The sequence below is a fragment of the Lathamus discolor genome, chromosome 2 (assembly GCF_037157495.1).
Source record: "Lathamus discolor isolate bLatDis1 chromosome 2, bLatDis1.hap1, whole genome shotgun sequence".
Taxonomy (NCBI): Eukaryota; Metazoa; Chordata; class Aves; order Psittaciformes; family Psittacidae; genus Lathamus; species Lathamus discolor.
In genome coordinates this window covers 100,321,789-100,393,877 of record NC_088885.1, presented here as the reverse complement: position 1 = coordinate 100,393,877, position 72,089 = coordinate 100,321,789, and the positions used below count along the sequence as shown (strand labels likewise).

Sequence of the window (72,089 nt, the reverse complement as noted above, 5' to 3'; positions counted from 1 at the left end):
CTATGCAAAACGTTGATCTCTTGCATTGTAATATATGATTACTTAAAACTATGAATTGTTTTGAAAAAAACTAGCACAGAGAGTGTTTAAAATGCACAAAATACTGACTAGCTACATGAAATTTTTCAGCTAGGTATGACCCAGGTGAAATACAGGGACAGACTAGCAAACAAAGGCTGCTGTATCTGAAGTCAAAGTCACTTCAGATGTTCTTGACCCTGGTGAAGGTCTCTCTTCACTACCAAAGGTTTCTGAGCCCATCCCTATCTCCATTCTTCATCCTTCACAGTCATGGCCACTGCAAACCTCTCACTTATGAAGAAGGACTTATATGCTGATTTGTAAACTGGGTTATATACCAGTTGCCACTGGCACAGAGGTAACACCTCTGGCAGAATGGGGCTATATCCACCAGTACATGTCTGTCAAAGCTATTAGGCTCAGCAACACAGAGCATTGGAGCATTTGTCCTCAAATGAGAGACTCTAGATTCCTTCTCGCTATACCTGCCCCTCATCTCTTAGAAGAAAAGTTTATTTCCACCTGTGTAGCATGCTGAGCCTCAGCCTGCCCTTAATCTCAGAGGATACCAAAGCCATTCCTCCCATATCAAGCCCTTGGGGACTTTAAGCAGAAGGATATCTATTTTATGGTTAGCATGATCAAGGTATCAATTTGCTCATCCTGGTTAACACTGGGACCTCTTTGGATACACATACAGGTGCTACTGTGGTCATTGGGGAAACTTAAGCCAGACAGAAAGATTTTTTTTGTAGATACTAAGAGACTCCATGATTAAGATACTCAGGCATAATTTTCAGGGCCTTTAGTTTTGGATATTGAGTGATACTTTTATCTGGCTTCTGACACCATCAGCAACAGTACATCACCAGTAGGCAATAAGAAAACACCCCAATGAATCCTCCCATCCTGCCCAGTACTAAAAATTAGCATCTCAGAAACTTGCCCACCAAACCCATAAAGGATCCCATACTTCTTTGCAAAGCTAACATGGCAAAGAGATCCCAGCACATGAACTAACTTAGGCCAAAACGGAGAAGAGCCTCCTCTGGTACTGCCAAATCAAAATTCACTTTGCTGCCTTTGATGGAGCAATTTTCCCAAACACTTCCAGCCTTCTCTGCCTGTCTTTGGGGCCACCATGAGTTGGTGGGTTTCAGACCCTGAGAAGCCCAATATAGTGCTGAGCTGGCAAGGGCTCGCTGGGATGAGCTATTCTCAGTGTTCAGAGTCACAGCGTTTTAGCACTGGAGGCTACATGTGATGCCTAGACCAGGACTGGGCTGTGGATAACTTTCAGGACAGCATGGAGCACCCGGGTTTAAAAAATGGGTTGTCCAGGACACACTGAGAGTTGCAGCCTCATAAAGACAGCACAGCTGTTGCAGGTAACAGGACACAGCCTTGGCTTTGACTTTGCAGAGCTTTAGGATGAAGGTTTATCAGTCTTGTTTGTCCAAATCTGTCTAGAACTGCTCAAAGATTTCCTTTTATTTGCTTTGATTTGCTGCTGTGACAGCCATTTTTCCAATGACCAGGTAGCTATGTCTAACTTGTTTTGCATGTCTTCTTACAATATAACCATAGCTTTTATAAAGATTGTAGTAACATGCAGCTGTTTTGTATAGCATGAAATATTTACGACCTCAGCAAAATAATGTAATGCAGGCCTGGTATGAACGAGGATGTCCTGAAGATGGGCTCGCAGTCAGTGGTGTAGAGGAGTACAGGCAGAGGATGATGTAGACAGGGCATGGGTTGACACTAAGGGCTGCACAGCTATAACCCACACACCAGTGGTCCATGAGAGAAGTAAAGACGTGAGTAGTTTTGAAGGTTTTGAATGTCGCAAGGCTTGTACAAACAGATATATTTAGGTGAAGGGCAGCAAGGGTTGCTAGTCACTGGCTAAGGCTGGAGTCAGATGGGTTCATAGCTCAGGTTCAAAGGGCTTTTCCAGAAATCTTAGAGCTTTGACTCCAAAAGGTCTGTCAGACGTGGCTAAGCTAAACCAGTGTCATTGACTGTGGTCACTTCACATTTGCAGCTACATTTTTGCAGGCATCCTGAACTCTAACAGTTCAAGTTCTAATCTTGTTCGGTGACCCTGTGAAGGAGCAGAGCTCAGTGACCTGTACAGACATCAGATGACAGCTTAACCTGCCACCATCTTTTTATCCTGCCAGTTTCCCTGGTGTATCCCAAATGGCAGCTATGATGGCTTGGGCTTGACTACAGGAGTAGACTGGAGGTGAGTCTATCTGGTACCACCAGCACTCCTGCAGCTTCCCGCCTCATCTCCTGCCACTGCCCAAATCTGGGGGTGGAAGCTTGGACAAGGGGTCATGCTGTGCCCACAGGCAGGGCAAAAGAGGGAGGCTGCCAACAAAGAGCCCAAATCAGTTCACTGTCTCCAAGACAGTCTCACTTTTCCCTTGGGCTTCCTGCTTTCTGGTGTCTCTGGACTTGGCTTAGGTCTTGGGAAATACATTACTCTGAACATTTTTCCTTCCAGTTTGGATACTGGACTGTGACAATGGCTCTTAGGCAACAGAAATAGTTAATTAAGCAGCAAACCTCTGAATGAAATTGTCACGCAACAGGGTCAATTTAACTCTTTTGCCTTGGACTCTGTCTCGCGACTGCTACCTCCACATGGTGCAGAAGGACACAGTCAAAGTTCAAGTAAACAAGAGATTATTGGTGTGCTTGGGCAACTGGGAAGCAGAGGAAAGATAAATTAAATTGCTAGGATAACCATAAAAAGATTGATTGCTGTTAGTAGTGCAGGGCAATGGGAGAGGGAGGACAAGAGGTTTATCCAAGTTTTGCAGTGACAAAAGATAGGAAGAAACATCAAGAACAAAGCCTTTCCCACTTATATTTAAATTAAAATTATTCTACACATAGACACTGAGTTAAAAAATTTACTGACTAGGTAGGAAGGGAAAGCTTTTTATCCTTTCTTCTCTTTTTTTAAAGGAATCAAAACCAAATGTAAAGACCTTGCTTACTTAAAAATATTACAACCACTTCTTTTCTGTTTATACACTTTAAATTTCAAATAATTTACTAAGACTAAAAAACATTTTGACCTATCATTATACTCCAGTTAAGCCCACAAGCCTTACATAACTATACTTCTCATCACCATAGAAAACCTTTCTGGAAGTTAATCAGCTTAACAGTGTTCCTGCAATTATCCCAACATAAGCTGTTCTCTTAGCACAACTTTATTAGGCCTCACTTCTAAGGAGACTGGATTTCTTTTCATTAGCATGCACTTGTGTGACACAGCTGATCCTGGCACACCTTCAAAAGAAACTCCTCAGCAGCCTCTCACAAACCCCAAAGAAATGTTTGCTTTGAGAGCTTAGCAGCCTTCAGAGGTGCGGGTGAAAGGAGTCCTGCAAATAAAGCCACACTAACAGAGAAGAACGAACTATGGAAACACAATAGGCAGCCCTAAAGCATCACCTATGACCCAACCTTCTACAGCTGATCACTTGTTTAAAAGCTCTCAGCTGCAGCTAATAAAACTCTTGGCCAGAGGGAGTCAACAAAGTGCCTTCAGCCAGCAAGCCAGCACTGGCAAGTGCTGAGAAAACACACATGAATACGAAATCTCCTCATGGGTGTGTGTGCAGCAATTTTCTTCCTCTGAAACTTGAGTTGAACTGAAAAACAAAAGTAAATCCCACTAAGAATGAGGGAATTGTCAAAAAAAAAAAAAAAAATCCCCTGGGCACAGACCAAGCTCCTCCACAACTCTGAGCTCTGTTATTTCAGCAAGGTCAGTGGGAGTTAGCCTTAACTTATGGTCAAGCAGCATTTGGTTCAATGTTGTTTTTTAAAGGCACTGAGTTTTCTTCCTAACTTTCCATTGAAGGCCTAACTTTCCATTAAAAGCATGGTAAAGCTGTGTGAATAGGGCTGAGTGGGGTATTTATACTCATACCCCAGCTGACCCTGCCTGTGGAATGCTCTGCAACACCCATGCTGTGGAGGGAAGAGTTTTGAAGGAAGAAAACAGCAGCAGGGTTTACAAAAGCCCAGTAACCCCATATGGTACATATTTCTGTACTTTTATCTTGAAAAGGACAAAAAATAACACATTGCTTCAGCCTCTTAGGAACCCTTTTATTCCTCACTGGTCATGTTGTCTGGCAACAGAGCTGCTTTGTATTTTGCTGAGACCTGTGTCTCAGCTGTATTCTGGCACAGCTACAAAATCCAGACAGAGGTTTTGCCCCACGGAAGAAGCCATTGAAGACTCAAGAGGGAAGGTGGAAGAGAACTATTCATTCTTAAGTAAAAAAATTGAAGAGAAGCTTCCAAAAAAAAAAAAAAAATTCAGTGCTCAGTTCTCGCAGAGGAGTGGGTAAGCCTGAGAACTGATTTTTTTTTTACTGAGAGCACTTTTTTTTTTCCAGTTTTTACTAACACGTATCTATATATATACAGGTAGATTAAAAAATAGGAAGATATCTAGGTCTTTTCAGAAACTCAGAATAACTCAATGACATTTTGGCATTAAGCAACCTTAAGATTTATCTTAGCTCTGTAAGTCTGTTTACTTTGCTCAAGTGTTTCTAATAAATACTGTGTCTCCTTCACAGCTGTACCTCTTAGAAGCACTGCTACCTCTGCACTAGATTGCAAGAGGCTCAGAGTATCGATGGAACAAGTGAAGTGGCCTTGTTTTACCAGCACAGGGCCTCTCGAGAATGCAGCTTCACTGGTACGAAGCATCGTTAAACTGAGGCAATGACGCTCATTTTAAAGGGATCAGCCTGGCCAATGCAACAAAGCACCACTGGAACGCTCTGGAGTGAAGACACCCTCTGACACATGAGGATGCTTCAGCACTCAGACAGTAGTGGCTTAGTAGAGTACAGGAGCTGAAATATACAAGAATCAGGGCAGGAAAACTGTCACTGTCCAAAGATAACCAGAAATTCTCTGCTTTTGAAAATTAGCAGCGGTGAACGTTGCAGGACACTCAGAAGGTGGCATAAGAAAAACAACTCTTACTTATTTGAGAAGAGTTTCTCAGAGTTTTCAAATCCATGTGCCTTGTGTTTGAAACCTTATTTTTATTTTACCAATTAAAACTTGTTAAATTGCACTTTCCTTCCTTCTTCCTTTTCTTTTCTACTACTATTTAAAGAGCCCTGATGAGTTCCATATGCTTTCTGTTTTACTATGATACTTCTCATCTCTGAACTGCTTGGTGACATTGTAACTCACACTAGCATTAGAAACTGGAGGAACTTTTGGATGAAAACTTCAATATTTGGAATACTACCTTCTTTAATTTTTAAGTAATGTTATATGTATGTTGGCAAAGTTTTCATTTAGGGTGGAAATCAAATCAAGTTCTGACCTTGTGAAGTCACTGAATGTACCCTATAAAATTTTTATTCCTAGGGCAGAGATATGAAATGCCTGCACTCAGGCTTGGGCACATTAAATTGTAATAAAAAGACTCAAACTATATCCTGAAATGGAGAAATCAGGAGGATGATGACCAGGGTATGAAGTGGGTCTTTTGTTACTGTCTTAGCCTCTTATCAAGCAGGTTTCCGGAAGAAGGCTATCCTTATTCTAGAGCACTTTGCCATATTCTTTGCCATATATTCTAGAGGACTTGTTGCATAGACTGGATTGATGCCCCAAAAATGAACACTGTTGTCCCAGTTTATGAAATTTATTTGAAGTTTTAAATTTAAAAAATCACATTTTTATAATACAGCAATCTGATTTCTGTGGAAACCCTGTTTCCTTCATGATATTTCTGGTCACTTATCTCTGAAGGTAACATCAAGAGCCAAGATACAATCAACGAACACTAGAACTCATAATGCTTATATGAAACCCAGAAATCCTTTTTTATTATGTAATAAAGTAAATTTAGCCACCTTCTAATAGCATGGTATGAGTGGATTCAAAACGAGACTATTAAGGGAAGGTTTACCCAGAAGACAGAATGATTAGAGTGCAGCATGCCGAGTGGAATATGTACTCTTCTTGCTCACTTTTGAAGAACATTCCATTGCATGGCACAAAGCCGCAGTGCACCACAATGTTCACACGTCGTGTCTCATTTTGTGCTCAATTTCAACACAAAGTTTGTAGTCTTAATTCATTCTAGTCTTCATAGTTTTAGGAGTTTTGGTAATTTACATTGTAAACAAAAAAACCTAACACTGACATGTACAAATACATATTTATAAGGGAATTTAGACTCATCCACTTGCCTGCAAGCCCTGTCACTGATACTCTTTTCAGCAGTGTTATTAGAACTACTGAGCACTCCAAACAAGACCAGAATCTGTTTACACTAGGTATTTTACACCAGTGAAGTCCCTAAGGCAATGGGTTTAAAATATGTAGATTTTTAAAGTACCAAAAAAATGTAGTTTGGTGATTTATTACTAATGTTAACCCAATGCTTTTTTTTTCTTTTCAATTCATTTTAGTAGTTGAGAGCAAGGTCATCTATTTTTGTGGGTTTCATAATGAGCTTGTGACAACTTAAAGAACAAACTGAAAGGTTCTGACATGCAAGTGTGCGACGAGTTTGGAGCTGTTCTCTCATGCCTTATGCAAACCAGAAACAAGACCCAGCAGAAACCAGTAAGGTTACGCCTACAGGAATGATGGAGACACATCCGAGCTCACTCTAAACTAGGCCAGAGTTCATCCAGGCTGTAAATCTTTGTCCAAGAATAAGGGCAAATGTTCAAGCAGTTCATCTGTTTCAGTAGAAAAAGCAATGCTGGATTCATAGTGTAGAGGAGAGCAAAACTCTGTGCAGGTTAGCAGTTAGGGCACAGAGCTCCAGGAAAATCCCAGATGACAGATAGTCTTTCCTTCGTAGGTTATGTCTCTTTTCTCCAGTAACTGTTTATTTGCAGACACCAATTTACTGTGTGAAAAAGCATAATTTGTTGTGAAGTCCAATCCTGTTGATGTGTGTTATATGTTACCTGAGATACCATCCTGGATCAAGACTCTCATGGGACTAGAGGCAGGAAAGCCTTACTTGGTTAGACTTATACATCTTCTAGATATTGAGATTCTCAAGCATGTGATCATATAACCTTCAGGAAAGGTGCAATAGATTATCTTGCATGCAACTGAGACTAATAGCAGCTCACCACCAGAAGCTGCCTGGGAGTAGCTAGTTAGATGTAAATCTACACACCCGAGCTTGTATTCTAGTAATTTGTTCACTCATATGCTCAGGTCTGAAGATCTCCTTGCCATGACAGCAAAGTATATAATAGCCTGTAGTACTCAAATGTCTTTCTTACGTCAGTAGGGTCAAAAGGTAGTTCTACAGAATCACTTAAAAATAAAATGAGGTTTTCTCATTCTAATCTCGGAAGCTGGTCATACCAACTTTCTTTTAGTATTCACAAATTGTGCAGACTGATGCAGAGAACATTACCCACCTCAACACTACTCTGAAAACGGATCCAAACAAATACAAGTTGGGAAACCATTCAGTTTAAAAATGAATGGACATATTTGCATATTTCCAGTTACCAGCCCACCACTGGGCAGGCTTCTAAAGCAGCAGGCTGAGCTTTTCATTCACATCCATCCTCAACACCCTTGCACTAAACACATCTATCAGGCTCTTATGGATATCCCTGCAAGCCATGTTAAGATGAGATGAGTGACACTAAAAGCATCAGCCGGCTTCAGAAATCTGTGACAAATATGACAGGAGAACGATCTTTCCTTATTTTCAAGTCATTTAGGAAAACACTCCCACTGCTTGGCTTACCTTCTTCTAACCGTCCCCTTAGTAGACCTTGAAGCAGTTTCCAGAACATTTTCCCACAGCTGACAGGTAAAATTTCAAACAATACAGGGCTGCATTTATCCTGGATGTAAGTAGGTGGAACTCCAGGGATACTGTGAAGTGCTCTCACCCTGCAATAGGACCAATCAATCAGCTTTATCCATAGACCATGGTCTATGGAAAAAGGCAAGATTTCTGTGGTAACTGTGCTACTGGGTACAGTTCCTAGACACTGGGGGGTCCGCATGACATCTGCCCAGAGATACCAAAACAACCTTCCCTGAGGTTTTCGGATAACTCTTCTTGCCTAACAGCACTAATCTCCCCTCAGTGAACAGAACCGATGGCTCTTGTCAGTATGTTCTCTGCCTAGGTGCAGTAAATGTTAAGACCCATGAACAAATTACACTACACAGGATGAAAGTTAAAAATCTATTCCTTATACATGAGACTCGGCAGTGCAACTGAGTCCATTCTGAGCTTTGTTTCAGCAGCTATCAATATAGATGAGTAGTCGCATTGTATGCCCCCAATTTCAGACAGCTGGCAAAGAAAATGTCAAAGATGGTTGTTCTATGCATACTCTTACATGTAAGAAGAACAAGCCCGACTAGTTTTCAGGAAGAGCAGAAAATCCAGCATTAATCATCTACCGAGATCCAATGTTCCAATGTTTCTCATTAATTCCTGTGCTTGTCTGCCCATCTACTTCTAAGCTGGGTCATTCAAAACTCAAAATATTTCAACACGTAATGAATTAACCATGAGAATGAATGTAATGTAGTATGAAAGGAAAGTAAAATTCAAGTATATAACCCATTAGTTATTAGCTTCAACTCAGATCTGGTCAGGCATCACCACTAAGCTTACAGGAGCATGAGTTTCCTCCCATTGCTTGTTCCTTCTATGCTGTTTCTAAAATAGTTTTCTATATTCAGGAGAAAATGGTGCAACGCTGTTATTGCTCTACATGTTTTAGTATGATGCTTTGATACAGCTCATTCTTACTGAGTTTCAGTTAATAATCTTTGCTGCCAGCCTTAAAGAAAATCAGAAAATACAGTAACAGCTTTGCTCAAACTGGACAAGAATTTACACAGTTCATTTACCCTCAGTAGTGAAACATTCAGAAAACAAAAATAGTACCTTCCTATTCTTTTTACCTCAAGGAAAATTGTGATCAGCTTCCATCTGCCTAGCCTGTAGCCCCCTGCCAGTTTCTCTAGCATCCTGTAAAATCCTGACTGCAGCACAGCATTCAGAACTAGAGAAAGGCCAGTGTGCCAAGTGAGCCAGAGAGAGGGACAGCATACTATTATTTCCTCGTCATAGCAGAGGGAGCAAGTGAACAAGTTGTGCTGGCTTTACTCCACAGACACCAAGAAGAAGCCAAGTCTGTCTCCATTTAAGGGAGCTCTCTGCCACTATGCATTTCTTGTGCACAGCAGAGCATAGGAAAGTGAAGGCCAATAATGCAGTGCTCAAGTAATTTAAGGCAATATAAATACTGTGAGGTTGTACAAGTAGACAACATAAGACATCTGATGTAAAGCTTCAAAACCAGCCTCTCCACGCAAAAATTAGTATTAATTACCAATTAGAGCAAATACCTTTACATTTAGTGACAAAGGATTTTGTTCTGAGAAGAAAGCACACTGTCCATTCTTTTCTTTTTGCTTTCAGACTGTAAGAACATTGACTACCCTTAGTTCCCTATCTTTCAATAGCATAGTTATTCAGTCCTCACTACACCCATGTACCTTTTCTCTTCCTCTCATACTCAAAGTCACATAAAAAACTCCCATATCACCCCCTATGGAAAGCAGCTCTAAGCTTTTAAACCTGCTTTTATAAACCTGCTCATTTTTTCTTTTAGTTTATGGTTTTGTCAATTTACAAAATCGATTTAAAAAATCTGAAAGTCATGTCCATCTCTGAAGAACAACTTCCATCAGCACTGGTGGAAGGGAATACGAACAGACCAAGCATAGGGTATGAGCTGTGTTGCTGCGTTAGCATTTCAACTTGTATCAGGTTTTGAAGCATTGCCTTCCCATCTCCACCCATTGCACTTTTGGTTCACATTATGGAAATTCTCTCTGTACACCTACTCAGGTGTGGGATTGTGTAAATAAACATCCAGTATACGGGACCCAAACAGAGCTATACCATGCTAAAACCCCCAAAACATACACAGCATAGGTAAAAAGCCTTTTGCAGCAAGGCTGATCTTACAGATCCTCTTTGATTGCACTACCCTGTCTGCTGATGTGAATATAATTATCACAGTCTGAAATTCTTGGAGAAAAAAAGATAGATATGAAAGGTTAAGCTTCATAAAGTTGCCAGTTTGAGTCCCCTTTTCCCCCACCTACAAATGTGAACCTGAATTTTCTGTTGGTTTTTAAAACAACATTTAAGACTTGAAACTTGATTTACGAGTCTAAATACCAAGTCAATTAATCTGTGCTTTTAAAGGTCGTCCATAAAAAGCCTGAATTTTTAAACTCTCCTTCACCCCATTCAGAGGGAAAGCTAAGGCAAAACCAGAACAAGGTAAGTTTATGCTAGACAATCTCAAACACTCCCATTTTTACTGCAAGTTAAAATTTTCAAGGTAAAGTTGATGGACTCTACTGTAAGTCTAAACCAAGTCTGACAGAACACATGCACACAAGACTGAGAGATACTAAATACTTTCACAGTTGAAAGTATGAGATACCCTTACTTGCTATAACATTAAAAGAACTACCACGAAAGGAATCCTTAAAGGATTCCTGTATTGATATTTTCCTACATATGCACAAGACAATCTGCTGAAGTCACAGCACTTCCCCTCTCCCATTTTTTTAATTTTAAGTTCATGCTTAGAATGTACTATCTTTCAATTTGATTTGACTTGATACAGGGCCTAACCTCCATGCTGCATCTTCTCTGGTGTTGCCAAGAGGCAGCCCTTGGAACAGTGTTTCAAGTCCTGCTGAATGTCAGGGAGGCAAGAGTTTGCATAGCCAAACCACTGCTAAGTCACTAGCTAGGTGTTGAGGTCACAGTGATGAAAGTGTTTATCTAGGCTAACTGCTCCATAACACACCTTCCCACTTTTTACATGCAACTCCTCTGCATAAAGGACATACCTTGACTCTTAGCTTGCACCATGAAACAGGTAATCTGAGAAGTGTCGCACTATGTGAAAGCATCCTGCCAAGGCCTTCAGAAACGTTTTCAGTGAATGTATCTGAGCCAGCAAAAGTAAGCAATTAAACTTTTATTCATAATCATTTACATATGACTAAAAACATTCACCACAAAATGCATACTTTCAGTTATCTTGTATTTAGCAGTGAAAATAGTAATCTCTTCATAATAAAGCACCTAGGAGTACATCACAGAACAGTCAGAAACAGATTCCACATTATCAGTTTTTCCCCCATCACAATCCACATGACAAAGCTGAAGATTTTGTAAAAAGCCTAAAAGTTCCAGAACAGATTCCAGAGTCACCTGAGTGCTTGGCAGGAACAGTATTATTTAGTAGCAGTTACATTTTTCTGACTTTTTTTGCAAGAGCTACTTTTCACAAAACTGAGACAGATACAATTATGCCAAACATTGGGGTTCATATTTCACTGGGATTTTTTTAAATAGGAGTCAAACAGAACAGTTTGCTAGTAGAGTACCTACAACAACTGTAAGAGCAGATGTCAAGACGAAAGAAAGAAAAAAAGTCAGCTCATTATAGCCTGATAGGTGCCTGTAAGCAGTTGGGCCCTACCAAGATCCACTACTCCACTCAGCTTTTTCCATTATGTTTAATTAGCATTTCATTCAAACATACTACATTTAAGACAACAACATGGTTTTTAAGTTAAATTGTGTACATGGACAAATACCTGTACACAGTTTTGGTAGTTATTTAAAGCTGTAAAATTTATATGTAAAGGGGAGTCCTATGGACCCCATTACAGACTAAAGAGAAATAACCATGATCGGTGTTACATACAGAACAATATTCTAATACAGAAAATAATACAGTTATCAAGTAATTCATTAGGGAGTACAGTTGTTATACAAAAAGAGAAATGCTGCCTTTTCATCACTTCAGAACAGCAAATAAGAAGGCAACATTAGGAAAAGTGCACAGCAGAAAAGAATGGTTCAGTTTTCCGAAAAAGTGGATTTTTTTTCTTCAGACATCAGGCTTTTATCTGGAAACATATTGGATTGGGATTGCTTATGTCCTCTCTCAGCTCAATCTCTTCTTGCATTAGTTCTCAGTAAGGCGCTTACTCTGACATGTAGGAACGATACATCAGGGCCACAATGATTGCTGCTATTGCTGGGATCACCCAGTTGGGCCATGAACTAGAAGGAAGGTTTGGAAACAGCGGTTTAGGAAGTGACAACCAGCAAGTCCAAACAAACAAACGAACAAAATCTTCTAACAAAAAATATCATCACTTACAGAAGTCCTTCCTCCCCACACCAACAAATACTTCAAAGGTAGGGCAGCAAAACACCTGGCTGGCCACTAACACTCTAGCCAAGTGAAAAAAGAAATCTTGTATTGTTAAGGCCTTGTACTGGAGCTTACAAGAAGTTTGCTTACTAGAGTAAAACTCTAGTAAGTAGGCAACATTTAAATCATGGCATGCTGCCCAAGAGTATCATTCATTCAAAAGCCATTCAAGCAGCACATCACGTGACACTTCCAAGCACCCAAGCTTCCCACTGAGAGGCATGGAACAGCCCTCTGACATTTCAGCAAAAGCAATTGTCAGCAGGATATAACGTCATAAAAGTTTGATTCAGTGGTGTTTCAAAGTGCTCTTCCCTCACCCCAATTCTGACAGACTTCCCTTCTTACAGGCATAATCCTCTTATTTTCCCTAGATGTAAGATTTGCTACAAGTATTGCAAGTAAGGTGTGCATGTCAGTAAAAAAAGTCAGGCATGGCATCAAATGTCTTCTATTCACCTGGCAGCCCCCAAGAAATGAAAGCCTGTGAGACATAAACCATTTGGTAGATGCTGATACCTATAAAAGTGAAGGGGAAAAAAAAAAATCTAACGCCAACATGCTTGTAAAGTGGTACACAGATGCCAACTTGGTCTTCATGTAGAACAGAAATGTTCATGCACCACCCTCTGACATCTAAGCTTCCAGCAGATAGCAGCTATTCAGCTTTCTAAGCTTCAGAAACATAATCATGAGGAACTTCAAGTTTGAGATCAGGTGTCATACTATACCTGGAACTGGACTGAGCAGTGGTAATAAGAGGTTCCTGGAAAGCAAAGCATAAAAAGATACATCAGGCAGACATCCCACTCCATCATCACTACCCCCTCAATTTTTCAAGACTCATTGTCAGGGTTTAAGCCTAGCCTGCAACTAAGTACCATGCTGAAAAGAGGACACTCATCAAGTGCGATTAATTTAAAACCAGCTCTGTGCATTGCATTTGGAAGGAGTTTTCTCAGAACTCCCGTAACAGAGTGCTGTTTTAGAAACCAGCTAGCAGCAATTTCTGTATCAACATTGCATCAAGTGTTCTTAAAAGAAAAAAAAAAAAAAACCCCAAAAAAAAACCCCACACCACAAGGAATTTTATTCTAAGTTTTCATGAAGCCAACTTCAGCCTAAGGTTATGAAAAGCCAAACTTATGAAAAGTTCTAATTGCCTAAAGGATCCCTTACTTGTCTAAAATCTAATTGAAAACTCTCTGAACTAATACACAAACATTTCCTTTACCAAATCTACCTGAAGAAAGCTACTAATTTACATGCACAAGGCTTATTAAACTCAGTTTTTTAGTGTGGTGTTTCAGATAGCTTAAGCATCAGTCAAATTATAGCTGTTTCTGATACTGATTTGGACTCCTTGTTCAGTTTCCACAAGAAAAGTGCTACAAGATCAAATCCCAGTTGGGTACATGTGCACAATTTATATGAAAACTTATTACTTTGAATAATACTAACTGTACATGGCCCTACTGCATTTATAATATCCAAGCATTCAAACTGTAGTTCAATTTCCATCACTGAAAAATTAGTTGCTCCAGCATAAATGGACTGCAAATATTCTGAAAGAGCAAGATTACCAACATTCTCTCATGGGTTCAAACAGGCTACTTTTGGAAGCACCCAAATCATCATAGTTTTAGATGTAACCACGTTTAAGAGAGGACACAATGATTACATCTATATTGGTGTTGTGAGTATCTCCATGAAAAACTAACCCCAAAGCCAAACAGCATGGAACAGCTTGTATCCACACTATCAAGGCTAATACCTCCTACAACAAACAACCTGTCACATCCAGGGCCAGGGGATGGCTTCCCCCTCAACTTGTTTTTAAACACTACCACACTGGACACGTACACTGAGGGTACTTGAAACACAGTGCAAGGATGAGGACATTTGAAAGCACGAGGCCTTCTGACTGCTTCTAGAGAGCCAAGGCACAGAGCTGAATCTGTCACATTGCTCCCCAGAGAACAGTGCAAAGTGAAACTATCTTATCAACCACACCCACACATCCTGCTGAAAGAAAGTGCTCCAGCTTCCTTCTGGAATGATGGAAAACATACATGCAGTGCAGGTAACTATGACCAGCATTAAACAAGTGAATAAGCCAAATAGGAGTGTGGCAAGAAGTCACTTGGATCTTAATTCCCTAATGGCCACCATGCACTGGCCAAGCTAATATTCTAATTACTTCAGTTTAGTAAGCTCCTGTGAGCTTAATCAAGGGATTGTACACTACAGTTTGCACTGGGCAGTCCATTTCTCAGCTGTGTTTATCACTGCTATTCTTACATCTTAAGTGTAAGCTACCCTGAATTTCAAAAGGAATCCAAACAGCAGATGTTATTCTTGGTGGGAAAAAGATCTGCATTCCAGTTACCACTCCATTTCTTATTTTTATTTGTATAATAGTTGCAGTCCTTAATAAAATTAATAATTGCTATAGCAAACATTTCAGTGTATTTTTTGTTTCCATTCCTTTAGCTTATTACTTTTTAATAAAGCAGTCACTTTTAAGATCTTCCTATAATATTTAACAATGGTAAGATCCTATTCCCACTGCACTTCACCTAAAAATAATATTCAACTATTTCCTAATTGCACTGCTGCTGTTCTGCCAGCCCTGAGCAAACATACTCTATCCACACAGCAGCAGAAACTGTACAAATTAATCCCTAAAGCACTTGCTCCTTTAAAAGACACTTGTATTTTATTAGTTTTTTAATTGAGTGCCAACAAACTTTATTCTATAAAAGATATGAAAAAACCTTCAAAAACCAGAAAACAAGTGCAATACTGCACTGACAGAACACTCAGTAAAATCTACTGAAACAGTCAGGAAGCAAACAGTATTTTCACCTTGAAAAGGGTTCATAATTGCAAATTAACTGATCTATAATACAGCAATCCAATGCCTCTACATTCTCTCTACTAGTGTTACCAATACATTAAGCATCCCATTCCCCTTAAGAAAACCCCGCTTAGTTTAGTCCATTCTGTTTATAAACTGATTTTTTTTTCTTTAACTGAGCACTAGGAAACCATTTGCTGGCTCTAGACTCACCTTTTTGCTACAGTGTAATGCCTTCACACTTACAGAAATAGTTAGGGTTGGAAAGGACCTTAAGATGATCTAGTTCCAAACCCTCTGCCATCAGCAGGGACATCTCACACTAAACCACGTCACACAAGGCTTCATCCAACCTGGCCTTGGACACCACCAGGGATGGAGCATTCACAACCTCCCTGGGCAACCCATTCCAGTGTCTCACCACCCTAACAGGAAAGAATTTCCTCCTTATATCCAATCTAAACTTCCCCTGTTTAAGTTTTAACCCATTACCCCTTGTCCTATAACTACAGGCCCTAATGAAGAGTCCCTCCCCAGCATCCCTATAGCCCCCCTTCAGATACTGGAAGGCTGCTATGAGGTCTCCACACAGCCTTCTCTTCTCCAGGCTTAACAGCCCCAACTTCCTCAGCCTGTCTTCATACGGGAGGTGCTCCAGTCCCCTGATCATCCTCGTGGCCCTCCTCTGGACTTGTTCCAGCCATTCCATGTCCTTTTTATGTTGAGGACACCAGAACTGCACACAATACACCAGGGGAGGTCTCGCCAGAGCAGAGTAGAGGGGCAGGATCACCTCCTTCGACCTCCTGGTCATGCTCCTTCTGATGCAGCCCAGGATACCATTGGCTTCCTGGGCTGTGAGAGCACACTGAAGCTGGCTCTTGTTCATTTTCTCATTGACCAACACCCCCCAAGTCCTTCTCCATGGGGCTGCTCTGAATCTCTTCTCTGCCCAGCCTGTAGCTGTGCCTGGGATTGCTCCGACCCAGGTGTAGGAGCTTGCACTTGTCATGGTTGAACTTCATAAGGTTGGCATCAGCCCACCTCACAAGCGTGTTAAGGTCCCTCTGGATGACTCAGTAACCTCTTGGTTCAAAACCACACAAATAAGAAAAGAACAGCTAATAGGAAGAATAATTTGAAGCCATATTAATAGGTTTAAGATATTATTGACTTCAAACATTACATTTAAATCAAGCTGAATTATATTTGCCTCCAAGGGTATACCATTTACAGATACTATACCCAATGCCTAAAAGAAAAAAAATGTGGCATTTCAGGAAACACTTACTGGTCGTTTCTGAAGCTTCCCTCTATCATCCTGCAGGAAAACAAGGAACAAACATTTAGACAAACCCCCAAAGTATTAATTAAAAAAGGTCACTAAATCCAGTTTGCAATTTATTCTGTTGATGTGCACCTATTTTTACCTACGAAACAGACTTACAAAAGAGCAGATGTTAGTGTATGATTCTGAGCTATCACTAACAAGTTCACTTGCTCTAAATAATACTTCCCAGTATGCAATAAAGAAGCAAAACCCACATCTCCAACATATTTCATTATTTCTTTTGCTCTTGTAAAAAAATGCCTTTGCATTGTTTTTGGTCTCTAAACAGTACACATAACCTTAGCTTATTAGCTGATTTCAACTGTATTAGCTTAACTGTATTAGCTTACTTCTGCCTAGTCTAACTCATTATTGGGCAAAGTCATTTAACTAGTTTTGTCCAACATCCTGTGCAATAGTCCTAAATTCTATGGATCTTTCATAAACTCATGAAGTTTTACTTAAAAGTCACATTCATCACAAAACACCCAACAGTATATAATCTTAACAGTGCTATAATTATGCGTTAAACTATCTTTTTGTTTCACATTAAATAAAAACAGGCACCTGTTAAACAAGGAAGAAACTGACTGGTAGCCAGGTTAAGAACAACTTTACTGGCATCAACTGCTATCTGAACTAAGTAACAAGCCAGTAAGGTTGCAGATGTACAGAGCAGAGTTATTTCATATTAAGGGAAGATGCATTACTAACATTTATCAAGAGATGACCTAAGAGACACATGATCAGGAACATTATTGTGAAATATGCTACAAGATAGTGACATTTACTTGAATACAAGACAGAACATACACAAAACAAAGAGAAGAGGGAAAGAGGAGGCAGGGATGGGCAATAAAGTAGAACAGATGGGCACACTAGCAGCCTAAACTTCTAACAAGTGGTTTTCAACTATTAAGATGCAGGAGAGATTAAATAAGGCCTATCTGAAGGAAGCCAAGGCAGCAGCTCTGTAGCTAAATGTATATCCTTAGAAACTTGAGGCAGGAGAAAGGTGCTTGTTAGAAATACAGGAAATGGTAAGGACATGTCCTGGGTTGAGCAGCAGCAGTCATTTTTCTCCTTCTTAGGAGCTAGTACAGTGCTGTGTTTTGATCTTTTGGCCTTGGAACAGTGGTGATAACGCCAATTTTTTCAGTTGCTGCTCGAATGTTTGGTCTGGCCAAGGACTTTCTGAGCCTCATGCTCTGCCAGGGAGGAGGGGAGGCCAGGAGGAAGCAGAGACAGGACACCTGACCCAAACTAGCCAAAGAGCTATTCCATACCACAGCACGTCATGCCCAGGAGGTAACTGGGAAGGAGGCAGAAGGGCTGGAGGGACTGCAGGGTTGGAGGAGGTATCGGTCGGTGCTTGGCTGGGGGGAGTGGGGTGAGTTATTGGTCGGCTGGTGTTGAGGTGTTGTATTCTTTCCTCTTGTTATTTCCTTTAGCACTATTATTATTGGTGGTAGCAGTAGTGATTTGTGTTATACCTTAGTTACTGGGTTACTGGGCTGTTCTTATCTCAACCCGTGGGAGTTGCATTCTTTTTGATTCTCCTCTCCGTCCCTCCAGAAGCAGGGGGAGGGCAAGAAGGGGGGGAGTGAGTAAAAGAGGTTTGTGGTTGGGTTTAAACCACGACAGTTCTTTTTGGCGCCCAACGCGGGGCACGAAGGGTTGAGATAACGACGGAGATGATCAGATTAATAGTCGTCACAGTGCTGATTTATTGGCTCTCAAAGTTGTTTCTCTTGCTCTCAGAGCTTCAGAATGTAGTACATTACTTAGAGCCGGTATTCCCTGTGTTAGTGTTTATCAAGTGTGGGGCTTGGGCTAAGGTTTTTGTTTCACTGTACTTTATGGCAATGACTTGTAATATGGTTGGGCTCTGGCAGCAGGGAGAGATGGACGTGGCCGTGGACTTGTGGCCGTGGACTTGTACCCGGCCGTCCCGCTGCTCTTCACCGTCCTGGCGCTTGTCCTCACCTCCGTCTTCGTGAGGCTGCGGGGAGCCGAGGGGGAGCGGCCCCGGGAGCCGGCGGCTGCCGAAGCGGCCCGGGAGAGCGGCCCCGGGGACCAGGCGGCGGCGGGAGCGGGACCGGAGGTCGGGAAGGAGGCGGCTGCTGAGCAGCAGGAGGAGGCGGCCGAGGAGCCGAGCCCCGCGGAGGAGCCGAGCCCAGCGGCCGAGCCCAGCCCCGCGGCGGCCGAGAGCGTCCCCCGGCAGCCGCCCGCCGAGCCGCAGGAGGATGCAGGAGCCCAGGCAGCATTTCCCAGCACGGCAGAGGAGGAAGAGCTGCACCCAGGGAAAGAGAAGCTGGTGGTGGGAGAGCCGCAAGCACAGCAGCTGCACCAGCCCCAGGGACAAGTACAGCAGCGTCACTGGAGAGTTCTGAAGGGTTCGAATGGCCTTTGGGTACCCTTGGGACCTGCCTGCTGATTGTGATGGGGATCAGCATGTTGGCACACACACAGAGTGTGTTCTACCCACCGCCATTTTGTCTGATCTCAGAAGTTAAGCAGAGTCAGGTTTGGGTCTTGTCTGGGGTTAGACAACAATATGGGAGGACCAAGAGATCTTCCCCAAGGCTGGATAGCCATGAGTGGCAGGGTGTGTGGGACAGTATGAGCGAGTACCTGGTCCACTGGGCCCCTCCAGTGCTTTGGAAGCATTGGAGATGGAAGGCAGCTGTATGGAGTCCCCAGCAACAAGCTGCAGAAACTGCTGAAGGGGACAGTGAATTGTTTTGAGCCTGGTGGGCCATGACACTTCAGGCCATCAGGGCAGAGATGCAACATAGAGATGGACTCATGATCGAGGGGTGGACTTAGCAATGGACACTATTGCCCAGGTTATTCACGAGTGTGAACACTGCACACAGCCTCTCCTGCCCTGAGAGACTGTTACAAGAGATGGAGCCCGACATCATGGACCAGATGGACTCAGCAGCTTTATAGGTCCATGCACTAAGAAATGATCTTTTTCTCTGTGTGTATGTAGATGTATATATATATATGTAAGAGTGATGGCATATTGAAGATGTGGGATCTGAGCATGACGTGAATGGTATGGAATAAGGGGTGGATAATGTCCTGGGTTGAGCAGCAGCAGTCATTTTTCTCCTTCTTAGGAGCTAGTACAGTGCTGTGTTTTGATCTTTTGGCCTTGGAACAGTGGTGATAACGCCGATGTTTTCAGTTGCTGCTCGAATGTTTGGTCTGGCCAAGGACTTTCTGAGCCTCATGCTCTGCCAGGGAGGAGGGGAGGCCGGGAGGAAGCAGAGACAGGACACCTGACCCAAACTAGCCAAAGAGGTATTCCATACCACAGCACGTCATGCCCAGGAGGTAACTGGGAGGGAGGCAGAAGGGCTGGAGGGACTGCAGGGTTGGAGGAGGTATCGGTCGGTGCTTGGCTGGGGGGAGTGGGGTGAGTTATTGGTCGGCTGGTGTTGAGGTGTTGTATTCTTTCCTCTTGTTATTTCCTTTAGCACTATTATTATTGGTGGTAGCAGTAGTGATTTGTGTTATACCTTAGTTACTGGGTTACTGGGCTGTTCTTATCTCAACCCGTGGGAGTTGCATTCTTTTTGATTCTCCTCTCCGTCCCTCCAGAAGCGGGGGGAGGGCAAGAAGGGGGGGAGTGAGTAAAAGAGGTTTGTGGTTGGGTTTAAACCACAACAGGACAGTATAGAAAAGAGGAAGTGACAGATGATCCAGTTGGAACTAATCATAAACAACCCTGACAACTACAAGTAGGGAACACTGAGAGGTCAAAATGAGGGAGCCAAAAAGAGAAGACAGCATCAAACTAAAAGTACAATACTTACAATAGCCATTTTCTAAACATACAATCCTAGCTCTTCATATGTACTTTTAGATCTAGATGGAGGCCTGGCATATGTATTTACCATGACAAAATCAGCTGTTAGTAATCACTCTGCATATTGACATAAGAAAAGGTCTAGACATTATGACATACCACCTTCATGGGTTAGAGAGTCTCATTATATAGCTTAGAGAATACACCAGAAATGGCATGAATCCATATTTAGTTTATTCAAGAATTATGCTGTAAAATATTTCAAAGCAGCAAAATTTTAGATGTGACCACCCTTACGCTACACTAATCAAATACCTTCATACTGGGGGAACCTATCTCCAGCCCAGGTCCATCCACAACTAGTGGTTTTTCTTTATTCTTAAGTAAATTACTACAGAAATAACTAGACACAAAACTACTACAGTAAATTGCAAGTAACAGTACTCTCACATACTCACCGGGTGAAGCTCCCCAATAATAAAGGTTTCTGACATTGCCCTTGCATCTGACGAATGGCCAACATCTTCAAAGTTCTCGGTAGCATCTCCCCCAGCTTGCTCCCTGAGGACCTCTTCACCACCTGGGTGCTGCAATTTTTAATGCATTTGAATTTGTTACTGAAAACTGTTCCACATTTAAATAATGAAATTTCCTAATTTCTAAAAATTAGTAAAATGTCCTTGCAAAAATCAGCTGCTAGACTTCTTAGTGTAAACATAAAGCTCTCAAGTTACTCAGAGAGGTTTATGTACTCTCTGAAGCCAAATCCAAGTAACGTTTCTACTCCACCAGCACAAAATAGGGAAAGGTATTACCCATAGCAACTAAAGCATTTAGAACATTATTGGATTCAGTCTTTTCATAGCTCAACCATTAATCTAAAGTTACATTCTGTATTCTCACTTCTGCAGGAAATGTGTATTTTTTATCCCAAAAATGCCACACATACAGCAAGAGGATAAAAGACAAAATGTGTAAGTTGCAGCAAGAACATTCCAAGTTGCAATAAAAAAAGTTACTCATAAGAGCAATCAAGCACTGAAACAAGTTGGCAAGGGAGAACACAACCTCCATCCTTTGGGGTTGCCTACACAAGGCACTAAGGATCCTGACCTTCAAGTGAATCCTAGTTTGATCTGGGGTATGGACTAGATAACCTTACAGGGTCCTTTCCAAAGGAAATTGTATGATTACCTAGTAAGTCAGCTACTCCAGAACTGTTTAAGCACAACTGAAAACTCATACAACACACTAGAATAGCAATTTGGTTTTAGCAGACTATGGCATCTCAAAATTCCTTTGCTGATAAAACCCTCCAGATGTAGGAAAATCATCTCCCAGTATCTCCTAATATCTCAAAACCATCATCATTCCCTTAACCCAACTCCCTGCTCTCCACTGACTTTTATTCTTCCTCAGCATGCACTTTGATATTGCTGGCAGTTCCACATTTCCAGCCAACAAATAACTCTGTACATACTACAAAATCTATCATATCTTCCAGTTTAGTGCATTTTCTCAGCATCAAGTTACTCATTCATCTAACAGATACGTAACATGCCATAAAAATTCACTACTCAACTTTTAAGTAGGAAACTGCTACATAAACACCAGGAATGATTAGGTAAGCAGATTGAAAACACTTTAGTACCACTGCCTTGGAATGAAGCAACCATGAAGTAAGTTCTAGTACTTGACCAGTGACACAGGAAATAAGGCTTTGGAGCATCAATTCTGGTTTTGATGCTTCTGACTACAGTGTCTGAAATTATTAAAATAGGCAAAATTTCTACTATTTAGGGTCATCTTGCCTGGAGCATCACTGAACAGAGAGGTTATGCTAAAACAACAGGTCAAAGAAATGGCATAAACATTCCTGCTAATCTAGGCAATTCAGGTTAGAATTTATTTCACATTCACCACATTAATCTCCTATCAATCCTTCTCTTCCAACAAAAACAAGACTTCTTTATACAGATCAGGAAGTCACTATTCCTACCAGTTTCCATTAGTACCACAACTCCAAAACTTAAATCTTTGCATTAAAGGCAGACATTTATTTTAATAGTTGAAGTTGCCTTAAACCCTACCACACACCAAAAACAACCAAAAAACAAACGAACAAAACAAAAAACCCCACCCCTATGTAGCACTTTAAAAAGCCAAGATACCACAGCCATAATGGTAAGGGATCCCTACCATGACTAAGCAAAAGCAAGATTAAGCAACTGATAAAGAGACTAGGCATAACAGCTGAGCCAAATAAAGATTAGAAGAGTGCACGCAGAGTAAAGATTATGCAAGCAGATGTGTAAATATGGAACACTCACTAAAATCCTGCCCTTGAATCCATTCTGATAAGTATTCATGGAAATGACTAGACAAAAATTGAGGGATCACTCAAGTTCAGTGCCTTGAAGCATATAACACATTTAAGAAACTGAACTTCCGTTTAAACAGGCTGTCACAGATATTGCCACAATTAGGACTTTAAAGAATACCTGCAGTAATGTGAGGTTTGGGGCTTACGGTTTTTTGTGGGGTGGTTTTTTTTGTTTTTACTATCATGCTAAAGGATTCCACTCCCCAAAATACACACACACACACAAAAAATAAATGTAGTATCTTAAGCAGAAAAAGGCAAAATTCCATTAAAAACATACTTAAACAAGACATCAACAAGCAGAAGGCACCAAAGTTAAACTACACATAAAGCACTAGTTGCATGAATAGCATGTAGACTCACGTACATGCACTGCAGTGAAACCAAACCCTACTTGCACAACCAGATAAAACACTAGTTACTCCAGCAAGTTGTCAATACTACATGGTTTACACCAGTTACCCCCAATAATTAACCAGCCAACTAAGTTGATATCTCCCAGTATAACAGCATCTACATTAAAACTATTCTGCAGAGTACTTTAACCTGCAGGTTGCTGACTACAGAATGATCATATACTAATTTGCTCACAAATCCTTCTGTTCTGCCACTACGAAGATATCATATAGCTATACGGGCAACTTCACTGAGGCACTTAGCTTTTCTCTATAGAATCAGTTTTTGGTCTAGCTAGTAACTGATCTGTCTGTCTATGAAATCACAGTATTAGTGTCACCAAAGTGTGACCAACCCTCTCGGCAGCCAGCACACAGCAGCTGAAGGGGACAAGCTGCCTGACCTCTGACACCACAGCTGGAAAACAGGTAGTATTTTTCCACTCACATCACCAAGACTAAGTTAGAGATAATCAGAGACAGAATTCTTCAGCTATATTGCAGATGACACTAGTAACCCAGTTACCTACTAGACACACATTAAAGTACTTTTTCAGAGTACTTTTAAGCTAAGCCTTTCTATTAGATAGTACCTCTGCATAAAGATGCAAACTTACAAACTCTCTGCAAACAACTAGCATGCAATACAAGCAATTAATGAAGAGACTTCACCTCCCTTAATGAAAGGGGGCAACTGTAATGTCTCACAAAGGGCAAGAAGTGACTCTTCTACCAAAAGCAGAGAATTTTCCATGGTTCATCAAGTTTCTCAAGGTTTGTTTATACAGGGTATTTGTTCACAATTCTGCCTGGTGAACAAAGATTGCTACCAGAATTTCTACTTTAATGAGGAGCCTCTGGACAGCCCCTGGAACTGAAGAGCCTGTTAAACTATACAGATAGCGACTTCTAAACTGAAATCCTGCTGATACAAATAACTGAAGTATTTTGCAGGCAAAATAGTGGGTCAAAGGAAACAAGAAAGCTTGTGCTGATCAATTAAGCTAGTCCAGCTCATTCTTAGGATACTCCCAATAAAGCAACATAGATATTTAAGTTACATGCATAACATATCTGTACAGAGCCAGCACTAGTACACAGCATAGACTAATTCTTAACAGCAACACATTAGAAAGTTTTAGATAAGGCACATGAGCAGTTAAACTTGCTGCCCTCATCTGGGTCACAAGTCTGTAATTACTTCACCCCGAACACCTATCACCTCTTCCCCCTCTCCCTACAGTCAAGCAACTTTTTCAGTATCATAGTTCAAGACTCTATTAAAGTATAACTACCCTAACTCATAACTGCTCTAACGTGCAATTCCTGGCCCCTCCTCCTTCCCATACCAGGGTCCACTTTAACTTTCAGTGAGATTAGCAATGGCCTTCATCAGTGGCCACCTTGTAAATTCAAGTTTTGTTTTCTGCATTACAGGGAATGAGAAGCAGAGGGGGCAGCAACAGATCCAGGAACACCAGGATAACCTCAGTGTTATTGCGCAAGACAGACAGAATAACCCTGTTTTCAGGCTGCATGAAAGTGGCCTTAAGAGAGTTCCCTAAATTATTTCCATCTTGTAATTAAGTTACAGGATAGAAATTCTGTACTCATGTAAAATTTTGGAAACCGGGATCTTTTTACGAGTGTATTTTTGAAAACCAACATTAGGGTTTTAGATAAAGTACAGAAGAAATGCCCCGTAACTGGGTGCCCATTTCCCCATTTCCAATTACAGCTTGCAGTGCCTAGTGTAAAAGAGTGCTAAGAAGTGCTATTTTTCCTCAGCATTTGCAAATTCTCCCACAAGCTTTATCAGAACTTAGGGAAGTGACAACACTAGTTTTAATTCTTATACTGCAAGATTCTGCAATAAAAACTCACAAGATACATTGACAGACCTGAAAATATACTAGTACCAGCACCCTTCACTGCAAGCTTTTAGTATGTTCCATGTTTAAACTAATGATGTTACTCCTGCACAGTATCATTGTACTGACTGAATGCAAGTTAGTGGTAAATAGTGGACAGAACATTTTTCATTCTGACAGTAAAACAATATTTGCTTTTCTGCAGTTCAAGGAGCATGACTAAACAGATTTTGTGGGAGCTGCCCATTCTGTTTAGAAACAGTGCTGTGAAAGCTCAAGTTCATACTTTCTGAAAACCCATTTTCATTGGTCATTAATATTTTTGCTAGATTTTGAGTCCACCAACAACTGAAATAACAAAAGTCTGCATTACATCAATTTAAGACACATACCACAGTTTCTAGAACAAAGGATTTCTTCTCAGATAGAGAGACGTTCCTGTTCTTGTTAACTTCTTTGCCTTATTTAAGGAATTCAACCAAATTCCCACAAAAGCCATAGGGAAGACTCTCACCAAAATGGGAAGCAAATCAAGATTATTTTAATAGGCCCAGCTACTCTTAGCTCATTAGATGTCAAAGTTTGACTAGTAGGATTACTTCATTAACTATTAAATGTCAATTAATGGATTCAAGTATGCTGGCAATGCCCCGCAGTATTAATCATATATGTATTTACCAGCAATACTGATACAGCCATAGAGATCCTGCTGCGATTAAACATGAATTTTCCTTTGAATGACATAGAGCCTGAAACTATGGAAAAGTTTCACAACTTTTCTGTAATACAAGTCTAACAGCCTTGGAATGAAAGAGCTGATAAACAAGTTTCTGTTTTCAAGAATAGTCTTTTATACCAAGAGCTTTCAGATACTGAACTGCGAAAGCCAAGGTCTCTTAATTTCCTCTTCTAGAGAGCATACTTTGATAACCAAAGAAAATTCAGAGATATATATTCAAGCTATAAACTTTGCCAAGATCAGCCATTTAAAAAAAATACGTAAAAAAAGCAATTGCTGGAATCTTCATCTTCAGTAATCCCTAAGATAAGACATCAAAATATATAATCCTTTCCTTCTCCAGCACTTCGTATGTAATTCAAAAGACTTTTTTTATAAGCCTTGGCCTCAGGAAGCCAAGCCAACATGGTCACACTATGTGATGCCTCCACTCCTCTTCAGCCCCACCACTCCCAACACATACACATCAGCACCCCCAGCCCACTTACTATCCAACTTCAAAGAAATGCTCAGAGGCTGATGGCTCCCAAGAACCAAACAAACTTTCCCAAACATCTATAAGCTTTCTAAACAGACAACAGCTCCATTATACCACTGTAGTGGAGTGAAAAGCAGCAGCATACTTTCACTTTCTAGATATGAGAGCATTCAGAGTGTCTTTAACAGTGAAGCACTGTAAATTTTTCAATTTCATAACCAGTAAGAAAATTATTTCCATAGGTTAATGCAGTGGCTGGAGAGACTGTTTGCTGAATTAAGAAACTGGACCAGGGAAGTAAGCTTCTGTCCCCAGTTCCTGACTCCTTAGTCAACTGATACTTTTACTTAATACTTGGAAGAGGAGGACTGAGGTGATGCTTTAGCAGAGCATCCTCTTTACTACTACTAGACTTGTCTTCGTAGTCTACATATAATTCTTAAAATATTTAAAGCTTTTATACTCCTACAAGGAGCTGCAAGAAGCAAACCCAAGTTTAACCAATAATGCTATTGAAACAGCTAATGTAGTTCTTACTTCACTGAGAAATATTTACAGTAGTCTGGAACAAACCAGCAAGAGGCTAGCTCCAATTTCTCCTCATTTATCACAGGCAAATGCCTCAGGGCATCTTCATGGTGTCAAAAGAATTAGCACATCACTTGAAACATTAACCAGGTATCAAAAGTATATATTAAAAAAAAGTAGTAAAAAAGTGGCCTATGTACTATTTTACTCTAAGTGTTCCATACCAAAAGTCACCAACACAAGAAACATGACAGTATCAAACAGCTTTCCTTAAGAATGTAGCTTCATTTAAATACTTTGTTGAAAATTGTCATCTAACCTCATTTATTGTCTTAGAATATGACTCAGGAATTTCAGCTCCAAACACAGCCATATTGTACTGAAAGCTCTTTAGACCAAGAAAAAAAGGTTGACCCAAGTGCATCAGACATCGCACAGTTGTCGAAAACTCAACTATTCAACAGCTTACAGGCAAGCTGAATTGTTTTGATATGCTGCTGAACTAGTAACATCATTCTGAAAGCTGCAATGAAGACTTTCTTGGAGAAATTTCATCATATGTATTGAAGGAAGAGGCTGTCAGCTTCCTTGTGCAGCTACTTACATCCAAAAGCTCATAATGTTCTGCTGGATTTTGTCAAGTGTGGGGCCTTTTTTTCCCCCTTGTGTTGTGTTCAGCTTGGAGTTTTGTGTGTGTTTGGGGGGGCTGGGGGTGGGTGATCACCCTCTCCCACAACTAATCTGGAAGCACTTCCACAGTTATGTATCAACCAAAACTAATAAAGTTTTCAAAAACAGCTGCTTCAATTTTCAGGCCATACGAAAAAACTGTATTCTCCTCCAGGCAGTCTATAATTAAATTGGCCTTTCCTGCATAACCGAACAAACATTTCCATAACTAAAGGATAAATCAGACCTGGGACAGAGCTAGATGAAAAACAATCAAGGAAGAGTTAACAGGTCAATTTCACAATACTGCCTCACTGAAAAGCCAAATTGTGCTGACACACAGCTAAAGAGTGACATACTATCTGTGGCAACACTGCCTTTTAAAAACGGCTTGTCCATCTCTTACTTCTAAAATTCTCAATTTAGGTTTTGAATTTTAAGTTTATAACCACAAAAATCAAGATGGGGCTGCAGAGCTACTTAGGTTTGAATTCTGTCTCTACAAATCTAAATTGCATCCTCAAATCACTGTAAATCTACAGTAACGCTTCTTAACCAGATACTAGACCTTTGCAGAGGGGGTATAATGGGAGTGAGAGAAAACTTAGTTACCACTACTTGCTCAGTAGCTGCATTTCTGAATCTCCACTTAAGAATGTTTCAGACGAAAAACTAAAATGCCTCCTTATTAACCATGACGATCAGCGTTTGCATCAGTTGTTCACCATCAGCAAGTGATAAAAAAACATCACTCGTTAATCAGAGGAGGGGAACAAAACAACCAACTGAAGGCATTCCACCCGACCGCCGTACTAGTTTGATCGCATACCCACGCCGAGTGCTTTGGGACACCAGCAAGGGCACAAAGCCTCCGGGCACAGCGGTTTATACCATGGCAGAGAGTTTAAAGGCAGGTGAAGGGAGCGAGCAGTTCCTAGCAACAGGTTCCGAGCAGTGGGGGTCAGCGTGCACGGCACACCCGTGTTTTGCTTGCCTCAGAGCGAGGTGCCCGCAGCATAACCCGCCCTTAGGGCCTCCCTCGCTCGCCTCCAACGGCTGCCGGCCCCGCCGCCCTCCAGCCCAAGGCCCCCGATCGCCACACGATCGCCTCAACACCACGACCGCGGCAAGCCGGCGGCAGCACCCCGCTGCACCGCAACCCCAGCCACAGAGCGGGGAGCTAGCCGGCATCGCCCCACCAGGGTCCCCTTCTCCCTCCCGGACACCCACCTCATCCAGAAACTTCGTGAGATCGTAGATGCGGTGGTGCAGGATGATCCAGGTACTCTTACTGTTGTTGTGCTTCTGCACCTCCTCCAGCCGGTAGTACCGGCCCCGCCACGGCTCACTGCCGGCCTCGCTGGAGCTCACCATCGCACAGACACACAACACCGACTCCCCAGCAGAGTACAACCCCGCTCCCCGGCACACACTGACCCGAGTCCCGCTGCAAGCCTATCACCGCCCGACCCCTCGCTTGCCGGCTCCTCATTGGCGGAGACCACCGCCGTTCGAAGAAGGCATCAGGACGGTGAGCGCGGTAGGCGGGACCTGGGAAGGGCGGGCCGGCGGCCTCATGTCTCCTCACTCGCCACTCGCGCCGCTGCGGCCTTGCGTGCTGCTCTCCCGGGGAGCAGCCGCCGGTCACGTGTCGCGCGTCGCGCCCGCCGCCGTCAGTCCGGCGGTGGCCGGGGGTCGGAAGCGCAGCCGTTGCTTTGACCCTCCCCACTGGGCGGGACGGGCGCTTCTGTGTGCCGCTGGTTACCAGGCGAGCGTGCGCAGGCTGTCTCCCCAGCCAAGCGCTGCTTGTCGCCCAGCGCCTTTGCTGCCGGCGCACTTCAGCTTTAAGAGCAGGCAGATGTTACAGCCGAAACGGACCGCGGCTGCCTGCTGGCGCTGCGTGGCGCAGGCGCCGCCCGGTTTGTCCTGCAGAAAGCCGCTGTCCAGCCGCTCGTAGAGCGGTGCGCCTGCCTGGTCCTCCCACCCTCCCGGCGGCTCACCGAGCAGCGGCTGGGGCGCAGCGCCGCGGAGCCACCTCGCACCTCCCTTCCGTCCCCGCCTGTTTTCTCCCTCAGGAGCCCTGAACGCGGGTCGGCAAGTCTCAGAGGGCTGCCCGTACCGCCGGCGGGCTACTGTGCCCTCAGCGCAGAGTCGTCACTCCCCTCCTCTCCCCACCCCGTAGCCCCCAGCCCGCATGCGCGGCGGCGGTTCCTCGCCCAGAAGGCGGGAATCGTGTAGCTGCTTCAGCGCTCCGCGTACCCCGTGAGGGAGCGCCGCGGCAGCGTGAGGAGAGAGCAGCCAGAGGTGCCTCCTTACAGCCATCCCGGTGTCATTCCGTCTTATAGAAGCTAAAACCCGGTTCGTTCGATCTGGCCTTTGACAGGCTTGTTCAGCTGTTGGGCCAGAACGGACCCCTCCATCCCTGTCGCTGGGGTACCGGTGCTGGGTCGCAGCTGTGCGTGCCTTGGGTGCCTCAACAGCAGCAGTCCAACAGCAAGCACATGCTCCAGCATCATTACAGGCCATGGATTTTTGTGGGATTTGTTTACAGCATCGATTCAGTGGCATAAAATTTACCCAGTGTGACCTCTTGAGGGCCTTTCCTCAAAACTGGTGTTTGGGTGGTTGCTTTGTGCCCTGTGTGTGTTGCTTGTGTGTAGGACAAGCTTCGCACTTACTGAATGCTGCGATGATCTTCAGATCCCATCTCTAGTTCATTATGGTTAGCCTAATGGGAAGATAGTTACCATCCCTCAGGGCTTGGTGGCATTCCCAGCTTAAATAAGGAGGTTCTTCATTCCATCTTCCAGGTTGCTACTGAAAATAACAAATGTTGCCACCAAACTGTGATTTACCTGTGTGTGTTGACAGGAAACCAGTGGTAGCCATTCTCCAGCTGATGTCCTGTTCAGCTTACAGGAGTTTACATGTTATGATTATCAGCATCAAAAGATGTGATTTCTCCCACATGTTAAACTTTCCTGCTTGCGCAGAAAGCAGTTGGGTTTATTTCCTATGATTTATAACTGGTAGGTTGCATTAACTGATAGTTATGTCTTTATCCTCTCGCCTGAAGGGAGAAGCCATTTAGAAGCACTCTGTCCCATTAGCCTTTAAGATGACTGGAAGATTTAACTTGAGCTGAATACAGTGAGTGGTTCCAACAGGGAAGCTGGCCTCAAACAGCAAGCGGATTACTGGAGTGTTGCAGCATGTGTTTTATAACATCTTTGCCATAAAAACCCCAGTTGGCCATTTAGGATTCTTTTAAACATAATGAAAGCTGAGAACCCCGCCTTTCTTTCCATGTTTGCAAATACATGAGATTGTTTTCTCATTTGTTTAAAATGGTCCTTTACCTTTAAGTGTAGCTTTTGGAATTTTCTGATGAAGTGATAGTCTTGTCTGGCATTTAAAAAAAAAAAAAAAATCTATTTTTCCTGATTGCTAGAAAAAACTTGAAATGTGTTTTCCTTTAAGGGTAAGAAACAAGGAAACATGTTATTTTAAATTACAGTTATGAAGCACTGACCATGTGCTTTTTATAGGATATGACTGAGGTTGATCTTTTTAATGTGTAATACTGTTAAGCAAAGCAAAGCAAAATCAGAGCAACAAAGTTGTCTTTGACATTGTTCCTCAAAAAATGTTTCCAATTCATAATTTTTTGATCATGATTTACAAAATTGCTCTTCAGGTGAATACCTGGTGGCTTCCTAAAATTTGGAAACAAAATATTTATTGCTATCTTCACTGTGCAGGTAAGATCATTTCCCAAAAGGTTTTTAGGGTTTGGAGGGGGGGGAACTATTAAAACAGCTTTTTCTGGTGTGCAGTCTTTATTCCTGGCTTTTCATAACAGCAGACTTTCTACCTGCTTGTTTTTCTTCTAAACACTTTGAGAAAGGTGCTATATTTAAAAGGTGTGTTTTCTTTAAATAATGAAATATTAGTTACTCTTTTTTGTCATAAATAGTTCCTTTACTATAAGCCTTGTCTGTTCTGCAACAGGCATCCAACAGGCTGAAACAACACAGCTGCCTGTGTGCTTCCATGTTCTGTGGTTTTCATTCTCTGCCACAGTACAGCATGGTCTTTATATGACTGAGAACATCTCTGTGGAGCTCCTGGCAATTAAACTTTCTTGCCACATAAGAGGGGACGAGCGTCGCAGGATTCCTGAGCTCTTGGATCCCAGATAGATTCCAGCCTCAGTGGAGACTGAGATGATGGAAAGGATGCTTTTGTCCTTGTCTTTACTCTGAATATTTTTACTCTTGTAAATACTTTGGGTTTTTTTTCAAATGTAGTGCAGTATTTATAGGAACAATATATTGAGCTGTCCATTTTAGTGGACTCAATTATGCTATATTGTCTACCTAAAATTAATCAGCAGATAAATGATTATCATCTATTTACCTGATACCATATACTTAAAAGTTCAGTAAACAAATATCTGCTTTATAAAAATGAAATATTTTTTTTCCTTTCAAGACCCAGGGGCCGCTTTGGGGCAACCAACATATAGCATGAATGGCACCAGGCACCAGCCTCTGTTCTTTGTTGGTCTGCCAGAGCTACAAAAACTCTGTGCTGCTACAGTAACACTGAGTTCTCAGGTACCAGAAAGTGAGACAAGGAGTACACAGATAAAAATTTGCAGGTAAAAAATGTCAAGGGCTGTTATTTCAGAAGCTGGTGGTGATTATTAATCAAAGATTTTATTAGCAGTATTAGCAGTACTAAAATTAAGTGTAATAAAATCAGCAAAATTCTTATCAGCAGCAAACAGTATAAAACTGTTCAAAATAGATTTTGGTTTTGTTTTTTTTTTTTTTGGTGGGGAACTCATGCTATTGGGGGAAAAAAACACTGCTATTATGTTTTAAACATAAAAAGGCCAAATTAAAAAATAATTGAAATTGACCTCTGTTCATTTGCAAAGCTGGAATGCTTTATGTAGGTGGAGACTGACAAAAAAGAATACTTGAAAAGCATATGTACACTCCTTAATGTTAACCAATCATTATGTTATTACCTTTAATGGGAAAGGGGAGAAACAAGAAACTCTGCCAAAAGGAACACTTTTGGAAAGTTCTGTTCATGTGTCAAAGACCTGTAGCCTTTGCCTTAGACCACCATGGGTGGGTTAAGAGCAAGTAACTTGGACTAGCCCAACATACTATACTGAGCCATTGAAAACCGGTTAAAAGGAGAATATATTATGTTTGGAGATGGTGAAGAAAATAAATTTAAGAGGTGAAAATCAAGTATGGAAAATAATTTTTTCCCCCTAACATTTTATTTATTTATTTTTATAGGCAGTTATTGTTCCTGCATCAAGACATCCTTTCTGCACCTCTTATTGGAACACTAAATCAAATTTCAGTTGTAATGGCGGTCAGTATCACTGTGTAAATGAGTATATGTAGTTACATACCTTAGCAGATGAGTGGAATGCACATCACTCAAAAGAGAGAATCTGGAATATGTTTCATTGAGGTAAAATAATAATTTGACAGAGTTCAATAAGTTTCATAGAATTTAGCAAAGTTTTAGCAAGGTTCACCTTATTAATTACTGCATGGAAGAAACATAGAGAGGAAAATTGACTCAGAATGACTCATACAGAGGCTGGAGGCAAGAAGAGTAGAGGACCCTCCTGTTGGGTCATGAGGTTCAGAGTGTACCCTGTTGTTTTCTAAACTCTTTTTGAAGCCTGGGTGTCCAGCCTTAGTTTCAGACTTGGTCAATGGTTCACATCTGATGGAATTATCTATACGATGCTTATAATATCTGAGTAGCTATATGGATTAGTAATGCTTCATAGTATTAATTCAGCATGATATCAGTAATTTACCAAGGATCTGCAATAGGTAGGAGATCTTTCCACCTTGGCTAAGGAAGGATCTCTTAGTCTTAGCTAAGGAATTTCTAGTCTTTAGAAGGTTGCTGCTCAAGAGGAGAATCATCTGGCACACAGGCCAGCTGCTATTCTGGAATAGCTCTAGTCTGGCCTAGCCTGATTTCAATATTTATACGGTAAAGTAGTTTGCTGCTAGTCAATATATAGACAAGGCAGAGGTCTTCAGTTCAGCTCTGGTATCTTGTTCAGTACTTCGGTTATCTTTTACTTTTGGGTTTCAAAACCACCTTTCGAATATTTCTCAAGACACTTCACTCCCTTTTACACGAGGCAGGGGCTTTCCAGCTCTCAGGTTTATCTCAAAGACTTGAGGCCTGTTGCTTCTTTGTCAGCCTGAACTAAAGTACGGCTACAAGTCAAGTGTATCCATCACACATCCCTGCATGTTTCTCTAAGAAGTGTTTTGTTTGAGAATCAAGAATAAGTAAAATAAAGTAATTTAAAGCAAAATTTTGTTTTTGTGGGTTAGTACTGTAGATGTTAGCTTATGTCTTCTACTCTTCTGATGAAACGGCCTTTCCAGATGGTGAACGTTTTGCAGAACAAAATGGTCTCGGTAAGATGCCACCGAATGCACAGTGAGAGCATCAGGGGCAGAGTTCTGCATTTTTGTTTTGGATAGTCTTTTGCTTGCTGCGTAATGTATCTTTAGCTGGTGATGAGATTACAGTATGGCAAATGCATGAACTCATTTTAGTTACTGTGCTCCTTTAATGTACAGGATATGGCATTTGCTCTAACTATTCCTTAGCATGTTTTTCTTAGGCAAAGTCAGTGATGGACCATAATTTAATTTATGATTTGCTAAAATACCCCTTCATTTGCTTTCTGTTATTGTTTTTTTTTTAGATACCATTTTACAAATCAGGAATATGTCAGGCCTATGTAGAGAAACAAGGAGCTACTGTAAGTGCTGAAACATGTCTCAGTTCTTAAGACTGTTACACTTGTCTGCAATTGCTGTTTCCAGAGATGTGTATTTTTTGTAGGGCATGCAATTTGCACTACAGAAGCCAAGTTTCAGGGTAAAAAAAGTCTGCCAAACTGTCCTTTATAAATCTTGGTTTAGTAAGTATACTTTGTCAGTCAGAAGTTTTAAGTTCCTGAGCAATTTCATTAGATTGCTGCAGGTGGAATACTGATCCTACTCAGAAGCGCTGAGGTTTGTCCTTGAGGGAATGACAGACCTGTCCCTCCGGCCAGAGACCTGCAGCTCTTCTGAGGGTGTCAGCTCCCTCTGTGTGTGCTCTGCAGGTTCCGCAGGTAAGGGTGTTCAGACATCTGAACTGTCTCCCCACTCAGGGTTTCGGTTTACCCAGCCTGTGTAGGACAGGCTCAGAAAAACAAAATACATATAAGAAATGGAACCCATGAGCTTAATATCCGATACATTTTTAGACCATTATACATATGATTTACTATCTTCTAGTATGTCGTGTTTGTGGAGTTTATGAATGTATGTACGGACACACTAAAGTTGCTGAGTCAAAAGACTGCTTGTAATCAAAGCCAGGAACTCTCACGATTCATTTACACAGCCAGTCGGGTGTATTTCTCTTTGTTCCAAGAAGTATAAATGCATATCCAGAGGGACCTTGACATGCTTGTGAGGTGGGTGATGCCAGCCTTATGAAGTTTAACCATGACAAGTGCAAGCTCTTACACCTGGGTCGGAGCAATCCCAGGCACAGCTACAGGTTGGGCAGAGAAGAGATTCAGAGCAACCCTGTGGAGAAGGACTTGGGGGGTGTTGGTCAATGAGAAAATGAACATGAGCCGGCTTCAGTGTGCTCTCACAGCCCAGAAAGCCAGTGGTATCCTGGGCTGCATCAGGAGCATGACCAGGAGGTCGAAGGAGGTGATCCTGCCCCTCTACTCTGCTCTTGTGAGACCTCCCCTGGTGTATTGTGTGCAGTTCTGGTGTCCTCAACATAAAAAGGACATGGAACTGTTGGAACGAGTCCAGAGGAGGGCCATGAGGATGATCAGGGGACTGGAGCACCTCCCGTATGAAGACAGGCTGAGAAAGTTGGGGCTGTTGAGCCTGGAGAAGAGAAGGCTGCGTGGAGACCTCATAGCAGCCTTCCAGTACCTGAAGGGGGCCTATAGGGATGCTGGGGAGGGACTCTTCATTAGGGCCTGTAGTTATAGGACAAGGGGTAATGGGTTAAAACTTAAACAGGGGAAGTTTAGGTTGGATTTACGGAAGAAATTCTTTACTGTAGGGGTGGTGAGGCACTGGAATGGGTTGCCCAAGGAAGTTGTTAATGCTCCGTCCCTGGTGGTGTTCAATGCCAGGTTGGACAAAGCCTTGGGTGACGTGGTTTAGTGGAAGGTATTCCTGCTGATGGTAGGGGGGTTGGAACTAGATGATCTTAAGGTCCTTTCCAACCCTAACTATTCTATGATTCTATATCTGGACTAGTAAGGCATACGCTGCTCAAATATGCGTACCTTACACAGATGAACATAAAGCAGCTATGCAACTGACCTGTTATTGTTAGATTTTTCAAATCCATCAGATTAGTGGTACAAAGTACAGTTAATAGGCATGAGCTGCAAGGAGATCCTTGCCATATCTCATTAGAAACATCCTCCTGGAGGTGTATTATTGGCTCTTCATAACCCATTGTAATTAGTTTCTTTTTCTTGACTAATGCTAACTGCCCACAGCCAAGCAGTCAGGCAAGTAGTACTGCGGGGTGAATGAAGCTACTATTTATCTATTTATCTTTTATTTATTCAATTAATCTGTTTATCTATTGTTCTTGTAATTGCAAGAAATGTTTCTTGTCCTGAGTTAGACAGCAGGTTTAATATATGTAAATTTTGAATGTTGTGGCTATTGGCTGAAAAGAGATGCATATCTAGTAAAGTACTCCATTTAGCTCAATTAATCTTTTCCACAGGTCTATTATCAGCCCTGTAAAAACATTAAGTGAACTGTAGTGCACATTACTTTGATAACACATGAAAACTAAATGCCTATATTAAATACTGTGCTAACTTCCTCTTATAGCCAAGTAGGTGAAAAATAAAGATATGTAACGTATACTAGGATTTGACTCCAGGATGCAGTAGTAGCGTCTTTGATTAAATTATGACTGAAGCCTGTAAAAAAATATGTTAAATTATTAACAGTGTATTTTTCTTTGTTCACTGTCGTTATTAGCTGCAAGCACCACAAACAGTTAGTCCAGCCATTCTCCAAGCTTGTCTCTCCTACACGCTGACAGCCAGACTTGCACCCAGGTGGAACAAAGCTGGTCATTTCTTGGTGCAAGGTATTTGACTCATCTGGGTTAGGAACTGAGCATTAAGTTTTCAGTTCTTTATTGTTGCATTTGCTTTCCATAATTTAATTTCCATTATTATTTCATTCGTTATATTATTTCATTCATTTATGTCCTATGACTTTTTCTTTGATTGCATTTTTATTGTTCCTTTATCCAAGTTTGGTGATTCAAGTTAAGAATTCACTTCTTCATCTTCCTCCTCATCTTTGTAATAGATCAAATAATTATTTCAACTGAATGCTGTATACCAGATTAATAATTTCCAAACCAAATACTGTTGGATGCTTAAAGTGCTCTAAAAATTGGGCCTTTGTTTCAGATTCATGCATTCATCAGTGCCACTTCTGCATATGGTTTGAATGTTTTCCTAATACAGAAGTGGTTTTCTGTCAGAACATCTCCTTCTATCCTTCTATCTCATTCTATCTGTCTTTTTAGATGGTAATTCCTTTGCCTGACATGTCTCTACTAGCTCCTGTGTAGGATAAATCTGAATTACCAAAGTATGGAAACCAGATGTGTTTCAGATACTGTGTTGTGCTCTCTTTAAGTAGAGCAATTATATAGATCATAACAAATATGCATTGTGAAAAGTATGTAAGATATTGTCTTATTTCCAGACACAATATTAACAGTATCTTGTTTTCAGTATCCTCAAAATATATAGTGCTCTGAATGAGATCATCTGATATGGGAATAACAGGTAGAAGTAGAGGGCTAGACAGTAGCTGATACAAATGAAAGACATTGACTAACAGCAATGTGATCCTGGTCCATGCAGCTTGTCTAATGATTTATGTTCCTAAAGCTGGGTGAAAATGATGATATATGGTAGAATATGTAGTAATACTATACAGATTTGCTTTTGAAACTGAGAAATTCCTTAGCTGTTGGTCAATTAAAGATAGCTTTACGTAAAATTTCCTTACTGGGTGAAGAAAATGATGTATAAGTTGCTGCCCACTGCTATACTTTCATGTATCTTTTTTTGATATAAGATGTTAATGAATCAGCAAAAAGTTAATTGACAGAGATCTTTCATCATTCATGACACACACAAACAAAACTCTGTGATTTCTCCTTTTTTTTCTTTGCACAAAGACGTTAGACATATAGTTTAGAAAATAATGTCTATATGTTTTATTTATTAAGGAAAAGATTTTTTGTCTCGTTCAGGAAGGCAAAATGCTGTTGGTAAGTACAATATTCTGCTGATAGTATTACCACCACATCATCTTTCTGTTTTTCTTTCTGAAATAACCTCTGTCAAAATACACTGTGAAAAAAGGTAACTTTTCTACTATTAATCTATAGCCAAGATTGAAATTTACCATTTACAAGTTATGATTATTGCAATTAAATGTACTTGCATCAAATGATGAGTCTTGGAAGTGATGTGAAAGTTACATAATAAGAGATAGGAGAATAAGCTAATATGACTGTCCTGTATTGTACTACATTTGCTGTTCACAAAAGTTAAATCAGCTAATAGCTAAGCATACTGCTTAGCTATTGCAAAAATTGCAAAGTTGTGTTTTAATTCCAGTATAAAAGTTAAAGATGAAATCTAGCGATATTGGTGCCTAAATTTGTAGCAGGGGCATACGTTGAGGAGCATGATACCTTCAGTCTCTGTGCTACAGTTTGTTGATAGCTGAGTGAATGTTCTGGAGATGTGTCAGCAAATGCTTGCATTGCTCATGCAGTCTTACCTGTTGACCACTTCAGGATGTGTAATACTGGGCTAGACGACTTGGTACAGCCAGTGGTTATAAGAACTACATTTGCTTTGAAAATAGGTGCTTATATATCAAGGATGTGAGTATCAAGCACCCGGATGCAGGGACAGCCATGAGTTCCTAGGGAGGTGTAATCTATAGATGATGATTCATAATTATTTTGATTTTTCACAGTTAAAATGCACTTTATTTTAATTTCCATGCTAAAGAAGTCTAGCCTTTTGATTTTCAAATGCAGCATTTTTGTTAGCAATTACTTTAAATAAATGTTTAGTTTAGCTTTCTGCCTAACAGGTGCACTATGGTTTAAAACTAGTCTTTGTGCTTTGGTTTTATCTTAGTCATAGACCTCAATGTATCAGAGAGACAGCTTTGCATCAGTGTGGAGGCTTGCTCGGTTCGGTTGCCACCCCCTGAGGTATAATACAGTTACATTTTCTGTAACTGTTTGACTTACTAATTTTTATCTTTTCTGTTAGGTGACTTGCAGTTAGTGTGATGGGGATAGAAGTGCTTACTTCTGGTTGCATTAAGATCATAATCATATTCACTGACTATCTGCAGCTGTTATAAAGGCACAACACCCATATTATACCAAAATTGACACCCATATTGTATCTATTGTTGATGCATTCTAGCAAACATTGTAAAACTGAGATTTTTGACTACTTAAGAGGCCTTTCGAAAAATGCTAGCAGAATATAGTAAAGTGCCTTTATGATTCTAGATTTCATTCTAGCAGTGTTTTTTAGAAGGCATTCACTGTCTCACTGTAATACATAGACAGTTTTGAGTAACATCTTTAAAGTGAAGCTACAGATAAGTTGTCAGCACTGTATTTCAAGTCTTTGTACATAATTATTCTGGAATCTGCTTGATTTTCTATGCAGCTTCCAAAACACTGGAGCAGCCTGGACTATGCTGCTTGTAACCATAATTAATAAACTGTTTAGGAAATCATGGATTAGGTTGAAAAAATACCATCCTTTGTGACAGCTATATCACCTTTGTTGAATATGTCCATACATACAGGTGCACATTTGTCAGGCTTTCTGGTTTCTTCCAAAATACATATTTCTGATCCAAACACTTACTTAGTGTAGAAGAACAGGATTTCCTCTGTGACCTAGTTGGACAGCATAAACATTAAAGCTATCTATAGGAATCCAGTTCCAAAATGACACAAAACAATGATGAAAGTGATCATGATGTAGCTTCACTATCAGTTGGATCATTTTAATACTTTTTTAAAACAGAAATGGCTAAATTTTCTTGCCAGTGAATAAGTGCAAATCATAGTAGAACACAAAGAGAGAAAATGTTTCTCAAATATCAGTGTTTGATTGTCCCCTACAGTCAAATATTTCTGCATTGTGAAAATGTGGTGAGTTTTGACTTCTCACAGAGTGAAACTGTATATCCAATTAATCCTATTGCTTGAATCTTTCCACTTGATTATGCAAGCTGGCATACACAGTTACTAAACTGTCCACATGGGTTTCTGATTTGAACTTCAAAAATGTGCATGGAAGTGAGACAGTTCTTAGGCTGAGAAATTCCTTCTGTACTCTTACTTATTAAAACACTTCAACCCTGCCCATGGCAGAGGGGTTGGAGCCTGGTGATCTTTAAGATGCCTTCCAACTGAAACCATTCTGTGATTCTACAAAAGCTTGAATCTCACCGATTTAAATAACCTTTAAACCTTGTACTTGTATAACATTTGGAAGTGTAGGCTCTAACGTAAGACACTGTGCAATTTGATGATCTTCTGAAATAATCAGTTTGTGAGAGCTGATAAAAGAATAATAATGTACATGCTTCAATGTATTGTGATGCACAATTATTTTGGAAAATTTTAATTGTGTACTGCTGTAGAAATATTTGCAAATAACTTTTTTTTCCTTTTTAAGCTGTCAGATTTTGATATTTCAGCAAACATCTTAAAGCTGTTTGATAGCAATGAAAATACAGTTATTCACCAACATTACATATTAAGCAACTGGTGCTATGTTTTGCCAAGGTAGGAATCTGTTCATGTTTCATAAGAAACAAACATTTCCTGGAATTGTTGTGCTACAAATTGTGAATTTGATGCTAGTGATAAGAACACCTCTGTTTTACAGTCTGTTTTACATTCAGGAATCTTTTTTATTTTAATGGCTTCAGTGTTACAGAAAATGAGAAAAATAAGTCAGTGAATCATAAATTGCACATTTAAATATTACTTCAAGTTTAGTAATCTCTGCTACTTTTGTGGTATGCAAGAGTATTAATTCTTCTCAAATATAATTTTAGCAGAAAGTGTCAATTTAAAGAAAAAAATATTTCCACCTTCAGCACAAGCTATCCCTACTTTCATCATAAAGGTATGAGAAGTAATGTTACATTCGCTTTTGTTCTACATTCACTGGTAATGTGTATTGCAGACTAGAAATTAGACTTGTAGGTGCCAAGTTCTTTTCCATACATCAGGAAATATTGCTATTGTTCTGTTGTAAACTTACAAGTTAATGGTATTAGTCCTCAAAGCATGAAAATAATCCATAAATACTTTCAATGCCAAAAAAGGAGATTTACTATTTTCCCCTTAAAGTCCAGTATATTTTCAGCTGAATTTTATTACACTCTTTCTAAACAATCCCACCTTAACTATCACAGCATGAAAATGGGTCAGATTATAAACATCAGCCACATAATTCCTCCAGAATCTCCTTTCCATTCATATAAAGAATTTCAGATGCACTGGAAGAATCTGGTAAGAGACAGTATATGCTGATTTTGTTTTTCCCTCCCTTTTTTGTACCTATTGAGTTTGTATTTGTAATACATGTTTGTATATTGGTTTTTCTTTTTAAAGTATGGATATATTCTTCCAGAGGATCTTAAAGAGACAAAAATATACTTAAGCGTTTACTTCAAACCAATAGGGGAAAGGTTCTTTACGTATCCTTTCAGAATATTTTTGTTACATTTCCTCTGCTTTTAGCAAAGATCTAAATTTTCATCTTTGAATATGCCATATTTTCTTATTCCATAATTTCATAGAAGTCAGTGGAGAATTGTTTCACTAGACAAATCCAAATATATTTAGTGAAGTCTCTTTGTCTCATATATTATATATATATATTGAATAATAGCAAGTCAAATAGAACAGTTTGCTTCACAGCTTCCATAAACATGATAAATGCCATTCTAAATGGTGATGTATAAGGAAGAGTTAAAACCCTGTAAAAATATGGCCAACAAAGATTTGTTTTAAAGAGAATTTTCCTGCTGTGGAAGGCTAGACTAAGGCTTACTTATACTGAGTAATCTTTACTATACTAGGTTAGTATGGTATAATCATGTTGAAGTCCTGTAACTTAACTTCAGTCCCTTAAGAAAGTATGTGCTTCTGTTCACCTCTTTGAAAAAGCTTGAGCTATGTTCATGATTTCTTCTCAACAATTATGATTCGTAATTCTAGAAATTGAAAGAAACTTGTTATATATCCCTGAGCACTTATTCAGGTACCCTTTAAGTTGCATTCGAAGTCAGCCAGCGCAGTATTTCCCCAGAACAAATTCAGAAAGCGTGTTGAACTCATTTGTTTCTGACCTGAAACATAATCTTTCACATCTATGTGGATTTCCAGTGAGGATGACAAGTAAAGCACTCTATGCTACACAGGAGCTCTCCAGGGCTCCGGTGCGTATAAGGTTTTTTTATAAACATATTAAGGGCATGTACTTTGTTCAAGGTATGGAGTAGTCTTTGTCATATTCAGAACACAGTAAGAGCATAAAACTGCTTTTCACAGCAAAGAACTATCAATCACATAACTTTTAGTTATATGTAATTAAATATTATGCTATTTGCCATTTTTAGGTTGTTGTTCACATCACAAATACATCTGAAAACTAGACTTAGTGTGAAATAGTTGCTAGCAATATTTGCAGTTCTGTAGACCTTATTTTAAAGTTGGATACCCAAAACTTACTCACACTTCTTCCAGGAGAATACTAATAAGAACAATATCAACAACAATAAAACCAAGATATTTTATTGTTATTACTATTATAATATCACAGATTATTATTACAATTTCTTAAAACTGAAACATGCAAAAAACAACCCAAGAGCAATATAAAGTTCTGTGGACTTAGGCATTTAAAAACACTCAATCTGTAAGGTTTACTCCATTGCTGGTGATGGAAAGGAGGCAAGCAATCAAAACTCATTTAATTTGAGGTTGTGGCAAATGCTGAGACTCAAATTTCTGTGGTAGCAGTGTGTGAAAGAAGAAATGAAGTAATTAATTCTGAACAAAGAGCAGTGACAGAACTTGCAGAGATTCTAAAATACTATAATCCTCTTTCAGAAAGCAGTTGCTGTTTATGTCTCCTCAGTGATCAAAGCTAGAATGGCTCCTCTCTGTCATCTGCAGTTTTTACAGACATCCAAACTGTCTTTGAGTCAGAATATAGATGCCCTTAGAAGTTTTAAGAGATGAGGAGCCCTGTCAGTCAAACTGTTTGCAGATCCTCTCAAAAGGGATAGGCATTACCCAGCTGGAAAGCACTAAACCTAGATAATGACTGCAATTTAAGTCTTTCCTTCTGAGAAATAAGATATTCAACCATAGTCTGTAAATAAAGAATTGGGGGAAGGGGAAAAAAAATTTCATTTGTAGTGACAACAAAATATTTATTGAAAATATAGTTCATTCTAATTCAAATTCAAAAGCAAAATGTGTTGTTATATATTGTGGTATTAGGTTGATAATGTATAGTAATACATTATGTTACACTATCAGATTTTTAAATCCAGTTTGTTCTGTTTATCAACTCTTGTTATATTGCAGGAAATAAAATCTAAGCACATGAATTTGGCTGGTGAGATGGTTTGTGTAGTATCTCTAACACAGGCTCCTCCAAGGAAACAGACTTTGCTTGGAATTTCTTCACCGTGCAGTATGGAAAACAGCCACTGGATGGAGCGTTTGATCAAAGAGCCAGAAACAAACGGTTTTTCGAGTAGCAGTAAGAATATAGGAAAGGTTAGCATTGAAGCAGCAGCGATATCGATGAGTAACAGGCAAATACCAGAAGTACCAGAGTCACCAGCTGCAAAATCACTAGGAATGCCTGTAAATTCAGCCTTTGAGCTCCCCTCACAGAAAGTCAGCAAAATTATACCAATTTTCAAAGGGAAGTTGATGCAAATGAATGGAAGGACCACATACCATATGGATGGGAAGAAAAGAGAAAGTGCTGAAAGACATTCACCACTGAAAATCATGGGTGTTTCATCTTCTATGCTGACTGGGTACAAGCCTAGCATGACTCAGGTTTACAAACCTGTACAAAATGTGTCAGTTAAAAATCCTGCTCATAGCAGCGTACTTCAGGTAACGAACACAAAAACATACATAAAACATGATGCACCTGTATTTCAATGGAAAACCGAGTCTGCTGGACAAATGACTAGTTCTGATTTGTCTGATAACTCAGCTTCAGGTGGGTATTCGAGTGAAGCCAATCACAGAATGGCAAATTTTCCTTCCTTTCTTAAGAATGTTGGGCCAGTGCTTCAGAAATCAAACATCAGTCCAAGTCTGAATGCATATGAATCTCCTGTTTCCAGTGCAAGAAGGGGAAAAAAGTTTGCAAGTCAAAATACCATGCAAGTTCTTCAGAAACAAAACCAGTCAAAGAAAGTAGATTTGCAGATTCGTAAATTAGACAATGAAATGACAAATTCCAGTTTATCACAGCAACAAAGAAAGAGATCAAATGAAAGAGCAGGGTTAAATATTAATGAATCTGTCTTACAAGACACAGCATGCATCACCAAAAATGAAGAAAGTAAAGCAGAATGCCACTATATGGACTATATTGCTGAGACAATCAATCATCATTCCAAATCTAACTTTGAACAGGTATGGTAAATAACAGCCTCATTCTGACTGGTTCTCGCAAATTCAGTATATTCTAAAACAATGTTAAGCAATAAAGAGCATGACTTTCATCATGTTCTACCATCATTCTCAATATAGTTTTCTAAAATTTGTATCATACAAGTTAATGTTTTCAGCCACTGATGTTGTGGGGTTTGTTTTCTGAAAGGGAAAATGTCTTACTGTGTTGTCTGAGATAGACACTTCTTTTTTTCTGACTTTTAAGATGGGATAATTAGTTTCCCTTTCTTTAGGACTGTTTATCAGGGAATCAAGATTTATGGGAGTTTAACCGCTTAGAGGTACTTCACAACCCAATTTTTTTATGATGCTGTCTGCTTTTTAGTAAAATAAATAGCTGAGTTTATTTCAGCGTAATTTTTATGAGGATGATAATCCCACAGATTGGGCACATGGGTGAAATGCTTTCTGCTTCTAACTGGTTTCACCTATAAAATGTAATTTGGTAGGTTATTTAATATTTGTGTTATGAGGGCATCTTTTGAAAAAGTAAGCCATTTTAACAACTAGAGAAATACTGGTGGGTTGTTTTTTTTTTCCTAATAAAGGTATAAATTTCTATATTTTAAGATGATTACAGGGAACATGACATGTGAAACACTGACCTCAAAACTGACTTCCTCAGTCAAGGAGAGTGATGTGGAAGAGTTTGTAAAGAAAAGTTGTGCCAGAAGAAGACAGGTAAATCCCCCCATACACATATACCCCCTAGTCCTGTAGACAAGGGCCTGAATTAAGGGAGAAAAAGGAAAGTTTTTTGTGGGTTGTTTTTTTTTTTTTATTTTAGCACGTTCCAGTTAAAATGGGGAAGCCCTCTCTGGATAAAATTAACCTTAACAAGGATAAAATAAACCTTAACCATTAGTTATGTTACTGGTCCTTCAAGCATGATCTGGTTTTAATTATTTACCCACTGTACCTACAAACATATTTGTCATGGAAATTATATTTCCATTGGAAAATAACAACTTTTATTAATTACTTCTCATATCATTCAACTAAGGATTTCACTCAGAAATAGCTTTTTAGTTGAGCTGTTAGCTTAGTATTACTGCTTTATTTGCATTACAGTTTTTTTTGCCTTTTGTTTGTTTTGGGTTGTTTGGGGTTTTTTTGTTAACAGAAAGAAGATGGTTCAAAGTTAAAGAAAGCCAAGAGAAGTAAGCCTTCTATTTAGGATGTTCTGGAGTACTGAAAGAAAACCCTGGGTATGCTCATTGCAAATTTTAAATATTGTTCTTTATTAAAATAGTATCACGTCTGTAATAGTTCCTACTCTTTTGGATCATAATCATGATATCTGCAGTCTCCAAAGGAATTACTTTATTGAACAAATGGTTTCCAGAAGCTAAGATTTGTTGTTTATCGGACACTAGCAAATAAAGCTTTTCTTTTTTCTTTTTCTTTTCTTTTTTTTTTTTTTTTTATTCATTGAATACAAAGGCATCTTGTACTTAGTAGAACTTAGAATTTGGCTTAAATCTGTATTTTGATTGGCTTATTTTCTTTCAGACTAAAATAATCCTGGGTTTTATGCTGCTGAGTTTCATTTGAATCTGAGCTGCAGTTAAAACCATAAACCGTTAAAGTGAAGTTATGTATATTATTTAGTATCATTACATGAAATGGGGCAAGGACAAAATGGCCTGTCATATGAAATGAATAAATTTACTTTTGTAACCAGATATTTCAACCCACATCATGGGTTGTTGTCGACAATAGTCCTGCAGGATAGAATAAGCTTTTCCTTTGAATGTTCTTTTGAATATTAAGCATACATCCAGCATATGAAACCCACCAGTTTTATTGACCTAATGCCTATCTGAAATCAGCAGTAGTAAAACATGCAGGAAAGAGTGGCCTATACACTGAACTGTTTCAGATATAAATAGAAGTATACTTATTACAAAGAAAATATTGATGTAAACAAGATGATCACACAGACACAACAGCACAAAAATGTGTATTATACAAAACCAATAAAAAAACATAGCAATAAAGAAGCAAAATATCTTTCCTGCTTCAAGCTAGACAGTTCAAGCATGGTGCTTCTTCAGATACGATCTGATTTAGTAGTTCAGCATATATAGGTCCAAAGTCTCTGACTGATAAACAGAAATGGTGTCTCTGAGAATGGTCAGAACTGAACTTTTTTACTCAAATAAAATCTTTTAATTATTATTATTTATGAGTTAAATGCCACAGGATCAAGTTGATTGTGGGTGATGCTTAAACCCTGGTGAAGAAACAGCATCTTCCATAAATTGTTTAAAATATGGGTTCTTCATTGGTGTTAATGACTTAAAAAGAAGACTGGAGCTAAAATAACTTCTGCTATTGGATACGTGCCTACAGTTCTGATTCTGAACAGCTTTGCTCTGAATTTCTTTATTATGTATTACTACACATGAATTCAGAGTGCATGTTTTCATTTGAACACTTGAGAATTACTTATAAGTTTTCAAATGGGTGAGAAGGTCTCACAATGTGATTCAATGACATAGTCAACAGTAAGGACTTGGATCTATAATTCATGACAATAAAAACATTTTTTTACAATTGTCTTGCAAAAAGGGTCAGTTTTTATGACTCAAGTGCCAAGCCGCACTGCCTCTTAAATTGGCCAGGAAATCACAGCACAATTCTGATTCACTTTTTTCTTTTGCTGATGAAAATAGTTGGTATGTTAATAAAGCAATGAGAGAAAAGTATTTAACATTTTAAGAAATCGAAAATTTGATTCTAACACTAAGTCATTCTCATTCATTCTCGTTTTACTCATATGCAGACAATCCCCCGTTCTCTGAGGAAGGATTTGGGCTTTTCTTTGGCATAAAAAGAGTAGCTAGATATTAAGAATGAATTTGAGATACTCCCCTCCTGCCCCTGTTTTTAGTGCTCTAGAATAGACTGAGTACATTGTTCTTTTTCAAGGCTGTGCAGGTTGGGCCAGTGGAAACTACAAGGCTGCTGAGGTGCCCAACCCATGAAGTGGGGGCAGGATACCTGCTATAATGAGCTCTGTAGAGTCTGTTGGGTATGTCTTAGTAGTGATTTCCATGGAATTTCATAGGAGTTTTGACATCTAAAACGGATGTAGACAGCTAAATATAGGTGGTCTAAGTCTGGAGCTCAAAACCATTGCAAGAGTCAGACTTGAACAGTTATTCAGTTTAATAAAGATCTGCATGATTAAAGAGTTTTCAGAAGCAGTTTATAGATCCTTTTTAAGCTATTTTATATTTGCTATCAAATAGGAAATAAAAAGTCTCCATGTTTGGTCCTTCATTAACAAAAGTCATCCTATAATTTTCAAGGTCAAAAGGAAAGTTTGTCTTCTAATACCAATCAGAAGAGCAGAGCTTCCAAGGGAGAGTGTATACTAGTATTGAATGACATTTTAAAAGAAGGATTTTCAGCATTTCAAACATTGGTGCTAGAATAGACGTTAAAAATAGCAGCGCTGAAGTTACCTAGCCTTTTCCACTGGTCTGCAAAACTCTTCCTGTTACTCTGCTCCTGTGTTGTCATATGATACCAATCTTTTGGTTTAGACACCAAATTTCATTTAGCAAATGAGAATCTACAAATTCATTACATAAAGTAGTAGTAGTATTATTTTACATGAAAGTAATTTCTGCCATTACTGTAAGGATATTATATGAACACAAGATAGAGACAATGCATCCACACAACTGGAATTTAGTAAAAATTTTTAGCAGTGTTGTATAAAGAGCTAGAGATCTATTGGACTATTTCTTCTAAAAAGTGGATTGTCCCAAGCCAACATTTAGGAATTTCTCTTCTAATTAGAAGGCTATGATACAGAGATTTCCACAAAGCTGTCTTTCAAATGCTTTCTGGAAATATTTGGCTAAAATAATACCTTTTAAGATATATGACTATAATAGCTTGAGCTGCTTTTGGAGGAAACAGTTTTGACTTACATTTGAAAATATTTGCATGGAAATTGTATGTGGTGAAAATATTTGTGATTTCGTAAAAAAGATTATGAAAATGTTAAGTCTTTCAATGAAAAAACAATTTCTTTTATGATGGGGGCAAATTCATTTCCTAATCGAATCTAGTGGCAGAAATAACCTTTGGTCTGTGTACATTAGTAGATTACTGGTACTTAAATACATGAGACATACTCCAAAAAAATAGATGCTGTCATAACTTTATTGCTATTATCCTATCCATTTTTAATTGCTGCAGGAGTGTTTCAGGTTAGGGGCAATCTAATTTACTGCATGGCTGACCACTTAAAAATGCTAAAGAATACTTCCTCAAGATTCTGTTTCTTATGTTCTTATAGAGTTAAGAATGTGATTTGGCTACCTGATCTCAGCTGGTTCAGGTGTCATGAATAGACTTCTGCAGTCGAAGTTGCTTCTTCCACCACCACAGATGACTAATATTTTGAGGCCTTTAAATTTAAAATCCCCAGACCTAAGAGGAAGGACAAATCTGTGCATAGTACCATAGTGAGAGAATTCTTTCTTGGTCTGTATAAAAATACTAACATTTAACTTGAATGTGCTAAATCCAAACTTTGTAGACTTTGCATATTAACCCCACTGAACTGCCTTTTGGTTTCTTTTGTGATGTAAACTTTCTCTCTGCTTTCCACCATTCAGGTTCCCAAGAGGGCATTAACATACTTGAGGATCTCTGAGCTTTGTGAACTTTGCTGTTTATTTCACATCTTTTATACCTGTTTCTGAGTGAAAAACTGAGTGTTAAGTACATACAGTCAAGTGAAACCATGTATCTAGGAGTTTTCAAGTTCAGGTTAATAAGCAAGTGTCTCTAAAGAATTTCAAAATGTAGCTAGTTGCTTAGGTTTTGAATCACCTTATATCTGGTCTAGTACTTGCGCTTGATCATTCTTCCAAGTTAGTTTTGAGTTTCAAGTCTGTCTTTTTATTATATAGTTATATTTAATTCCTTGCTACAATGTCTAGGCCTCTCTGTTTCATCAGTAAAACATTCCTATGTAACTTTTCCCTGTCAAGTCCAATGGTTAGAAAACAAGTGGTCCATTTTTCTTAAGGGAATAATCTGGAGGCTGGATTCGATTCAAGCTTCTTTAATTCTTGTTATATATTCTAATGAATTAAAAAATGCCCAGAATTTTGCCCTATTACAGTGACAGCTTTTGTTTTGTTTTGCTGTTTCTCAGATGGTGACTGTTAACATAACTGATTTAATGGTGCCAGCGTTTAAAAAGGAGTGGGCACTTCAACAATGTGTATTTTTCTCATACTTAACACAAAGAATACAAAACCACACAAATATTACAAAAAATAGAGCAATATGCTCTGCAAGGAATCAATATTTGCATTTTGTCTGGAATTTGGTATACAAAGGTACCTTTCAAATGATGTGGATTCTTTCATAGATTTGCCTGTATGTAATTGATCTTTTTCTTGTCTTACAGTATGAAAAAGCCTGTAGAGCAGTTGCATTTCTGCTGTACTAGATAAATTAATGCTTCATCTGCTCTGTTTCCTATTGTTGCTTTTTAAATGCTGCTGGTTGCCAATATTTGCCCTGTATTATAACTGAATTAATTTTGCATTATTCTTGCATTTTCAAATGTTTACCTAATTTTGTGTTACGTATTATTATACTTAAAATATAGAAAATTAAATTATTGCAGATCCATTTTCTTACATTTAAAATAAACTACTGAATTATTTATTTGTGCTAAATTGCCAAATGCTTCCTAGTCTGTGCTGTAGGGAAAGACCTTGCTATTCTACCCCCTACACACACTCCTTGTAAATGTAAAGCAAGGTGTTGATAGTGAGTGGAAACATGCTGGGTGTAGGAGTGGTGGTGGAAATGCCACTGATGGGAAAGAAGGATTGGTGCTGTGGCTGTCTTTGGAGGAGCTGACGATGCTGAAAGGACCTTTACTGCTGCCTACCCTTCACTGTTTATTTAGAGAGGTTAGAAGAGCCAATCCCAGTTTCTCCTTTTAACCAGTTCTTATTAAACTGGGCAGAATACCAAGGCTTCTGATACAGAAGCCCTCAACATCTAGGATCACCTGGGGCCTCCATGTGTGATGCCTGCAGTCCTGATTTCTCAGGATTAAAGGAACAGACCCCTCTACCTGCCCCAAAATATGTAAATGTACATTCCCAACAAGTGGAAATGTAAAAGGTAAAAATAATCACCAGGTGTGATAGACTGGTAAGAGGTCAAGTGGCAGAAGATATCACTTGACCTTTGAGGCCTGCAGGTGTTACAGTGTTTTAGCTTACAGTGTTTAGCTTTTTCATCAGTTTTCAAATAATCTGATTCTGTGTCAAAGTTGAATCAAGTTTACATTTGTGAAAATATACATAGCTTTTTTTTGAACCCCTGTATTAGGTTCAGAAAGTATTTGTTGAGTTGAAGTACTCATAGTGAATTCACATTATTTAGTAAATATGCACTTCCAGAGAGTGATCTTTTCTCACATATTTTCATAAGTTGACAGTGTTCATTTCCTCCCCCGTCTTCACAGATGTAAGCCAGAGGGACTTTCTACATAGTTTAAATTGGCACATGCTCAAGAGCTCTGCCAAATCTGAATTTAGAAGTTTACAAATTATTCTATAGGTGCTTATTAACTTCAGGGAAGCTTGCTGTTTAGTTTCTTTGGTGCTGGTTTTATACTAGCTTATGTTTAGTAGTTGGTTTAAAAATCATAAAATTAAGACCTTTGAAAGTACTATGTCACTGTATCACAAAGTATTTTAGTAAATACAGCAAGGACTTTGGGCTGGATGCTCATTCTCTTCAACATGCCCATCTCCTAGCTTCACAGAGAACCATGAGTTGAACAAGTCTGGTATTTCTTTCATAGTTGAGGAAGAGGGTTTGCCCCAAACCTGAAAACCATACATTGTTCTGTCTCCTTGCAAAACTGTAGTTTCACTGGCCCATGGACAGCACAGAGCGGCGGCTCAACCTCTCACCTAAAAACTTTCAGCCAGGATGAGCATCTACATTTTCCCTGGGATCTATGCAAAATTCGACGCAACCTCTGAACAGCTTAATTCCCCCTAGGGCAGAATTAAAATCCAGGACAAGCAAGCTAACTTTGTTAGAAAATATGTGAAAATTGTTCCCAAAGAGTTTATAATTGCACCAGGAGCACAAATAGCTTCTTACAATGATTTTGTTTTTTTTTAATTGCTTAAAACAGTGACAACAAATTTCTTTCTAAAGCCAGTATGTAAAAGGGGTTTAAGCTTGCTCCAGTGAGAGGAGTTCAAAAGTATTGAAAGCTAATATGTCTGATTGGCTTGCAGGACAAAGCTTGTTCTCTGTGATCAAATAATCACTTTTAGGAATAGATACAGTTTTGTTCCAGTGTGAGAGCAGCCCAATATGTGTGTAAAAAATAAAACAAAACATATACATACACGCACATATGTGTGCACACATCCATACATATAGCTGTGTCTCATTACAGATGTTTTAAAAATATGCAACATAATGTGAAAAATGTTATTCTAGTACAGACAATTCAGTTTGGGCAGCAGCATTTGGTAGTTCCCCATTGCTGTGTACCAAGAAACAATGCATGTGGAATAATCCCTTGCCCATGCCACAAAACTCCATTTACTTGATGAGAGCAGGCTGCCAAAGCTCAGCTGATTGCAACTGTGCTGTCTCTATCAGTAGATGAGCTTAAATACTATTAAACCATCAACTACCATTTAAATAAATCAGCAATTAACCAAATATGCTGATAGCTGCAGCAGCCCGAAGTTGAACCTTCATGTAAATCATAGAATCACCGAATGGTTTGGGCTGGGAGGGACCTTAAAGATCACCTAGTTCCAAGCCTGCTGCCATAGGCAGGGACACCTTCCAACAAGTTGATCAGGTGGTTATGTGCTTTTCAGGCAACATAGTGCAGTAAAATGCATTTCCCTTAATTATGCAGGATATCACAGCACAGATTTTAGCAAGAATAAACATTCATAGAATCATAGAATCATAGAATAGTTAGGGTTGGAAAGGACCTCAAGATCATCTAGTTCCAACCCCCCTGCCATGGACAGGGACACCTCTCACTAAACCATCCCACACAAGGCTTCATCCAACCTGGCCTTGAACACCGCCAGTGATGGAGCACTCACAACCTCCCTGGGCAACTGATTCCAGTGTCTCACCACCCTAACAGGAAAGAATTTCCTCCTTAATATCCAATCTAAACTTCCCCTGTTTAATTTTTAACCCATTACCCCTTGTCCTGTCACTACAGTCCCTGACAAAGAGTCCCTCCCCACCATCCCTATAGGCCCCCTTCAGGTACTGGAAGGCTGCTATGAGGTCTCCACGCAGCCTTCTCTTCTCCAGGCTCAACAGCCCCAACTTCCTCAGCCTGTCTTCATACGGGAGGTGCTCCGGTCCCCTGACCATCCTCGTGGCCCTCCTCTGGACTTGTTCCAGCAGTTCCATGTCCTTTTTATGTTGAGGACACCAGAACTGCACACAATACTCCAGGTGAGGTCTCACAAGAGCAGAGTAGAGGGGCAGGATCACCTCCTTCGACCTGTTGGTCACGCTCCTTTTGATGCAGCCCAGGATACGGTTGGCTTTCTGGGCTGCGAGCGCGCACTGCCAGCTCATGTTCATTTTCTCATCGACCAGCACCCCCAAGTCCTTCTCTGCAGGGCCGCTCTGAATCTCTTTGCCCAGTCTGTAGCTGTGCCTGGGATTGCTCCGACTCTCAGCTCAGGCAGGGAACAATATCAGGGAAATCGGCTGAGGCTGCTCAGTGCCGAAGTGCTCTCCAGAATAAAAATAAGGATTACTCCACTGGGAGGTGCTAGCAGGAGATACCTATGCCTACACACCCCAAATAGGTGCAGATACCTTTTTATGTTAAGTGTTTTATTATGTAGGAGAATTATTATAATTGCAACTGAAGCTGCATGGCTCTGGGATATTTCAAAGCAGATAAGGTAAATGAAGCAAAATTAAACCTCTGCTGAAGAGGGGAAAAAAGGGTGTTAAGTCATAATTCAGAATGGTAATGCATGAGTTACAGTCTTCAAAAGAAAAACTTATCAGAAAATTAACTTCTTTTTCTATCATTCATATAATGAAAAATAAAATACAAAGAAGAAAAAGGGACCCTCTCTAAAGCGGATAGCCTTCTACAGCTTACTGTGCATCTTTTAAGGTATGTGACCCGCATGGTAAAGAACTGCAATTTGTGTAAACTCAAACATTTGTTAACCAGGAAATTTCTGTAGTGCTCTTTCTATTGAAAGGGAGATTTAAGTCAGACTCAGTTCCACAAGGTTTTATTTTCTGGGAGATCAAATGCTTTGAAGGCTGACGAAAGCAGTTTGGTTTCTATCAGATCTCACAACCCGTTTGGGAATGCCCTCACTGAAATGCCACCCAGACAAAGGGAGCACTTTGTCCTATTGACCAAACTTGGGTTATTGTTTTTCAGTCTTCTGGTCCTAATTGGATATTCTGCCTCTGCAGTTTTTTTAATTTAGAAAGAATAACAATAAAATCCAAATTCTGCACATCATTGAGAGTAAATGGATTCCAGTAATGGAAAACATTTAGCTCCCAATACCTGGGCACCCGGCCAGTCCAGCTTGGTAGTAAGCATACATCTTCATTAATTCTCATTTAGAGACAAATCAATTGATTTTAGCAGTGTAAGCTCAAGTACTGTGAATCACCATTCTGATGGAAAGGGAAAAAACATGTCCGTTTGGGGATTTTGCTCCTACTGGGAATACTGGATGTGTGTATATCCACTGGCTCTTGGCCTGCATGCATCTGCTTAAATCTGAGGCCTCAGCTGGGTGAAGGATGCTGAACTGTACTCCCTCATGTCCTGCACTCCCCTGGCAGAGCCAAATCTGCTGGCCTTGGGGTCGTAGCACTGATTTTACCTACTTTCCCAGGCTTTTGGGGGCTGAAGGAAGCTCACTGGGTGGGAGTGGGCAAAAAGTTGTCTTAAATCACAGAGACATTCGTTCAGAAAGCTGGTTTGAATGTCTGACATGCACCTAAGGAGATTAATTAGTTTTAAATGAGTCCAAATTCAAAGGCTAAGACACTTACTTTCTGTATTGTTAATGAATGATAACAAGCCCGTTGGAATTTATCGTAACAATTACACTGGGAGTTTCAATACTCTGAATGCTGTATACCTTTGCAAGTTTATGGAGGAAAGTTCTCATCTGCTTGGATCTTTTAAAATATTACTGGAAAGTTTAAAAGGTGCTATAGAATAAGAGGGTTTTTTTCTGTTTCAAAGTTTAAAATATTGGGTTTTTTTTCCAAATTTCAGTTTAAAAACACATATTTTTATGTTATTGTATGTAATTTTTAACCCAAGAGGAAGGTCTAAAGCAGTCTTCTTGGCAACTGGAAAGGAGAACACAGAGCAGAAGATCTCAGAGAAAGTCTCTGTAGATAATGTAGAAAAATAAAGGTACACAAAAGGAAAACTTTTTGGTGAGCTAAGCCCATTCGCCTATATACCAAGAGCATACCCCCTCTGGCTAGGATTTCGTCTGAACCCACTGAGTTGTGCATCAGTAATGTGATAATATTGAAAGTACGCATCATTAATTTTTAAGAGAGCTACCACTAGAAGAAAACTATCAGACTTTGTAGAAAGTGTAATAGACTTGTCAGGGCTACATTTTAACACCACAACATTTTTATTTTCATGTCTCCATAGAGTCAGTATCTGTTTAAGTTAGAGCAACACTCATTTATTGTGCAGTTTCACACAGTACCCAGGGGAAATTTAATGCAAAGTTTAGCTCCTTCACATCAACTGCACATGCTTACCACTGCATAACCAGGGCAAGTATTTTCAGAATATCCCAGAATAATAAAACAGCAGCTTTTTAACATGTTCATTACAAAAAAGAATAAAAAGTTTAGCATGGAATGCACCAAGTATGTGTGTGGGTTAATAATTTTGTGAACATAGGAAAAAATATTTGTGCCGTAACTCACCATTTCATTAAGGTATAACGCTTTATTATCACTTTTAGATAAAAAAGTCTCAGAAGGTCTGTAAAAGTTTGGATCACTGGATGTGACACTTGCTGTTCTGATGAGCTTATCCTCGAACAGACAAGAGACACATGTTTGGAGGCACAGGCTACGAATAAGAACAGAGAGCTGGTAAGTATCAACATTTATAACTGATTCTAGGTCACCTGATTCCCATCGAGTTCCTTGAATATTTAGTCATGTCTCCCTTCATGATTATGGTGGCACTTCTGTTAAAACTGATTAATCAATTATATCGAATTCTGTGTCATTTTTGTCACTCCTCTTCCACAAGTTTATGCATGCTCAGTCCAAAGGCGTGATTCTCTGCCTGCATCCCATCATGCTTAGAACTTAGAAGTTCAGTGTGAATAACACACTTTTGGGAATGCTCTACAGAAAGTAATGAATGGGGCTGGTTTTCATTCCTAGTGAGTCATGTTTGGGCCCGCAATGATTTTCAGACAATTTAGGTTGTTTGCTCTTGCTTAAGAGGACAGATGTAATTAAGCACATTCAGAATGTCAGAACCAGGCCTTTTGAAAAGGGGCTCTAACAAGAACTGAAATAAGCTGTAATTTTTTCACTTTGGTCTTTTGAGATTAAGGTACATCATTCATAGCTATACACATTAGATTTCTTTTACCTTTTCTTTCTAACTTCTATTCTTGGGGAAAAAAAAAAAAACAAACTTTGATTTAAAATAAAACTGTGAGCACAGGTATTCTGATCATATATTTGCTCATGTCTTTTTCGTCCTTGTCCTTTCTACATTTGCTTCTATTGCTTCTTGGTTGTACTTACAATGTGTATTTTGCTTCTCTTTGCCATTTACTGCTTTTCCTCCTGTTCTGTTCCCAAGTGGATCACCCACAGCTGCAGTCCCTTAGGGTGTCTCTGTCTCTGCCTGTGGTGGCAGGGTTCCCAGGGAAGACAACATGTCTCCAGCCTCACACTTGAACATGGTTCTCTGTTCCAGCACTGATGGTCAGATGGCCACTGAACCTAGATCTCTGCTGTCAGCAGCAGGAGGAGAAATGTGTACCAGGGCAGTGTGTTTCATGTGGGCTCAGTGCTCCCATACCTGCAATTGCAAAAGGTGCCTGCCATGCTCCTGTCCTCAGATTCAGCCCCTATGCCATTTTGGAACAAGCCAGTACTTCCCAAAGTCATTTTATACAATGTCAGGAAAGATCTTATCAGGAATAGTCTTTGAGTGCAAACTATTTGTTCTAAAGAGCTGGTCCTGCTCAATATGCGGGCCCTGGTCAGCTGGCTGCCTCCCCTGATGTCCTGACACTCACTCCTCCGTTTCCCCATCCTAGGCTTGCAGAGTTTATCCAGGATGGTTGATTCTCCTACGTGAGTCGCATGGAGCTGATTCACTCCTGGGTCAGGCACTAATTCTGTCTGTGATTACATGCCAGAAATCTATCTCTGAGCAGCCTGGTGGCCCAGAAAGACAGGCAACACCAGGCTCTCCCACATGGATCTCCCTTTCCCACAGTCTTAACCCAGTCCAATGTTTTCTTAGTTTCCCAACCAGAAATCTCCATCACTAATCAGTGTTTTCTTACCCCTTCCTTGGCTTCCACACTTGTATCAGCCCAAGCAAAGATCCAGGGAGGACCAAGAAGCTTGCAAGTTGCCTTCTCTTCCAAGATTTGCATTGAAGGGAACTTTGAGAGAGGGACCTTGAGATTTGTCCATTAGAGCAGTGGTTTTTCCAGAGTGTGAGAGAACATGGTCTTCCCCTGACTGCACCACCATCTTTCTTCTTGCTCCTACATCCTTTTATTCCCAATGATCAATATATTCTTCCAGTTGTGTATATGGATATTTGGAAAGTGATCCAAGATGGGGTAATGGGTAGTTAGGGCCCTGGATGTGTCTAATATAAACAAGATGGGAGACAACTGCAAGGGCTTGGGAGTAGACCCCATGCTTAGGGTATGTCAGGGTGCCCTAAAGGGCTGTAGTGACAATGCAGGATGCTTCAGCCTCAGCTACCTTCAGAATTAACCTAATAATGAGTTGTAGAGGTGGCCTCAGAGGAGAATCCGGTAGTTCTTGACTTTTCTGATTTAAAGCCATGGGAGTTTTCCATATGTGAGATTTGGCCCAAACCTATTCTTAGTACTTGAGTACATTTCATTGCTTAGAGTTTGTGATTAAATGGGGAAATAAGTTCTCATGCCCCTTCATGCCCAATTTATCAGCATAGCTGCCTTGAAACTAAAATAAATGACCTTAGAAAGGAGAACTTCATGTTACAAGAACACTCTTACAATATGAATAGTAAGCATGTGAATATTCCTGAAATATGATTAAAACAAAACCCAGAAGACTCAAAGATGGAAGTAACAGTATCTTTCCTATATTCAGCCCAAGCAGAATTTAAATCCACTGCTGGCAGTCTCTAGAAATAACACTAAATGTGATGCCAGAGTATCCAGCAGAAAGGTGCAGCACATCAATGTACATGGATTCTCTTAGATTTCCTTTAGCCATGTGAATGAAAGGGCATAATTGGATATCTGCACTAATGGTAATTGTGTCATTGATTCATTCACAATGATTAGTTAAATGCAGTGTTGTTCTTCCATGGTGGAGAACAACAGGAAGTTAAAACATATATAATAAAGTTTCAATTACTAAAATAAGTCTTGGTCAGTTTGTCTTTGAAAAAGGGTCTTGCATTAGGAGGATGACAGTAACTTTCTAGAGCAGAATTTTTCAGGTTGTTTGCTTCTGTTTTCGGTTGGGGAGTTTTTTATATGTTTTTATTCTTCCTATCCTTGTCCCTGGGCTCTCTGACAGATTTTACATCTCTGCGGACTTTGAGGTTAGTGGATTTACAAATCATTCTTGTGCTTGTCTCAGGTTTTCAGTATGCCTTTATGGTGCCGTCCTTCCAACCCCAGCCAATTAGCAGAGGGCAGACAGACCCAGCCCAGTGCAGTGACACTGACATAAAGAGTGACTGAATGTGAAGGGACTGTGTAGACGAAATATTTCAAGCAAAGCAGTAAAGCAGTCATTAACACTGAGAGCAAAACTTCCATAGGTTTCAAGTGGATTCAAGCCCAGATTTTCTTCTTCTGCTTTTCTGTGCTGTATTTTTGGCATTTTTGAGTAATTCCTCTTTCTTCTGAGACCTCAGTTTCTCTGTCCATCCTGATTTCAGGGTAGAGTTGGCAGAAAAGAAACTGCTTTCTACTGAAAATACAGCTATTGAATGCCACAACTGGGTCTTTAAGGTTTTTCCCTATGAGTTTTGTTAGAGGCCGGTGAAGCGTTGCATTTTATTCATCCTCTTTAGTCAGCCAGACCATCGGCTGGTATTTCTTTTGAGTTTCCAGTGCTGTTCTGGCCTACTCTTAGATAATGTATTTCTCTAACTTCATAAACAAACACTTGAGAATGCAGATGTTCATTATACAAAGCAGAACAAATGTGTAGGTGTTTTTATTTTTCCAATTCTCAATAATACCTGCTTAGAGAAATATTAAACAAAACCATATGTACATTTAGTGCTTTTCAAATGCTATATAAAACACTAATTCGCTGTTTTTTGGGGTTTGTGGGGTTTTTTTTTTAATTAATTTAAATGAATATATGAAGAGTTTATAATTAAAAATGCTAACAACCATTCTTGCAGAGCATTTTGCTTGAGCGGATGTGACTTGCCAGTACCTGACCCTGACGTACCCAAAGCTGTCTTACTTAATGAAAAAGACATTGTAAGGATAGATGACTGGAAGCCAGCATCAGGCAGATTTAATTGAGAAACAAGTGCGAGTGATTAGCCATTGGAACAAACCACGAAGAGAAGTGGAGGGCTTTCCACGTCTGGATGTCTTCAAATCAACAATCAAATCTCACATGGAAGAAATGAGTCATAAAACAAACATTTGGGGGGCCTCAACAAAGGGTAACTGCATGAAAGCCTGTGATCTATAGAAGATTAAAATATGTAATGATTCCTTCTGGGCTGCAGTCTGAGTTCAGGTCAAATTAAAATACTGATAACGAGTGTGACTTTCTGAACCCCAAATTCCCTTGCAGATCTTTTTCTCGAAGTCTGACAAACTCTGAACATACAACTATTGAGTGAGCGTGGAAATTATTTTGAAAAAGACCAATTTTGAAAAGTTGCCAAGAAAATCATGGGCCCACGTGTTACAGTGGACAGCTGCTGGTGAAAACCTCTCACAGCAGAAAGAAGCTGGTTTTATCCCAATGGGCTATCAAGGAGCCCCACTGAAAAGCAGTCTGCACTCCACTGTCTCTCTTTGGCTCAGAAACCTGTTGGTGACCCCAAGTATCAGACCAAGATAATTCTTTGACCGGGTAAGTTATTCTAGATGGATATCAAATGTAAATGCTGCCAGGATTTGATTGTCTTCATGCTTGGAAATTCCAAGGACAGAAAAACAGATTGAGCAAACCAACTCGTAAGTCATCGCCACTTCCCCCAAAACACGAGAACAGACTATTATGGGAAGCAAACCATTGCAAGCACTTGATGCTTTAGATGTTTGTGGTGATAGAGTCTCCAGTCTTAAGACCAGCAGAAAAACACAACTCAGGACTGTGAGTGCTGTAAACCCACTGCAATTACCCTCCATGACAATAACTTTAGCATAGCAAGCTATAAGTTCTCCACAGCAATGATGGGTTCCTAGCCAGTCCATATTCAAAATATCCATATGAACAGTGGCACATCTTCTGGCCATATGTAGTGAATTAATAGCAATTAGAGGAAGAAGAATTCAGTAGCAGTAAATTATAGTATGTGAGATATTAAAAGAGCTGCAGCTCTTTCAATCCATTTTTGTAATGCTTTCCTTGCAAAATAAGCAGATCCATGTTTTAATTTCAGGCTGGCACTCTAACCAGTGGTTTGGGGTTTTTTTCAAAATTAGAAAGAAAAAATTGGTTCCTTTGCTGCATGGATTCCTGTGATCTAAAACCACAGTGAGATATTTCCCCTGTTATCAGTATGCTGCTGCTTGCTTTAAATCACTGACTTCTGAAACACTTTATCAAACGTGCCTGAAATAGGATGTTTCATGTGGAAATAAATGAGTTTGTGAAACCCTTTTAATTATTTTACTTCAGTGAAAAGATTAAAATCTAATTCTCTCTTGCTCCATGTTGTAACCTAAAAGAATATGAGATTAATCATTTTCATGCCAAAACCAGAACAAAGTCTATTTTTCCGTTTCCCCCACACAATCCGAAAGCCATCAAATCCACCCGCCCACCTACTGTGTGTATGAGCTGAACATTGTCAAGTACAAATTAAGGATCTGATCTAGCAATTGCTTCTGAAAGCAGTCTTACAGAGCAGGGCTGGCTGCGGTGGGGAACTACAGGGTTGATTTAAAGCTTGCAGAAGCACTTCCCTAGCACACTGCAGAGCTAGGATCTCAGAGAAATTAAAAGGCTCTGAGTCTGCAAATAGGGCCCATCTCTAGTTGTACCTGCAATAAAATATGTTACCGCCTCAATTTTAGAAAAATTTAACATAATTTAACAATAAAAAGGCCTGATGAGTTTCTGGAAGGGAGGATGTGCTTGTCTTGAGGGGTTGTTTGGGAATCTGGTTGGTGAGAAACTACACCTTAAGAATTGTGTCTTTTTGAGTTTATATTCAAGGCTCAAGTCTGAGCCTTGTAGTGCCATTTGCTCCCAGTGAACCTAATAAGACTTCTGCCCCACTCCCAAGGAAGCCGGTTGCTGGGAATAGATTAAGGAATAAGGTCTTATATGTAGCCTACTGGCCCTGGGGCTACAGCTGGTGAATACCATGCCACACACTGCAGAACCGTGAAAACCTTGATTACAGTTTGGTTCGCTATAATTTGCACTTTCTATTTGTACTGTGCATTTTAAATCAGGTGTGCATTCATGCGTCAATTATCGAGAATGAGCAGCACAGAGTGTCAAGCTTTTTAGGAAGATCTATTCAAGGCTAGCAGATTGTTAATGTGTGTGATTAGTTGCAACCAAAATTACAGTAATTGAAATAAAATTATATACAAAACAGAATAGGAGGCTTTTACATAAGAATGGGGCAAATGATACAACAAATGCCAAATTGATTTCTAATGCTGGTTCAAATAAAATGTTTATGAGAATTACTTATGCTTTGATCTCAGTACTGAAAAATGTGAAGATTTTGTTTATTAAAAAATACTCCAAAGCTATTAAGCTCTCTGTTATAGGAGGGCATGTCCATATTTGTATATGCTTTAGAGTGACACTAAAATTGGGAGTTTCTTTTATGCAGCATAGAGAGCATCATTCACAGCAACAGAGGAATCCCAAATGTTGTGGGGAGTTCTGTGTCTCAAAGCCTCCTTTACTCAAAGTCTCCAGCTCCCAAATGTTGAGTCTGTTCTCTGAAAACCATCATCTGAGCTGGGGATTCTACAGTGCTGGTTTTGCAAAAGGGTTCTAGAAATCATGGGGTCATATGCTGTGAGGCAGCCCACGCGTTAAGACTACTCCTAGGTATGGAAATTTTGACATCTTCAGGAACACTTCTTTTGCTGAGCAGCCACAGAACAAACAGTTCCTAGACGTTAAGCCTAGTAGGTAACTTGGTGAAAAAAGTCCAGCCACTTGTTCAGTGCTGTTTTTCTGTTCCTGTGGATATTTCCCAAAGCAGATATATTAAATATATATATATATATATTTGCTTTGATTAATTGGTATTTTTCAGTCTTGAAAATGCTGCTAAAGAAACTCCCAAGCAGCTGTCTTATGGAGGTTTTACACAAGTAATAATACTTAGTACCCTTGAATCCAGTCCTAAGCACTGCACTTCTTTAGATGAATTTATCCCCAGAATCTTCTGTGACATCTGGCTGATTGTTGCCTGTTTTCCCTGGCTCTGCTCCATGCCTTTGAGTAATTTCTCTCACCAGCTCATTCAGTGGCTTCACCACGAAGAGATTTCCTGCTAAGTTTCAGATTTTTCCTGTGCCTCTCAGGTATTCTGGGTTACCTAATGGAATTAGTCTGGGGCCCCTGGCTGTGATTTGACTGATAGGAAAAGGAGTTTCTGTTCCCTGGACTTCATATTTGATGTTTATTCACCTGATTTTCAGTTCATGCCTGCTGCATGTATGTTTCAACACATTTCATCACCTGCTTCCCTCTGAAACACTGCCAAATGCCACTTCACTTTTATAGGAATGTAAAGGAACTTGCACTAAACTTGCTTCTGACCCCAGGGAAGCTGACTTCTGAGTTAACTCGTCTGCCTCACCTCCAGTCTGCAGCTGTAGTAGACGCATTGCCGCAACTCTTCTCCTCCCTTCAGAAAGGACTGAAGGAGAAAGGCACAGAGATCACCACGGAGATCCCACTGCCTGATTTTCTTCCAGTGCTGCAGGCCATGGAGCTGGTTGGTGCTTTAGAGCCATGAATCTCAGAATGAGCTCCAGCTTCAAGGTGCTTTGCCAGCACAGGGTGGTAAAGCAAGGCAAGCAAAGGGGCTGGGGGCTTTGGGCTAAAAATGTTAGCCCAAAGATCGGGGATTCACTGTTACCTTTCCTCCAGTCATCCTGTGTCCTTCAGCATGTCAGTACAGGTTAAAAGAAACCTGTGCCAGGAGATCCACCTAAGTACTTATCTGGAGTATTTACCTGCAATATACCTATCTGCCCACGACTATTAATAGTCTAATTAGCAGTGTAACTAACTACTCCTTTTTGTCTCTAAAAATCATTATAAATTAGAGCTGTTTGAAATACCTGGAAAAATTACTAGTAGAACTCTACTTTGTAGAGGTACTGCTCAAGGATAAATGCGTAAAAATTTTTGGGGTTCTCAGTTCATGTCCTGGGGGGCTGTAACAGTGTGAGAGGCAATTCAAGCATGGAAAAATACTAAAATGTGGAAAAAGCCAAATCAATAGGTTACTTTCAAGCACTTGGGGGTAGGATGTTTGTTGCACATTTTAGAGGTTGACTGTGAACTTGTTTATCAAGACAGCCAGGCCTATGACACAACTAACCTTTCCTAGAATTACAGACTCAGCTGTGGTGGTAAAGGGGATCTGCTGCTTTGGCCCCTGGAGAGTAGCTGATATAGAAATGACTCTGTGCTTAGTAAGAATTGAGTATGTAAAAACTCCCCTAAGCCATAGGAATGAGCTTTTGAGCCACTGAGGTTTGATTAAAGCCTGAAACATGTATATTTTGTAGGCCATTTTGTTTTTTTTTTTTTTAAGGAAAGCCTAACCCATAAGCAGTTTCTATTAGATGTCACCTGCTTATTTCTCATTATTAAAAATAAATTCACTTATCTTCCCTGCATTAACAAATACAAGGTAGTACATAACAAACGCATATGTCAGAGCACAACTTCACTGTGCAATTTCACTTACGACGCTAGACGAGATGTTAGTCTATCACTAGAACGATGCCAGATTGCTGCCAGTGAGGATCTGACTGCTAATTTTCCTCTCCCAATGGTCTGTACTATTTTGAAAAGAAATTCTTTTTATTGAAAATTCCATTAACATTATTCTCTTTCACTGCCATTAGCTGAGAAGGTTCCATTGACTTTATTATAAAATCATCTTTCAAATAAATTTATTCTGATGTCTTCTTGTTCTGATTATGAGAAAAATCTCTGAATGATGTGAGGGGAATAAAAATGTGCTGCCCTTCTTTTTCCATAAGGAACATATTGTAAAAGATACCAGCTCTACCAGAACCGCATTTGTGAGAGCATTTGTGGCTTCCTTGATAGCAGGGATGTAAGACAACTATTTTTTCCACCTCAGAGTGGCTCTCTGGCATATCCCATTTGATACCTGATGAGATTGCACAGCCAGCTTAAAATGTTCAGCACCAAATCCTCAGCCTGTGTAAAAAGCCCCAACTCCATTAACTTCACTGGAGATGTGTCTATTTACACCAGCTGGCATAGTGTGAAATGCAGCTATTGTCCGTGGAGCGGAGAGGATATGAAATGTCAGAGAGGCAGCCACTGACAAAGAGATTATATTTGACAACAAAAGAGGAACAGAATGAAATCTCCATTACTTTTTTTAGCGCTGCTACTAAATGCTTTCCACTAATGCCACAAATCTTTTCCTCCTACAAGCAGCAAGCTTATGTTAGCACAGATCACAATTTACAGTGTGCCAACAATTTCTGAGGACCTTTCTAAGGAAAATCTTAAGGTTTATATAAACTCTCTTACATTTGCAGGTTGCAACAATATTAGACCTAAGATCCACAAGTATTCCTCCCAGATGTTAAAAAGTCAAAATTTTCTTGTCAAGGGTAACAAAACAGCTCACAGCAAAATTCCTGGGAAGTCTGTACACCTACTGAAAAGTGTTGGATAGGCTTCTTTGCTGTGGCCACACCATGTTCTCATCCAAGACAATAAAGCCCTGGGGGCATACCATAGAGGCAGCAAGCAATTCATGCCAGGCATGTCCAGCTGCTCACTTGGTGGATGACAATAACCCTAATTCTCAGCAACAAGCTCTTTCTCTCTCTAAGCTCAGTGATTCAGGGGAGCTGAATCTTTGTTTTCTTTTGATCAGATGACATTCTCTGTTTCTTCTGCAATGCAGCAAGGAGCACATTGCTGATTAGAAAATAAAGGTTTTTATTGCCTCCTCTCTGCAAGTGTGATAAGGTATGACAAGGTACACGTTACCTTTATCCTTTCTGGCCTTCTAATGACCTGTCTATATGTTATTTTGCAGTCCAAGCTGCCCCCTCACTGCAACAGAAGTGAAAGGTGAGGCAGGAGCATCTGTGGCTGCAGTCAGCTTCAAGCAGAGGAGAAATCCCTGCCTGAGCTTGTTCCTACTTAGAAACCCATGGGATGCATTCAGTAATCTCCTTCACCAGATATGGGTCAGGTTTATGAAGAATTACTATTTTTGCATCATGCCAATGGGTCAGTTTCAAGGTCTCCAGCACTGTTTCATTAATGAAAGCTAAAATGTTTGAAAACTGCAAATTAGGAGACCTTAACAGCCTTTGCCCTAATCTCCAGATCTGTTGTAGGTCACGTATGGGGGAACATGGTTTCACACCATTATAAATTAATGAGGAGTATGTAATTAGTGACAATAAACTCTTTGTGGTTTATGGTTTGCTAAGAATGTTTTTTAAAAGAAGACTTTGTGCTCTCAGGGCAATTTATGTTGGAACAAGAGTGTCTGTAAACTGCAGGTGTCTCATTAAATTCTGCTGGTGATTAGAAGAAGCAGCCATGTGCAGAGATGTTCATCAGGGGCTCCATGATTTGTGCTGTCATGCTCATTTTTTCCCTAATAGTTACACATTACTTAGCATCAATGCTCAGCTGCTGGGAGCAGAACTCTACAAAAACAGCCAGTTTCCACTCAGAAGCGAATGGCATGGAGCCAGCTATTGATTTATAGACTGATACATACCCCTTCATAATGACCATGAGAATGTTTGCTACTTACCTGTTACCTTTCTTCAGGAGTGCATTAAAAATAATTTTCCACTTGGTAAACATAAGCACACAGCATAATATTTTTACTGTTCATTTTCATAGAGAGATCTGCAAAAGGCTGCTTTATACAGAGAGAGAGGTTGAGAAAGTTTGTCAGTATTCCCAGTTCTGGTTAAATGGTTTGGCCTGAAGGCAAGATGGATACATGCCCATTTCTTCCCAGCATCAACATGTGTTTGAAAACAGCAACTTGGCATAATGCTTTAAATAAAACAAAAACTAAACACAAAAAGCAACGCTTTTGTGTCTGCCACATATTCTACTTCTTGGGAGTGAAAAAGCAGCAATATTCAAGCTTCTAACAGAAGCGATACATTATTTAGAATCTTGCTATGTCTTATTCATCTGAGCAACTAAAAGGCACTTATATTTCTTTGGAATTTAGTTTATAATTCTCTGCTAGTTACATGACAGCTACCTTTTGAAGTCTTTGTGCCTCCAGTGCTTGGCTGGTCTCTTTTTGTCCTTAATCTCTCAATTGTGCTTAAGATAAAGGAGGAGCAGTGGGGTTTTCTTAGCACTGAGGTTCTGTCTGGGAGGAATAATCTGAGTCACAGTAAAGGGCACAAAACTATTTGGCTTGATTCCGATTTTGTCTTATGTTGAGGTCTTTCAATGGACACAGATTATTCTCTTGCCCCTGAAGGGCTTTTACGGAGCAGGTTGGAGGGGTCCAAATGTAAACGTATACTCAGGCATTACCTATTACTGGTCCTGTCCAGTGCCTAGCACAATGACGCCCTTATCCACTTAGCCTAATAGAGTCAATGAAATGTTTAAACCATGACCAATTTGTCCTAGAAGTTCAGATGGTGACTAAGTTTTGGGATTCTAGAATTTTACAGAGGATTCGTCCTGTTGGCAATGCAGTTCCTTGGCATTCATGAAACTCTTGTTCTCCCCATTCCTCAGCTTCCATAGAGCATGAGTTGGCTTTGGCTAGGCCAGAGTGTGAAATCTGTGCTTCAGCTTAGAGTAGAAGATGCCTACAAACCACTTGCACTTGTTAGATAGAGACTAAATATGTGCTTGTGAATCCTTCCCATGAAGAATAGCCGCTGTCATAAGAAACTTTTGGTATTAATAGTTAGAAAAGACCATTATGTTTCTCTGATTTTTAAACCGTGGTTGGCATTTTTGAAGGACTGCATGCTAGCAGTGAGACATGGGGGTCCCCTAGTCCAACCTCCTGCTTAAAGGGGGCCCAATTAGACCAGATTTCTCAGGGCCTCGTCCTGTCAAGCTCGACTGTCTCAAAGGGCACAGATCCCACAGCCTCTCTGGGACCCTGTTCCAGTGCTTGACCCTCTTCACAGTATGAAACGTTTTCTTAGTACTGAGTGGGAATTTCCCATGTTCCAGTTTGTGCTGGTTGCCTCTTATCTGACCACCACACACTTTCAAGAAGAGTTTGGCTCCATCTTCTTTGCATGCTCCCATTAGCTGTACACAGCAGTCACTTCTGAAGGCTAAATGAGCCCAGTACTCTCAGCCTCTTGGCACCCCTGTGCAAGAGAGAAGCTGTATCCTTTTGATATGCTTTTCTTTTTGTAATGAAAAGATACCATTATCTTCTGCTTTTAATAGCACTTCAGAGTACCAGAAGTGTCCACAGAGATGTGCAAAAGCACCCTTTAAAAGCCCATACCTACTGATGTGGCATTGCTCCAGCTCTGTTCTGCACTCCGGTATCATTTGGAGCTTGAGAATATGCACTCAGAACAGCTAGTTTAAATATTTACAGCTGTGTAGGTGCACACTCCAGCTACCACACTTTCATCCAGTGCCCCAGCAGGCATGTGTGCCTGCACTGAAATCCCTGTTGCTTCCAGAGTGTCCATGTGGCCTGGCTGACAGCTTTGTGAACTCCTGGACTACAGATTACACACAGCCTTGCTGTTCTTTGCTGTCTATAATATGAAAAGATGAAGGCCAACAAATTCTTTCTGTTCCTTTGTGCTTTCCAGAAAAAAATGCTTTACTTTGTAGTGATTATTCAGACAATTCTTATCTGTTTCCCACATGGAAAAGCAGATAATATTAAATTCACCACTATAATCATTTTGCAGCACGCTATGTTATGACAGTAGGTCTTTCTTGGCAAAAATTGTGTGAGGCTGTCAAAATCCTGGAGCTGTGGGAACAGGATGTACTAAATAGATGAGGAACTTCCATGGTTCCACGTTTGTGTACTTTCATTGCCCTTTTGACATGATGTGGTGCTCCTCTGAGGCACCAGCCTCAGTGTGGGAAAAGCTATTGAAGCCCATTACAAAGGAGCAGGAGGGCAAGAAGAGGAGTGAGCCCCCCACACAGAGCCCACCATTGCACTGGGACTGGGAAGACTCCCAGTTATTAGACTTTCCTGGAGGAGACACCTCAGCACTGTGAACAGTGCTAGAGACTCACCTTCCAGCACTCTATGAAGATGCATTAGAGAAGCAGCTTTTATTTCCCAGTGAGCCTGAACTGAAGGACTGAGGGAGTGAATGCTTGTAACTGATTGCTTAATGATCATCGCTATTGGTCTGTCTGCTTATCACCCAGGTAGAGGAAAGAAGAGCCCATGCATGCCCCTGAGATCCCTGCCCTGCCCTCCAGCCGAGAGAAGGTGCCTGAGGTGGGAGCAGAGCCGCAGCCTCATTGCCTGCATGCCAGGTGCCATCACTGAGGCAGCAGTGTGGAGTGGTAGTGAAGGACTGTGTTGTGGTCCTTGAGGAGCAGCCCTGGATTGTTTCTGGGGTGGCACAGCTATGCGTTGTCCTTTCCACAGAGATTTCAGCTAGGGAAAGAAAAAAACCTCTGGGCTATAGTTCTGTACTCTCACATTTATTAAATGAGCTTATTGCTCATATTACTCCTACCTCTGCCCATTTAAAACACAAGGAGCTCCTCCTCTCCTGCTGAAGGGAATCATAGAATAACAGAATCAAAGAATAGTTAAGGTTGAAAGGACCTCAAGATCATCTAGTTCCAACCCCCCTGCCATGGGCAGGGACACCTCACACTAAACCATGTCACCCAAGGCTCTGTCCAGCCTGGCCTTGACCACCTCCAGGGATGGAGCACTCACAGCTTCCTTGGGCAACCCATTCCAGTGCCTCACCACTCTCACAGTAAAGAATTTCTTCCTCATATCTAACCCAAACTTCCCCTGTTTAAGTTTTAACTTAAGTTTTAACTTAAACAGGGGCACACACCAAAACGCCAGTTAGTTATGAGGGTGCAGATCCAACTTGAAGATTAAAACATGCTAGTATCACATATGAATTCCCGTAAGTACATATGCAAGGGAAAATGAATGCAAAATGAATGAGGTGGGGATGAAGATCTGTCCCTGCAGAGCCTGTTTGCCAGCATTTCAGTAGTACTTATCACTGTTCTGTTTGACTTTTGGCTTAATTTGTCTGCTTTGAGAAATATCTACTGAAATGGCTGTGGAAATTCATGCAGTATACTTGCATTATCTGCTCCTTCTTCAGTGATATCGCTTTGGCCAATATGATACTGTTCATCCAATATTTTCTAAAAATTGGAGACTAGGATCTGATCCAAGAAGCTTAACTCTTTTATCACTTAAGAAAGCTCAGTGAAATCGGTGGTAAAAATGCAGAACTTGATTGAACCTTCTGTTAATTGCTCATTGTTTCTGTAAACTGTGTTATGCTCATTCATATTTTCAAGAAGGGGAAAATGGATGACCCGGGGGATTACAGACCAATCAGTCTCACCTCTGTGCCTGGCAAAATCTTGGAGCACATTCTCCTGGAAGGCATGCTAAGGCACATGAAAAACAACAAGGTGCTTGGTGACAGCCAGCATGGCTTCACTAAGGGGAAATCCTGCCTGACCAGTTTGGTGGCCTTCTATGATGGGGCTACAGAATTGATGGATAAGGGTAAAGCAGTTGATGTCATCTACCTGAACTTGTGCAAAGAGTTTGACACTGTCCCACACCACATCCTTGTCTCTAAATTGGAGAGACATCAATTTGACAGGTGGACCACTCGATGGATAAAGAACTGGCTGGATGGCCGCACACAAAGAGTTATGGTCAACGGCCCAATGTCCAACTGGAAACCAGCAACGAGTGGTGTCCCTCAGGGGTCGGTGTTGGGACTGGTCTTGTTCAACATCTTTGTCAGTGACATGGACAGTGGGATTGAGTGCCCCCTCAGCATGTTTGCTGATGACACCAAGCTGTATGGTTCGGTTCATATGCTGGAGGGAAGGGATGCCATCCAGAGGGACCTTGACACACTTGTGAGGTGGGCTGATGCCAACCTTATGAAGTTCAACCATGACAAGTGCAAGGTCCTACACCTGGGTCGGAGCAATCCCAGGCACAGCTACAGGTTGGGCAGAGAAGAGATTCAGAGCAGCCCTGTGGAGAAGGACTTGGGGGTGTTGGTCAATGAGAAAATGAACATGTGCCGGCTTCAGTGTGCGCTCGCAGCCCAGAAAGCCAACCGTATCCTGGGCTGCATCAAAAGGAGCGTGACCAGCAGGTCGAAGGAGGTGATCCTGCCCCTCTACTCTGCTCTTGTGAGACCTCCCCTGGAGTATTGTGTGCAGTTCTGGTGTCCTCAACATAAAAAGGACATGGAACTGCTGGAACAAGTCCAGAGGAGGGCCATGAGGATGATCAGGGGACTGGAGAACCTCCTGTATGAAGACAGGCTGAGAAAGTTGGGGCTGTTGAGCCTGGAGAAGAGAAGGCTGCGTGGAGACCTCATAGCAGCCTTCTAGTATCTGAAGGGAGCCTATAGGGATGCTGGCGATGGACTCTTCACTAGAGACTGTAGTGACAGGACAAGGGGTAATGGGTTAAAACTTAAATAGGGGAAGTTTAGGTTGGATATAAGGAGGAAATTCTTTCCTGTTAGGGTGGTGAGACACTGGAATGGGTTGCCCAGGGAGGTTGTGAATGCTCCATCCCTGGCAGTGTTCAAGTCCAGGTTGGACAGAGCCTTGTGTGGGATGGTTTAGTGTGAGGTGTCCCTGCCCATGGCAGGGGGGTTGGAACTAGATGATCTTGAGGTCCTTTCCAACACTAACTGTTCTGTGATTCTATGTTGCCAATTAGTCTTGCATTTTCCCAATTTATACGGCATATAATAGGAAAAATAAAAATACGAAGCATTTGTGCTTTATTCACTGAGCATTTGTAACATGAAGTTACGGTTCAACAAACAGATTCATGAGAATCTCTGTGTGCACATATTGCCTTTACTCCACAAACAATTGAATATGATGACTGAAAGAAAGAACATGGATATAAGTTTGTAAAGGTTATATTTTGTTCCTCTATGCTCCAGTCGAGATACACAGTTTTGCCAAATGTCAGTTGTCTCAATCCAAGTGAAAGCGTAACTGAACATAGGTTGGGCAGAGCATTTGCTTGTACATATGTAATCTAGACTCAGATTGGATGATACTGGTATCTTTACACGAGAAGTAAAGTTCTGAGGTCTGGAGTTATTACACGGATATTTATTTAGTTATTGTTAGACACTGAGTCCATATTTGTTACACAAAGCCCTGCTTTGCGTAATTTAGCCACTGCAAACTGACATTAGATTAGAGCAGTGCTTAATAACCCTTGAACAAGAGCAAAATTTAAAAGCATGTTTTCCCGGATATTCATTTTCATAGGATAATGGAAAAAATCAGTTTCCTAAGGACAAAGATACGACCTGAAATGTCTGACATAGTAATGGGAAAGAATTGGCATACCTGTGAAATGTGGAGCAGTAAACATGTTTTTTCATTTTCTTTTGAATGGGAAAGAAGCAGAGGGCTTTTAATTATGCAAATACAGACAAATGTTAATTCATAAATGTACACGAGATATTGGTTGAAACATGAATTTTCTCTGCTCCTTACATTTAGCCAGAGAACCTCTTTAGAAATAAACATTCACCTCTGTTCTTTCCTGCAGCTTTGCATACCTTTAAGAGAATGAACCCATCCTGAACTTGATGCAGTTTGGTCTTCCTGCTGCAGATGAATCTTGGAGAGATTATAACCAATTTAAGCAGGATGGGGGATTCTGTTTCTAACTAGCTACAAGCTACCGCCAAGGAACCAGCTAGGGAAAATGAGAGGTATTCACAACAGTCTCCAGCTTGGATTACTTGTATCTTGAAAACACT

At 40.3% G+C, this 72,089-nt stretch overlaps 2 protein-coding genes and 1 long non-coding RNA gene across 3 annotated transcripts; 1 reads left to right on the top strand and 2 right to left on the bottom strand.

Moving 5' to 3' along the window:
* Positions 1-5,712: 5,712 nt before the first annotated feature.
* LOC136009331 (uncharacterized) lies at positions 5,713-8,305 on the bottom strand. The gene is made up of 2 exons (XR_010610501.1): positions 7,820-8,305; positions 5,713-6,952 (listed from the first exon to the last, which is right to left on the bottom strand). It is a non-coding gene; the product is annotated as an uncharacterized LOC136009331 (long non-coding RNA).
* Positions 8,306-11,090: 2,785 nt separating this feature from the next.
* On the bottom strand, positions 11,091-29,056 carry LOC136008513 (cytochrome b5). The gene is made up of 5 exons (XM_065667899.1): positions 28,660-29,056; positions 20,825-20,953; positions 16,508-16,537; positions 13,088-13,122; positions 11,091-12,202 (listed from the first exon to the last, which is right to left on the bottom strand). The coding sequence occupies exons 1-5, from the start codon at positions 28,801-28,803 to the stop codon at positions 12,124-12,126; spliced, it is 417 nt and encodes a 138-aa protein (XP_065523971.1). The 5' UTR covers positions 28,804-29,056; the 3' UTR covers positions 11,091-12,123.
* Positions 29,057-31,958: 2,902 nt separating this feature from the next.
* Positions 31,959-49,745, top strand: C2H18orf63 (chromosome 2 C18orf63 homolog). Its single transcript, XM_065669335.1, has 14 exons — positions 31,959-32,092; positions 32,751-32,829; positions 34,205-34,261; positions 36,528-36,639; positions 37,804-37,845; positions 38,732-38,808; positions 40,304-40,413; positions 41,052-41,148; positions 41,251-41,336; positions 41,903-42,080; positions 43,237-44,313; positions 44,923-45,033; positions 45,476-45,560; positions 48,993-49,745. The coding sequence occupies exons 1-13, from the start codon at positions 31,959-31,961 to the stop codon at positions 45,527-45,529; spliced, it is 2,214 nt and encodes a 737-aa protein (XP_065525407.1). The 3' UTR covers positions 45,530-45,560; positions 48,993-49,745.
* The last annotated feature ends 22,344 nt before the right edge of the window (positions 49,746-72,089 follow it).

Coding starts and splice junctions, on each gene's coding strand:
- LOC136008513 (XM_065667899.1), bottom strand. CDS start 28,803: ATGGTGAGCTCCAGCGAGGCCGGCAGTGAGCCGTGGCGGGGCCGGTAC. Junction 20,954..28,659: donor TCACGAAGTTTCTGGATGAG/GTGGGTGTCCGG, acceptor TAAAAATTGCAG/CACCCAGGTGGTGAAGAGGT. Junction 12,203..13,087: donor ACTGCTCAGTCCAGTTCCAG/GTATAGTATGAC, acceptor CCTTCCTTCTAG/TTCATGGCCCAACTGGGTGA.
- C2H18orf63 (XM_065669335.1), top strand. CDS start 31,959: ATGAATGGCACCAGGCACCAGCCTCTGTTCTTTGTTGGTCTGCCAGAG. Junction 41,149..41,250: donor AGATGCACTGGAAGAATCTG/GTAAGAGACAGT, acceptor TTCTTTTTAAAG/TATGGATATATTCTTCCAGA. Junction 41,337..41,902: donor ATAGGGGAAAGGTTCTTTAC/GTATCCTTTCAG, acceptor GCACTTATTCAG/GTACCCTTTAAGTTGCATTC.